At 33.4% G+C, this 72089-nt stretch overlaps 1 protein-coding gene and 2 pseudogenes across 38 annotated transcripts; 1 reads left to right on the top strand and 2 right to left on the bottom strand.

Moving 5' to 3' along the window:
• The first annotated feature begins 33608 nt into the window (after nucleotides 1-33608).
• On the top strand, nucleotides 33609-48086 carry LOC147387905 (3-oxoacyl-[acyl-carrier-protein] synthase I, chloroplastic-like; annotated as a pseudogene).
• Nucleotides 37659-44706, bottom strand: LOC147387906 (uncharacterized). 38 transcript variants are annotated; one of them, XM_086420716.1, is made up of 9 exons: nucleotides 44179-44706; nucleotides 43530-43638; nucleotides 43389-43439; nucleotides 40443-40494; nucleotides 40229-40273; nucleotides 39962-40078; nucleotides 39512-39839; nucleotides 38970-39092; nucleotides 37659-37935 (listed from the first exon to the last, which is right to left on the bottom strand). In XM_086420716.1, exons 7-9 carry the CDS (start codon nucleotides 39554-39556, stop codon nucleotides 37699-37701), a joined length of 405 nt encoding a protein of 134 aa, XP_086276842.1. In that variant the 5' UTR covers nucleotides 39557-39839; nucleotides 39962-40078; nucleotides 40229-40273; nucleotides 40443-40494; nucleotides 43389-43439; nucleotides 43530-43638; nucleotides 44179-44706; the 3' UTR covers nucleotides 37659-37698. The 38 variants fall into 38 exon arrangements, with proteins under 38 accessions (XP_086276842.1, XP_086276830.1, XP_086276852.1 ...); XM_086420704.1 differs by lacking the exons at nucleotides 43389-43439; nucleotides 43530-43638 and adding an exon at nucleotides 41289-41773 and having other exon boundaries at nucleotides 39512-39648; nucleotides 39766-39839; nucleotides 40443-41199; XM_086420696.1 differs by lacking the exons at nucleotides 43389-43439; nucleotides 43530-43638 and adding an exon at nucleotides 41289-41773 and having other exon boundaries at nucleotides 37660-37935; nucleotides 39512-39648; nucleotides 39732-39839; nucleotides 40443-41199; nucleotides 44179-44705.
• Nucleotides 48087-48127: 41 nt separating the features above from the next.
• On the bottom strand, nucleotides 48128-64160 carry LOC147387904 (pentatricopeptide repeat-containing protein At1g03540-like; annotated as a pseudogene).
• Between the last annotated feature and the right edge of the window lie 7929 nt (nucleotides 64161-72089).

The following is a 72089-nucleotide window of genomic DNA, read 5'->3' as shown; positions in this document are numbered from 1 at the left end:
CAATTGAATGTAGAACATTCTAAGGAGGCAGTGCATGCGATCGTGGGATTAGTGTAATACCACGAGTTTTAATTCGCATATCGAGGAAATCTAATAATGAAATTTTGGAAAAATTCTAAAAGAAAGACTTAGGATAAAATACTTGGATTTTACTATATTCATTTTTAACGAAATTTGACTTTGCCATTAGATTCAAAATAGTTGAAAAACATATATTAGCTATTAAGCATGTTCGAATTCGAGTTCGAAAGAAAAAGTTATAAACTCCTCAAATTTTGTGTTGAATGAGACCTAAAAGAATGAATTTCCATTAGAACAAGAATGAAAAAAATTCAATCACACCATTAGATCCGTAACAAAAAATTATTCAAAATAGAATACTCATTTGTCATTTTTTAAGTCCGTATAGTCAAGTTAATGAAAAAAATAGAAACGAAGGAAAAATATAAAAATACCCCTCCGACTTTTTATAAAAGAACCAAGTCTTTCTTTTATTTCATTTTTCTCCTCTCCAACTCACAAAGAACCAGCCCATTCTCAAGCCAAGGTTTTAGCCCCTTCTCGTCAAGATCCATCGCAAACGAGTCTGAGTTGATCTTTAACAAAGAAGAAAAAATCGTTGACAACAACAAGCTCCACATTCTCACCCCATTCGATCTTCATTTTCCTTTTTTTCTTTTTGTCTCTTACCAAAAGTTGAGAGTGTGTTTGATAATACTCACTTGAAGTCCTATCCAATTAGAAGAAGAATTGTTCCTCATCGTAGAAGGACGAAGAATACTTTCATCGAGGGTTTCGCAACCAACCCAATTCGTTTGGCACCCAAGTTCACCCAATTTCGAGTTTTTCACTGTCAATTTGTGATTTTCGAGCTGACTCATCATGTCCAACAACTACGAACTTGGTAGAGGACTTTCAACTCTTATTAGTAGTCGTAGATTTCGAGAACTTACATTCAGGATTCTTAACAAAACTTGTTGTGTGTTTAAAAATCATATAATGTCATTTCATTTATTTCAAATTCATGTTAGAACCTTCGTGTTTGATGTATTTTATTGTGATTTAAACATTTGATTCATGGATGGGTTTAAGGATCAAAGAACGAGTGAAAAACCCAAAAAATTGACGAAAAAATCCAAAAATTCTTGTGGTTGGCAACTTGCAGCCGATTCCATTGGCCAAAGACACTGGTCATACCGATTTTAACAAAATGTTGACAGAAACTGCATTTTGCTTTTGCTTTGAACTCCCCTTCACTTGTATATGCATTTCCACCATTTATTTCATTAAAAATATTTAAGTAAATGTCACTTTAAATTCTTTAAGGAAATTAAGATTTTACCACTTATTTAAGAACAATGAGAATGATTTCAAGATCCAAATCTCAAAGGATCCAAATCTCATTTTTGGTTTTAAGAACAAAACGTAAATTTTGATATTTTCATTAGATTTTCAAAATCAAATATCTTTTGCGTTACTTTGAATTGAACTATAAAATTTATATGATTGTAAATCTTGTATTTAAGACTTTCATTTTCAAAAATTTATTTTCAATTTCAAGAACTTTGAAAAATCAAGTTTCCGACACTTAGCAAAATTTCTACCAACTTTTACAGTTTTAATAGTTTTGGTTTTATGTATTGCTGAGATCTTGTTTTGAGTAAACTTTGATAGTATTCGATTGAATAATTAAAATGAATTTAAAAATTTGATAAAGGGATGCTGTGCTTGAAAAGATAAAAAGTAAAAATGTCGAAAAATAAGAAAATAGATAAAACGATAAAATGTCAGAATCACATTCGAAGGGTGATGTCTGTATTTTACATTGTTGTGTTGTATGTAAGTGAGATCGCCTCGACCCGACCGTCCGCTAAATAACGGACAAGGGTCCGATCTACGTATCTCGGGAATTTTAAAAGAATAGGGAGTCGCCACCTAGTTTAGGTCTAGGAACTAAAATTAACTCCAAATATATATGGGTTGGTCCACGGATCTGAGAGATGGATAAGGGGTCAGGTTATGAGTTTCGGAAGGTGTTAGGCACCGAACCCGTCCGATCGAGATGATCGATCTCTACTACGATCTAAAACTAACCTATGGCCAACGGGATAAGACTAGGGTCAAGACCATGGTCCAATCATCATCATCAGTTTATGTCTGGTTTGCCAAATAAATTTTATGGTTAAGATAACTACATAGATTCTCGAATTTCGCATAAAAGGAATCCCACGATTTAATAAGGCTTTCGTGGTACCAAAAATTAATGGATCAATTCGGTTACATTTTGAATAGTATGAAATCGATTCTCAATGCCACGTATAGAACATTAATGAATTGGCTCATTGACGATATTTTATTAAAGAAATTCGATTTTTTGAATTGCCACGTGACGACATTTTATCAAAGAAATTTGATTTCTGAATCGCCACGTACGTCCCAAAATCAATGAGTCAACCCACACATTTAGAACCAAAGAAATTCAATTTTTGAATTGTCACGTGCATCCTAAAATCAGCGAGTTAACTCACAAATTATTAATTAAAGAAATTCGATTTTCGAATTGCCACGTATATTAAAATCAGTGAGTTAATCCATAAATTTTTTATCAAATAAATCTTGATTTTTGAAATGCCACGTGTATTAAAATCAATGAGTTGACTCACATGTCCAATTTTATAGAAAATCTCTATTTGAAATTTCCAATGCACACAAAAAATTAGTGAGTTGACTCCCATTTCATAGAAAGTTTTGATTTGGAATTTTCAATGTATACAAAATCAGTGAGTTGGCTCACATATCCATTTTATAGAGAAAAAAAATCGATTCAAATTTCTAATGTAACCAAAATCAGTTAATCAACTCAATCATTTTGATCAAGGAAATTTTGATTTTTCAAAATCGCCACGTACGTTAAAATTATTGAATCAACTCACTTATCCATTTTATAGAAAACAAAAATCGATTCAAATTTCTAATGTACCCAAAATCCGTGAGTAGACTCAATAATGTTGATCAAGAAAATTTTGATTTTTTAAAATCGCTACGTGCGGAAAAATCATTAAATTAACCCACATATCCATTTTATAAAAAACAAATTGATTCAAAATTTTAATGTAATCACAATCAATGAGTCAACTCAACAATTTTGATCAAGGAAATTTTGATTTTTCATAATCGTCAGATGCTCCAAAATTATTGAATTAACTCACATATCTATTTTATAGAAAATAAATCAATTTAAATTTCTAATGTACTCAAAACCAGTGAGTCAACTCAATAATTTTGATCAAGGAAATCTTGATTTTTCAAAATCGTCATGTGCGACAAGATCATTGAATTAACTCACATATTCATTTTATAGAAAACAAATCGATTAAAACTTCTAATCTACCTAAAATCAGTGAGTCAACTCAATAATTTTGATTAAGAAAATTTTGATTTTTCCAAAATCGCCACGTACGATAAAATCATTGAATTAACTCACATATCCATTTTATAGAAAACAAATCGATTCAAATTTCTAATGTATCCAAAATCAGTGAGTAGACTTAATATTTTGATCAAGAAAATCTTGATTTTTCAAAATCGTCACATGCGCCAAACTTAATGAATTAGCCCATACATTTCGCAAAATCAACGAATTGATCCATTAATATTACAAAATAAGAAAATTGATCCGATAATATTAATAATCAATTGGTTGATCCATCAATATTTCAGAAAATTTAAAAATTGCTATTAATGCCATGTACACCTAAAAAATCGACGAATCCATTCGGATACATAAAAAATTATGAAGTTAAGAATAAATAAATGAAATAAAAAAAAAAGAAAAATTACCTTTGTCGAATGATTTCGAATGCTTAGATTCCTTCAACAAAAACTCGAAATAGCTTATGAGTAGTGCCGTGATCTTGCGAGTTTGATGTGTGAATCTTTCTTCAAAATCAATTTTTTTTCTTTGAGGGTAACGAAGAAGACGTTAATGGAGGTGAGACTATAGCTGATTATTTTAATGGTAAATAGAGAGGGAGAGAGGAGTTGCGGACATTAATTGAGAAGGTGTGATTTTTTTTTAAAAGGAAGAAGAAGGTTGTAGGTTTAATGTGAAAAAAATATTGTTATTTTTTTTATAGGGTGGCCTCAAAAACGTTTTTTCTCCCCTTCAATGGTTCTTTTGATCCTCTTTTATGGTGGTTCTACCATCAAATATGAGAGAGAGAGAGAGAAATGAGAGTGATAGTGGAGGACATGGGTAATTATGAGAAGTTGGAGAGAGGGAGATGGAGGACATGGGAAGAGAGAGTGATAGACACCCCATTTTTGCATCCGCCTCATTAATCAACTCATCAACCCGATCGCAATGATTCTCAATGATGGATGTTATTTCCATTACTTTATTTTGTTACCAGATATGTTTTAGAAATCTGGATGAGGTATCTCGAACTGACAAAACCTTAGAAAACACACTACGCTAGGAAAATACGACTCCAGAAACATAGAAATCATCATTTTGCAAACAAAAATAAGTTTCACGATAAAAATCACTAAAAAATAATCAAATTACCAAAATACCCCTAACATCAAAATATCCCTAGAGCCTACATTACGCTTAGAAAAACTCATTTAAACACATAAAATAACAAATCGAAACCAAATAAATCATTTCGCTAATTTTCACAGAATTTGACAAAATTATGAAAATGCTCCTCATAAAGTTCACGACTATTTCACACAAAAAATTTCATAAATGACACAAACCAATATTTTCATTGAATTCCTTACGAAAAATTGATTCTAAAACATCCTAAAACATCAAAAACCGACTTAAAACACGAAAAGTCCTCTTCGAGGGCAAAATGATAATTTCATAATTTTCATAATTACAATTTTTGAAATTAATAAATAAAATATTAAATAATTAAATTGAAACATTAATGAAATTAATTTAAAATTTTGAACTAAAAAAATCGATCAATTAAGCTCTCTGGCAAAATTGTTGAGAGTTGCCAAGATATTTCTTCAAGGACCCCTCCAGTTGGGGGTCCAAAGAATTAAATATATAATAGAGGGGGGTTCTCCAAAAGATTAAAGTCAATTAAGAAAGACTAAAGTCAAGGTATTAAAGTCTATCAAGTAAGACTAAAGTCAAAATTAAAGTCAATCAATTAAGACTAAAGTCAAAATCTTAAAGTCAATCAAATAAGACCAAAAGTCAAAATCCTAATAGAGTTCTAGTTAAATAATAACTTTATTTAATAGAGTTCTAACTAAAATATAGTTCTACCTAAAACAATTCTAATTAAAATACAACTCTACCTAAAATAATTTTAACTAAAATACAACTCTAACTAAAAGAATTCTAATTAAACACTAATTCTATCTAAATCAACCCTTAAAAAAATCTATAAATAGAGGTCCTCACACCCTATTTTCGTATCAAATCATAAACCTTAGTTTTGGAGCCCCAACTCCTTACCTAACACCCATGCCTCAATTTTAGCTTGAAAAATACTTAGAAGCCCTTCAAAAACATCCCAAAATCTATAACAAATTCGAAGAATCCAGATCCAAGAAAGAGATACCTTGCCTCGGAGATCAGAAATTAGATCCGGAGATAGAACAAAGCAAGGAGTACGGTACAAGGAGCAGTTTTTGTCAGATCTGAGGGAATACGATCTTTGCATATCGAAGGTAAAATTTTTGTTATTTTTCTTATCTAGGTTTTGTTGTTAGCTTATTTGGGATAAGTAGAGACCGGCATTGGCTTGGCGGAGTTGGTGCCTAACACCTTCCAACCCCGTAACGTGATCCTCGGACCCGTATTTTTCTTTCGAATTAGTTTATTTATCTTTTAGAGTCAAAGTTAGGTTCCTAGACCGTAATAACTAGGTGGTGACTCCCAAACCTCAAGGGTCAAAGCGGATCCGCGCACCCCGCGGATCGATGGCGCTTTCAGTGGCGACTCCGCTGGAGACCATTGAGGATCAAATTTGAAAAACCCCAAGTATGGGATGCATTGCTAGTAGGACATTTTTTTTAATTTTATTTTATTTTTAGTTATTTGTTTATTTATTTATTTATTTATTTTTCTATCATTCTTTTTGGCTTAATTATGGATCATTTGTTTGGATTCCGAATACTTTTTTTTTGCAAATTTTTATGGTTTAATCTATGATCATTCAGAATGACCCTAAATAATGCAGGATGACAAGAGCATAACAGTGTGAAAAAAATGGTTGTTGAACCATTCTCATTATTTTGTTTATTTTATATTTTTTTTGATCGTATTATTTTTTCTTGGCATTATTTAGATTGATTTTGGATAGGTCATTTTGGAGTATCCTTTTTTATGATTCAATGTAGGGTCGTTTTGGGATGATCCTAAATAATGAAAGATTCAAATTGACATAAATTGAGGACGGAATGATGGTGGTTCAGATGAGGGTTATGATTTTTTTTTAAAAAAAAATCTTGGATGAATTTTTTTTAGTGCGTTACTAGGCATATGTGACGAGTTGTGAAAATAAATTCTTTGTGAGTAATGCACTAAGAAACAAAAAAAATATTTTTTTTAATGTTGTTCGTGATGAGGAGAGAATTCCAAGAAAAAAAAATCAGAAAAAAAATCGTAAATTTTATTTTTTACATGTGGTGTGCCATTAGCAAAAAATAGCTTTTCTGTTTTTATCTCCTTCTCCAATTCTTTAAAAAACGAAAAACAACAGCCAAGAGAAACGTCTTTTGCTGATCTCTCTCTCTCTCTCACTCTACCTTCTTTCCTTCCTTCTTCATCTTCATCGCCATGACAGTCGATCCCTAATCCCATTGTCATCATCGTTAAAACAACCTTCCAAGACGAATTTCAATGGCAGTCCAGAGGAAAATATGCGATAGGGAAATATCACGGGTTGATGCGATTGGTTGGAAACGCTTGACTCATATTCATCAATCCAAAAGATCTCTATCTTTGATTTCTCTGGTAAATTCTCTTGTCGAAGAATCACAGATTTTTGATGGTTCAGATCAATAAGAAATTGTTGGCTCGAAGTGAAATGGTTGAACCTTGATTAAAAAAAAAAGAAAACTAAAAACCCTTTCAAAAATGTAGTCCATGTTGTTTTTTTTTTCGAAAATCTAAATTATTTCTACTGTTTAGACGTTAATTCAAAAAGATAGATTAGATCTCGTGAGTCTGAGACATGAATCATTGTGTATTGTTCGAAGTGATCCGATCTTGATTGATTTTCCTTCCTAAATAAATTTTTTACGGAAGTTTTAGGAGCTTCTTTTTCTTCTTTTTCGTTCAGATTATTAAAAAAAATGCTGATTTTTATGTGTTTGGGAGTTGAAGAGGAAGGGAGAGATTAAAAGATCGGACAAGAGTCGAACCGTCCGATCATGATGTAATCTTAAACGACAGAATCAAAATTTTTGGACGCTTCTACAGTCTCCCAATAATAGTAATTTTCTGTTTTGGTTTTTTTTTTACTCAAGTTCAATTCCAGTAAGATATTCAAGAACATATTTCGCTGGTTCCCGATGTACAGACTCCGAATTTCATTGAAAGTATGAATTTATGCTCCATTTTTGGTGTTAAATACATGTTCGACCAAAAATCAGAATGTCAAAAAAAAAAAAAAAAGGAATTTTTGCAACCAAAGTCTAATTGGAGAATTGAATCTCTAACCTAATCTCTTGGTTTTGATTGAAAGGGTTTCATGCAAAAGTAGATCGTTTTATTTGTTTAATTACTTTTTTTCTAGGTTCCTTATTTTCACACCAAGTATCCATATCACTATACTCTAATTTAAATCACTAAATTTTGATGCTTGTTAGATCACAAATAATGGGTATATAAAAAATATGGTTTTCAATAAAATCAAATTGTTTTTAAAAAAATAAAATAAAATAAAATAAAAAATAAAAAATAAAAACCACATCTTGGTCCAACCATTATCTTTTCATCCTTAATCTAATATGTTTTGAAATCCCAATTTGTTTAGGGTCACCAAAGCGATTTTTGATTGAATTAATAAAAAATATTGGACTAAAAAAAAACTATGTGCTTGTTTCGATTGATTCTAATTATTAGTCCTATTGAGATTGCTTATCAAACATGCTATAAATTGAGATATGTGTGCTTATTTTGATCCTAGTATTGATGTGATGAGATGTGATTGGTTTGTGTATTATTGGGATTAATATTTCCATGTTGTAATGGTTTGATATGGCCCATAGGCTCATTTATTTGAATAAAAGCCCCGGGCACACCCCACCCTGTTCTGCACACACCACATGCACGTTTATTATTTTGCACGTATACACGTCCCACATAGCCAACGTGGCACTAGTGCGTGGCCCGGTCTCTTTGGAGATGTGACGTCATTCATGAAAACCACAACTCCAGTCACGTACCTTAGGGTATATCAAACTGGGATATCAGTACTATCTGATCAGGTGACTTTGAAAGGTATATTGATGCACCTAGGTTATAGCGACCTGAGCCTTTGACCTATTGTGAGCCACACAGTCACATGTCCCGATCGCCAACGTAGTACTAGTACGTGGTCGGTCCACTCGTGGGATGCCAAACCATTTATGAAAGCTACAACTCTTGACTCATACCCGTAGGTATATAAAAGATAATCCAAGTATATCAATTGCACTTCTTAGTTAAAATTGGTGCCTAAGCGAGATCTTGCCCCGCTGTACCCTACTGTACAAGGGAGATAGACTACGCCTATTCTAGACGAGAGGTATTTAAGTGGGTCCTTGCTCAGCATCGTGCGCCACCTCTCAACTGGAGATCAAACTGACTGTTTTTTACTTCAGAGAAGTGAGTTGAGGTTTTAAATTATCACCTATACGGTATATCAAACCAAGTCACCACGTATCGAGAGGTATATAGGTGTATTTGGGCAAGGGTGGCCAGATAAAATGCATTGCACGTAGTAAGCTTAGAGTCTAGAAACCTCCCCTGTAGGTCACGACTCGAACTTATCGTGGGTGTTCTCGGGTTGTTTATTGAATGGAACCTTGTGAATGATGAATGTATGTGAATGATAAGGTCAGAACGCATGTGAACGATGAGATGAATGTATGTGAATGATGAGATCAGAATGCATGTGAATGATGAGATGAATGTATATGAATGATGAGATCAAGAATGTACGGGTTCGTCCTTAAGGATAAATTTTTTGTTGTTTAACCTGATTTGAAATTACAGTATCACTGGGTACACCAACCCAATAAAAAATCCATTTTAAACTTGACCCAGTCCATTTCGATCCAACGATCATTATGGGCCGAGCCATTTGAATCAAAATGAAATTCAAACTTTTTTCTAATTTGGATTTTTAACCTATTTTAAAAGAAGAAAAATGTTTTCCAGAAGAGAAATGCTTTTCCAAAAAAGTTTTCTAAAAGAAAATATTTTCCAAAAAAAGAAAAGGAAGAAAAATATTTTTCAAAGAAAAAAATGATTTACAAAATATCTATTTTTGCATGAAAAATTATTAAAGTATGTTTGTGAAAATTATTATTCAATAAAAACATTATTTTTCAATAATTTTCAAGAGTGCAATAAAATTATTTTCCTTTTATGGATGAATTGTTTAATGGATTGGTGTACATAATTCAATAAAATCTCAGGATTCATTTAAAATATTATCAAGGGGGTAATAGTGGAATTGATAATCCACATTTGATGGGGTTACTAGGTTATCATTGTATCTAAGCTCAATCGTCCATCGTCTAGCTAGGGTTGTAAATCCGGTTAGTTAGAGTAAACGTCAATATCAAGTCAACAGTCAGAAATGACCTTAAAATTTCTCAACATCGCCTAGTTGTTTTTTGAAGATCACAGTGCCCCAGTCATGCCGGTTGTAAGCAATGTCTCAGTCCTCAGTCCTAATCAAGTACGTTGTGGGTAGTCTTGAGTTTTCATGAGTCATTTGGGTTAGTTCAAGTCCCTTTTTTTCAGCAAGGTCGTATATTCTTTTCGAGTCGACTTTTTCTTTTTTTCTGTTGAGTTGAGTTAGTCTGTTGAGTCATAGAGGTATTTGTCGCCCCATCTGAATTTGATTGGATAAAGGAAATTTCTGAATACCTCGAGCGCATTAATGAATTAATTACTAATCTGGCTTCAAGGATATATTTCTTTCCTGAGCAAGAAGATAAGAGTCAGGCTCAATGTTTAATCAAGGAAGCAAAGGTCATTGACCTTGGAACAAAAATAATTCCTAAAGAGATTCAAATAGAAACCATCCTATCCCTAGAGAAATATGAGGGGATAATGAATTTACTTAGAAATTTCAAAAGACTTATTCACGTGATCCGATGAGGATGTGTTAGGTGCAAGCTTGGGTGTTGTTCAACACGGAATAGATACTCACTTGATGAGATGAAAATATCAATAGTATCAGTGTTATCCTTACTACATATTGAGTTGCAAATCACATATTATCAGTCGATATGGGGGTACCATTTGAACTGATCCCTGATAATGGGTCGTACTTCAAAGCTTAAATCATTATTCTGTTCAAGATCCGGCATCACAGATCATCCCCCTACCGTCCTCAGATTAATGGAGCGGTTGAAGCAGCTCGTAAGGGTTTCACGATAATTATCGTGAAAATTTGTTAATCATACCAAGATTAGTCAGAAAAGCTACCATTCACACTATGGGGGTGTAGTACTTCAAATACAGTCTTCTATTGGAACTATTCCCTACTCTATAGTATATTATCTGAAAGCAGTCTTACCAGTTGAAATAAAAATCCCGTATCTCAAGGTCTTGATGGAAAGTCAATTGCTAAAAACAAACTAGGCTCGTCATTGGGTATGAAGAGCTAAACCAGATTGAAAAAAAAATAACTTAGAGTTCTGTATCACGTGTAAGCTTATCAAAGAAGAGTCGCCCGTGCGTTTGACAAAAAAATCAAGGCCCGTTACTTGCAAGTTGGGGATTTAGTACTCAAAGAGAATCGGGCACCTATCTTTGACTCTAGAGGGAGTTCAAACCAAATTGGGGAGGGCCGTTCATCATCAAGGAAATATTATCAGAAAAAACTATCAGGCTTCAAGATCATAATGGAATCGAATTACCAGAACCAACCAACCTTGACCAAATCAAACGGTACTACATTTAAGGAGACCATCTTTGGCCGAATCAATCCTCATATTACCTAGTTACCCAGTTCAACATATCCTTTCTCAACCCCTTTGCAGCTTTTTCAAAAAGAAAAATTATGCATTTTCTTTCTCAGCCCGATCACTTAACCCAGGGGAGGGAAGATTCGAACTACGTTTTGGTCTGATCCCAAGATTCTGAGGTACGTAGGCAACCTGAGAAGTTACTTCAGGCTCGACCACATCAAAATAAAAAAATAGATTCCCCGACAATGAAAAAATCTAAAAAGAAAAAAAATTCAAAAGAAAAAGAAATCCAAAATGGGGAAGACAATTTAAGGAAAAAGAAAACAATTTAAAAGGAAATGCCACACAAGGGGCATTTGGGTTTTTGAGCCTCAAAATTCCTTTCTTTTTATATCCAGTCCTAAGCTTACCTATAAAAGTCCTCCTAAGTACCGTGTGAAAAGTCAGGGAAAATACAAAACATGATCAGACAGCAATTCCATAAAAAAATAAAAAAAGCCTGCTAAGTTGAAAACCCGAAAATGACGACTTAAGCAAAAATTAAGACAAGCTCGCAAGGTTGAAAATTCGAAAGGACAATCTTGGCAACAATTAGAGCAAAGAAAAAAAGGGGCTCGCTAGATTAAAAATCTGAAAAGGCGATATAGGCAAAAGTTAAAGTAAGCTTGCTAGATTAAAAATCTAGGCAAAAGTGAGAGCAACAAAGAAAAATAGAAGAAAATCTTCGGGGAGTTAAAAGCTAAGAGCGGTCCGAGAAGTCCGAGTAATCAAGTTCAATACTTAGCTTAAATCAGGCACAGACTCGGAAGCCACAAGTATCTTGTCTACGATCAATCTTAAATTTTTTACTTTCCCAAGTGAACCAAGGGAGATAAGGCTGAATTCTATGATGAGTCTCGAAAAGAAGTAATTTTGTTCTCATGAGCCTAACTCAAAACCTTCAATAAAATTAATCAAAATTAAAAGTTGAGTCTTTATTGCGCTTGTGGTAATCAAATACTTCAAACCTTCATACAAGGGGCATTTTCTTTCTTCTTTAATGTAACTTTTCCCCCTTATACTAGGGGCATTTTTTTAATTTTTGCATGATGTGTTCAATTATCTTCAATGCCATGTTCATTGTCAAACTAGGGGCATTTTATTTTTGAACAATGTTAATCCTAAAAGATAATGAGAACCCCAAACTTAAGGTTACCCTCTTGATAAGAGTTTTTCAAAAAACTCTTGAGGTTCAAAAGAAATAAAAACTCAGGTTTTAAATTCATAAAACTTTTGGATAAAACCTTGAGGTTCAAAAAAAAGTATTTTGGATCTCACACAGGAGATAGGGCATTCATTCTTTCTCAGATCTATTCATTTCCAGATTCAACCCCTGTTTTCTAGATTCATTTTCAATCGTTCTTTCCCAGACTTATTCCTGTAGTCTCAATTTTACTCAGCCAGATATCGCTGAGGGTTTTCTCGGAATTATGCTTAGATGCCGTTGAGGGCTTTCTCGGAATTATACCCAGATACCGTCGAGGGTTTTCTGGGAATTATGCCCAGATACCGTAGAGGGTTTTCTCGGAATTATGTTCAGATGCCACCGCCTAGGGTTTTCTCGGAACTATGCTCAGATGACACCGAGGGCTTTCTCGAATTTATGCTCAGTTACCGCCGAGGATTTTCTCGGAATTATGCTCAGATGCCGTCGAGGGTTTTCTCGGAATTATGCTTAGATGCCGCCGAGGGCTTTCTCGGAATTATGCTTAGTTACCGTCGAGGGTTTTCTCGAAATTATGCTCAGATGTCGTCGAGGATTTTCTCGGAACTATGCTCAGATGCCGTCGAGGGTTTTCTCAGAATTATGCTCAGTTACCACTGAGGATTTTCTCGGAATTATGCTCAGATGCCGTCGAGGGTTTTCTCAGAATTATGCTCAGATGTCGCCGGGGGTTTTCTCGGAATTATGCTCAGATGCCGCCAAGAGTTTTCTCAAAATTATGCTCAGTTACCGCCGAGGGTTTTCTCTGAATTATGCTTAGATGCCGCCGAGGGTTTTCTCAGAATTATGCCGCCGAGGGTTTTCTCGGAATTATGCTTAGTTACCGCCGAGGGTTTTCTCTGAATTATGCTTAGATGCCGCCGAGGGTTTTCTCCGAATTATGCTCAGTTTATATTCAAATTATGCTCAGTTTATGCTCAGTCTATGCTCATATTATGCTCAGATTATGCTCAATTTATGCTCAGATTATGCTTAGTTTATGCTTAATTTATATTCATTTTATGCTCAGATTTTACTCAGTTCCAACATAAACTTTTTAAAATTTATCATAGATTTTAAGTCACACACTTGCACAGTTGTTACATCAGTTAAGGAGAATTTTCTAAAATTCAAGGATCTGAAACTATCAGTGAGAGTTCTCACTCGATGACCTAGCAACCTTTTAATTCGGGGAGAGCTTTACCCTCAAGGATCCGAACACACCGACGAATTGCTAAATCAGGCTACAAAATGAACTGTCACTAGCTTTTACATTCGGATATCGCACTATCTACCAAAATAGATTTGCTATCTAGTTTGCTTCAACCCTCTGCCAAAGAGGGGCATCTGTAGACACCCCATTTTTGCATCTGCCTGATTAATCAACTCGTCAACCCGATCGCAATGATTCCCAATGATGGATGTTATTTCCATTGCTTTATTTTATTACCAGATATGTTTTAGAAATCCGGATGAGGTATCTCGAACTGACAAAACCTTATAAACAACGTTACGCTAGGAAAATACGACTCCAGAAACATAGAAATCATCATTTTACAGACAAAAAGAAGTTTCACGATAAAAATCACTAAAAAATGATCAAATTACCAAATACCCCTAACATCAAAATATCCCTAGAGCCTACATTACGCTTAGGAAAACCCATTCGAACACATAAAATAACAAATCGAAACCAAATAAATCATTTCGCCAATTTTCACAGAATTTGACAAAATTATGAAAATGCCCCTCATAAAGTTCACGACCATTTCACACAAAAATTTTTATAAACGACACAAACCAATATTTTCATTGAATTCCTTAAGAAAAATTGATTCTAAAACATCTTAGAACATCAAAAACCGACTTAAAACACGAAAAGTCCTCTCCGAGGGTAAAATGGTAATTTCATAATTTTCATAATTAAAAATTTTGAAATTAATAAATAAAATATTAAATAATTAAAGTGAAACATTAATAAAATTAATTAAAAAATTTGAACTAAAAAAATCAATCAATTAAGCTCTCAGGCAAAATTGTTGAGGGTTGCCAAGATATTTCTTCAAGGACCCCTCCATTTAGGGGTCCAAAGAATTAAATATATAATAGAGGGGGGTTCTCGAAAAAATTAAAGTCAATCAAGAAAGACTAAAGTCAAGGTATTAAAGTCAATCAAGTAAGACTAAAGTCAAAATTAAAGTCAATCAATTAAGACTAAAGTCAAAATCTTAAAGTCAAGCAATTAAGACTAAAGTCAAAATATTAAAGTCAATCAAATAAGACCAAAAGTCAAAATCCTAATAGAGTTCTAATTAAATAATAACTCTATTTACTAGAGTTCCAAGTAAAATATAACTCTACCTAAAATAATTCTAATTAAAATATAACTCTACCTAAAACAATTTTAACTAAAATACAACTCTAACTAAAAGAATTCTAATTAAAAACAAATTCTATCTAAATTAACCTTTAAAAAAATCTATAAATAAGGTTCCTCACACCCTATTTTCGTATCAAATCATAAACCCTAAGAGAAGTAGGTCAAAAAGTCTCCCTAGCCTCCTATAAACCCTAGTTTTGGAGCCCCAACTCCTTACCTAACACCCATACCTCAATTTTAGCTTGAAAAATACTTAGAAGCCCTTCAAAAACACCCCAAAATCCATAACAAATTCAAAGAATCCAGATCCAAGAAAGAGATACATTGCCTCGGAGATCAGAAATTAGATCTGGAGATAGAACAAAGCAAGGAGTACGGTACAAGGAGCAGTTTTTGTCAGATTTGAGGGAATAAGATCTTTGCGTATCGAAGGTAAAATTTTTATTATTTTTTTTATCTAGGTTTTGTTGTTAGTTTATTTGGGATAAATAGAGACCAGCATTGGCCTTGCGGAGTTGGTGCCTAACACCTTCCAACCCCGTAACGTGATCCCCAGACCCGTATTTTTCTTTCGTAGATTAGTTTATTTGTCTTTTAGAGTCAAAGTTAGGTTCCTAGACCGTAATAACTAGGTGGCGACTCCTAAACCTCAAGGGTCAAAAGCGGATCCGCGCACCCCCCGGATCGAGGGCGCTTTCAGCGACGTCTGAGCAAAATCTGAAAAAATCCTCGGCGGTATCTGAGCAAAATCCGAGAAAACCCTTAGCGATGTCTGAGCAAAATCCAAGAAAACTCTCGGTAGTATCTGAGCAAAATCTGAGAAATAATCTCATTCCACAGGAATCATTTTTTTTCTTTATTTATGAAGGTCAAGCCAACATTTTAATTTTCTTTGAGCCTCGAGGGTTTTTCAAAAATTACTATCAAGAGGGTAATCTTTAATTCAGAGTTAACCTTATCTTTTAGGGTTGAAATTGACCAAGCTTCTAAGCAAAATGCCCCTAGATTGATAGGGAACATCGTATTGGGGATAATTGAATACGTTTGAAAAAGAATACCCCTAGTGTAAGGGGGAAAACTGTACTCTTTAAAAAAGGGAAGTGCCCATGTTATGAAGTTTTGAAATCTTTGATTACCGCAAGTGCAATAAGGATTTAACTTTTAATTTTGACTTTTTTTTTATTGAAAATTTTGAGTCAGGCTCAAAGAAATTGGAACACAATATTTATTTTTGAAATTCATCAAAGACTCTGTTCTTTCTCCCTATCGATTCACTTAGAGACGTGAAGCTATTCATATTAATCATAGACGAGATACTAGTATCCACTGAGTCTATAGTTGGTTCAAACTGGGTATTGTTTGCCCCGAAGTTGATGTAGCTTAACCATTCGGATTTTCAATATTTTGCTTCGAACCGCCTTTTAGATTCTCAGATTTCTTTTCATTGCTCTGATTTTTGCTTAAATTGCCATTTCAGGTTTTCAATATAGCGAGCATACTCTAATTTTGCCTAGATCACCTTTTCAAAATTTTGATCCAGCAAGCTTATCATTTTTTTTTCTCTAATTGTTACCAAGACCCTCATTTCAGATTTTCAACCTTGTGAGCTTGCCTTAATTTTTGCCTAAGTCGTCTTTTTGGGTTTTCAACTTAGCAGGTTTTTTTTTCTTTTTCTTTCTTTCTAAACTTCTGGAGCGACTGCTTGATTTTGTTTGCTATTTTCCTCAACCTTTTCATACGGTACTTAGGAGGACTTCCATAGGTGGGCTTAGGAGTTGGCTAAGAAAGAAAAAAGACTTGAGGCTTAAAACCCAAATGCCCCTTGTGTGGCGTTTCGTTTCATTATTTTCTTTGGATTTTCTTCCCTATTTTGACAACAATTTTGATTTTTTTTCTTTTCGAATCTTTTTCTAGAGAATTTTTTTTTTTGATGTGGTCGGGCCTGAAGTAATTTCTCAGGTTGCCTACGTACCCCAGACTTTTGGGATCAGACCAAAAAGTAGTTCGAACACATTCCCTCCCCTAGGTTGGATGATCAGGTTGAGAAAGAAAAAGGCAATTTAAAAAAAAAAAGACTGCAAAGGGCTGAAGAAGGAGATATTAAGACGGGTAATCAAAAAATTGGTTCGACTAAAGATGGCCTCCTTAAATATAGTACCGCTCGATTTGGTGTCGTTACGATATTTGACGTCTGACAACTTTTCCAAACAATTTTATCTTGGTGATGAAAGGACCTTCCCTATTGGATTTACAATTTTCTTTTTTTAGATTTGAGACACTGCTCGATTTTCTTTGAAGGCTAAATCTTCGACTTGCATGTCCCGCATCTTCACTTTCTTATCAAAACACAAATGATTTATGATGATAAATCAAATTTACTTCTGACGATTGATTTTTTTATTCATACTTTTAGGGATGAACTTTTCATTTCAAAAACTTCCTTTCACGCCACATAACATAGAACCCTGAGTAGTCTGCAAGAAAATTGAGTTGAAGTTTAACATGTCGAGGGTGTGGATGATAATTTCTCGAATCGATCTCGATGTGTCTCATACCTTTTCATGACGATGGCTGCCTCAATAGTAATCCATTCTGGGTGTCTAGCTATTTTGAGAAATTCAATGTTGATATATTTCATAACTTATCCTCTAATTATGTGATTCCATTCTGGTTTTATAAAGGGCAAATATCCATCTTGTGTTGGACAACACCCAAGCTTACCCTACATATCCTCATAGGACCATGCGAATAAGTCTTTTGAATTTTTTTGAATAGATTCATCATCTCCTCGTGTTCCTTTGAGGATAAGTTAGTTCCAATATGAATTTCTTAGGAATTATTTTTTTGCTTCGAGGTCAATGACTTGACCTTTGCCTTCTTGTTCAAATAATTTATTGATTCAGAAGTGGATTCCTTATTAGAGAATCTTCTCCTAAAGTAAGATTATTAGTTAATTCGTTAATGCGCTCGGGGTATTTAAAAATTTCTTTTATTCAAATGGGATGACAAACACCATTGCAAACTTGTCAAACTAACTCGACTCAACAGGAATGGAAAAAAAACTAAGCTCAAACTGAATCACATGACTCATGAAAAATAAAAGACAAGTACCTACAACAGGTTTGAGTATAGACTGAGGACTCAGGACATCACTTTTTAACAGGTAGAATTGAGGCACTGTGATATTCAGAGAACAACTAGGCAATGTTGAGAGATTCTGAAGCCATTTCTGATTGTTGGCTTGGTACTGACATACGTTTTAATTGACTGGACTTACGACTCCAACTAGATAGCGGATGCTTAAGCTTAGAAGCAATGATATCAAAAGTGAAGTATTTGTTGCAGACCTTAGAATAATTTTTTTTTTATCAAATTATAACTAAAGGTCCCTGTTGATAGCGTTTATTAAACTAACCCCTTAAATTCAAAGTCTCTAACCGATAAAACATTCTAAGCAAGAAACGACATGAAGATGATTTGTTGATTGATTAGGAATCTTAGAAAATTTAACCATGATTAAGGGTTGTACGACCTTCTAAGAATAAGATCTAGGTTGTGCTAGTCGATACAGTCTTTAATATATTTTCTACTAATCCCAACCTTGTTGATTATAAAATATTTAGTCCATTGAATTAAATTGGCCAATAAAAATTTGGGACTATGTACCCATTTGAGTTTGGGCCGATTCGACCCAATGGATCTGAATATTCTACTTGAATCACTTCATCTACTATTTTTAAGCCAATTAGTCTAATCGGTCCATGTTTTGATCTATGAGATCTATTTACCAATTAGGCTAACTAGTTTAAATAGACATTGATCGGTATGTTTGATCAGTTATGTTATTGGGTTGGACCAGTATTGCGGGTTCAATTTGAGTGGTGTGGACCAGTCCACCCACTTACCTTTTAGTTAGATTAAAGAAAGGCAACCCGGGAGCACTTATGGTAGATTCAAGTCGTGACCTAGTGGGACCGTACCTATGTTCTAGGCTTACTATATGATTGAGACTAGATTATGACAAAGCTTAGGTTACTTCAGCCCGAAACACCGATATACTATCCCAGTTTTACCTGGTCAAGCAGTATGTGGTGTTCCAGTTTGATATACCCGAAGGCATTGTATTGAAGTTGTAGCTTTCACGGGCGTCCCCCGTATCCCGAAAGAACCAGGTTAGCTTAAATCTGGTTACTTGGTTTATAAGGAGATGACATGATGCAAATATTAGTATGCATGCTCGTGAGTGTGTGCAAAAGGACAAAGTGCGCCCGGGGTGTTTTCGCGAATATCCATCTATATAAATTAAATACATCCAATCATCATATAAATCAACAGAGATAAACAATTAAATATATCTAATCACATGCCAATGAAAGAAAGGATAAAATCTAATCTAATCTAAGAGTCTCATTGAGTTAACTGGATTGACTCGAGGAAAAAGTCAACCTAAGGATAGTCTTGGATCGGGTTAAGTTTGACCCCAAATTCCCCAGTGGAGTCGTCACTGAAATTGCCTCGACCCGGCCGTCCGCTAAATAGTGGACAGGGGTCCGATCTACGTATCTCGGGAATTTTAAAAGAATAAGGAGTCGCCACCTAGTTTATGTCTAGGAACCAAAATTAACTCCAAATGGATATGGGTCGGTCCACGGATCAGAGAGATGGGTAAAGGGTCAGGTTACGAGTTTCGGAATGTGTTAGGCACTGAATCCGTTCGATCGAGATGATCGGTCTCTACTACGATCCAAAACTAACCTATGGTCAACGGGATAAGACTAGGGTCAAGACCATGGTCCAATCATCATCATCAGTTTATGTCTGGTTTGCCAAACGAATCTTATAGTTAAGATAATTACATAGATTCTCGAATTTCGCATAAAAGGAATCCTACGATTTAATAAGGCTTACGTGGCACCAAAAATTAATGGATCAATTCGGTCACAATTTGAATAGTGTGAAATAGATTATCAATACCACATATACAACATTAGTAAATTGGCTCATTGACGACATTTTATTAAAGAAATTCGATTTTTTGAATTGCCACGTGACGACATTTTATCAAAGAAATTTGATTTCTGAATCGCCACGTGCGTCCCAAAATCAATGAGTCAACCCACACATTAATAACCAAAGAAATTCAATTTTTGAATTGTCACGTGCATCTTAAAATCAGCGAGTTAACTCACAAATTATTAATCAAAGAAATTCGATTTTCGAATTGCCACGTGTATTAAAATCAGTGAGTTAATCCATAAATTTTTTATCAAATAAATCTTGATTTTTGAAATGCCACGTGTATTAAAATCAATGAGTCGACTCACATGCCCAATTTTATAAAAAATCTCTACTTGGAATTTCCAATGCGCACAAAAAATCAGTGAGTTGACTCCCATTTCATAGAAAGTTTTGATTTGGAATTTCTAATGTACACAAAATCAGTGAATTAACTCACATATCCATTTTATAGAAAATAAATCGATTCAAATTTCTAATGTACCCAAAACCAGTGAGTTAACTCAATAATTTTGATAAAGAAAATCTTGATTTTTCAAAATCGTCACGTGCAGCAAAATCATTGAATTAACTCACATATTCATTTTATAGAAAACAAATCGATTCAAATTTATAATGTACCTAAAATCAGTAAGTCAACTCAATAATTTTGATTAAGGAAATTTTGATTTTCTAAAATCGCCACGTGCAGCAAAATCATTGAATTAACTCACATATCTATTTTATAGAAAACAAATCGATTCAAATTTCTAATGTAGCCAAAATCAGTAAGTCAACTCAATAATTTTGATTAAGGAAATCTTGATTTTTCAAAATTGTCACGTGCGGCAAAATCATTGAATTAACTCACATATTCATTTTATAGAAAATAAATCGATTCAAATTTCTAATGTACATAAAATCAGTGAGTCAACTCAATAATTTTGATGAAGGAAATTTTGATTTTTCAAAATCACCACGTGCGGTAAAATTATTGAATTAACTCATATATCCATTTTATAGAAAATAAATCGATTCAAATTTCTAATGTACCCAAAATCAGTGAGTAAACTCAATAATTTTGATAAAGAAAATCTTGATTTTTCAAAATCATCACGTGCGTCAAACTTAATGAATTAGCCCAAACATTTAGTAAAAATTAACAAATTGATCCATTAATATTACAAAATGAGAAAATCGATCCAATAATATTAATAATTAATTGGTTGATCCATCAATATTTTAGAAAATTAAAAAATTATCATTAGTATCACGTACACCTAAAAAATCGACGAATCCAATCGGATACATAAAAAATTATGAAGTCAAGAATAAATAAATGAAATAAAAAAAGAAAAATTACCTTTGTCGAATGATTTTGGATGCTTAGATTCATTCAACAAAAATTTAAAATAACTTATGAGTAGTGTCGTGATCTTGCGAGTTTGATGTGTGAATCTTTCTCCAAAATCAATTTTTTTTCTTTGAGGGTAACGAAGAAGACGTTACTGAAGGTGAGGCTATAGCTGATATTTTTTTTATGATAAATAGAGAGGGAGAGAGGATTTGAGGACATTAATAAAGAAGAATGTGTGATTTTTTTTTTAGAAAGAAGAAGAAGGTTGTAGGTTTAATGGTGAAAAAAATGTTGTTATTTTTTTGAGGGTGGTCTCAAAAACATTTTTTTCTCCCCTTTAATGATTTCTTTGATCCTCTTTTATGGTGGTTCTACGATCAAACATGGGAGATGAAAAAATGGGAGTGATGGTAGAGGACATGGGTAGTTATGAGAAGTTGGAGAGAGGGAGATGGAAAACATGGGGAAGAGAGAGTTGGAGAAGAAAATGTGTGTCCATGTATTTTATCTTTTTTATTTTTATTTTTATATATTTTTGGGGAATGGGGAGTGGTGATCCCACGCTATTCGCCTTAATGATATTTCATAGACCATTAAATTGATTGGTCGGTTGGAACTCGATTTTAATTCAATCAAATTTGGATTTCAATTTGATCAAGTGGATTTTATTTTTTTTGGTTGATTGATTTAATTTTGAATTCGATTAGTCGATTTTAGTTTTGAATTTGACTGATCAATTTTAATTGGTTAATTAGATTTTAATTTCAATATTAATCGATGGATTGGATTTTGATTTAAAATTTTGATGGATTTTAATTTTCACTTTGCTTAATCAATTGAATTTTAATTTGACTTTTTTTTATTATGATTTGATTTTGAATTTCAATTTGATTTTAAAATTTTATTTGATTGATTTAATTTTAATTTGATTTTGAATTTATTTTGATTGGTTGATCGATTTGATTGATTCGAATGATTTTCAATTTGATTTTCAATTGAATTTCGATTGATTTTTGTCGATATTTTAATTTGATATTTAAGTTTGATATTTAAATTTTGATTTTGATTTTATATTTCAATTTAATTTTAAAATTTGATTTGGTTGATTCAATTTTAATTTGATTTTGATTTTGTATTTTAATTGGTTGATTAATTAGATTTTGATTTGATCGAATGTATTTTAATTGGTCGATTTGGTTGATTGATTTTAAAATTCAATTTTGCATTTTGATTGGTTGAATGATTTTTAATTTGATTTTCAATTTGTTTATTTTGATTTTGATTTTGTATTTTTAATCGGTTTCTTGATTTTTAATTTAAATATAATTTTTATTTTGTATTTTAATTGAATTTAATTTGATTTTACGATTTTAAATTGATTTTAAATTTTGGATTTTAATTGGATCTTAGTTAAATTTTAGTTTAATTTTCAATTTGAATTTTATTTGATCTAATTTTTTATTTGAATTTTATTTTCCTAGGGATCAAGGTCTCTATGTTAGAGTTGGATGTTAATGGGAGTTTTGGTCATTTTTACGATATTTGACGATTTTTCTTGAATCTCTATGTTTTCATCGATTTAGATCCCGTTAGACTTGAAATCACATTCTGAGTGCAATGGAGGTACTTTCGAGATTTTTTGGAGGTCCAAAATTTATGAGGGGTATTTTCGTCATTTTGATGAATTTTTACAGATTTTTTTTGAATTTTAGCATGAGGTTTCTTTCAGTCACTGTGTAAGTATTTCTAAGTTTTAAAGTTATATTTTCATAGTGTAGCGAAGTATCTAAGTTGTCGAACTGTGTAGCGAACCTAAACATACGTGTTTGCTAAATCAGGTGTAAGGTGTAGCGATCCTAAGCGTGCGTAAATTTCTATGTCGATTCGTAATGAGTAGGGGGGATGAAAAGACTAGAAACAGAAGGAATGAAGCAGCACTCACAAACCTTCGAGTTCTTTTATGCTAATCATTAGGAATCCACAACAGTCGGCTGACGAATTGTCGAATTGGGCAGATGCAAAAATGGGGTGTCTACAGTAGGTTGGTGAAGAGATATCTAGGGATAATAATATTGGTTGCATATTTATTTAAATTATGTTAGTGCAAGGAGCTGGATTATGTTTTTGGTCTATTATTTATTTTAGGCTGGTGGGCAACTGTTGCATAGTAGGAAGTTGGATATCCATTATGAACCTTTTAATGTTAATTTCTCTTTTGTTTTAAAAAAATAATATATATGTAGTTATTTTGTGAGCTGTTAAAGAGCTTGTGAATGCCTGAAGGGATAATGCGTCGTATCATCCGGAGTAATGTACTATCCTAGGATATGCGGTAGGAACAACCAAGCTCATATGTGATATGAGACGCATATGAGAGTGGAATCACAACTAGAATTCAGGTCCATTCCTTTTTATCTTTACTAATAAATTTTTATTGTAAAAGGTGATCGTATATGAATAAATTTGTATATTTTGGGAATCACATGCACGCCTGATAAGCATAAACGAAAATGTTTAGTCGATGATCACTAATAATCTAGAGTAGTCAAACTTTCTAACACATCGAAAAGAAACCCATTGCTTACGGTCACGTCAAACAGCCAACCTGCCAGATAAATGGTCAACCAGTGTAGTAAGTGCAGCGATCGACCGCAAAATCAGGAACTAAAAGTTAGTAACATATTGTAACATCATGTCCCGATTAGGAGCAATCTAGTCGTGAATCTCAACTCTTTAATTTCACTACTCCACCATTGTGTAATATGTATTTGTTGTTCTATTTTGAATTATATACTGAAAAACATGTATACTATTTCAATGTTGTCAATTATATTTGTATAAAAATGAAAATGTATAGTAAGTACTAATGATTGATGTTTTCTAGATCTTTAAACTGTTTAGTTGCTCATCCCTAGCTATATGTACCAGTTAATCGTATTTTATTTTGTAAAGCTTTGCATGTATTAAAATGATTCAATATGCTTATTCGTTCATGTGAGGTGAGGTTATTAATAGGAGTTGTTTGTGGACCTACTGGGTAACCATTGTTACTCACCCTTTTTTTTTTAGCTTCAGAGTCTACAGTTGGAGAGGCAGTTATAAAATCGACAAGCGATTATTATTTTGTGGGTCATATCGATGACCAGAGTCCATTATCCGAAGAGCATTGGGATTACTTCCACTAGGATTTTGTTCGTTCCAAGAGGTGTATATAGTTTTTGGGTTAAGTAATGGTCCATGCTAGTGAGAGGTTAATTTTTGTAATCCTGTATATCTCACTCCTTGCGTACTTTGATCTAACTCTATGTTATTTGAAATTTACCATCTTTTACATCTTGTATGCTTTTGACACATATTTATATACAAGATTTGTTGTATATTGGCTTTTTAGGTTTTTTACTTCTATGGAACGCTAACATAAATAGAGGAAATCATGTCGAACTTTTGAGGTACCACCTAGTATCTCGAGATTTGACTTTGGGATTTGTGTTAGCATTTGGAGGGGCACCGCAGATGGTATTAGAACTCATTAGTCGTTCCATATTGAGACTACGAGCTCTTCTGTGTCTAGAGTCCCTAGAGCCTAATAAGACTAAGATAGGATTTTAGGTTCGTTCTGTTAGTAATGAAAATGGTGTTCATTACTAAATTTCTAGTTAAAATAGTAATTAATGCTTTCATAAGAATGACTTTAGCCATATGCTGATAAATGCCTTGCTGTTGATACACACGCAAGAGAATTGGACGAGGCAGAGCCAAATCGCAATAAAGACGAGACAGGTTCTAGATTAGACCATTGACCCAAGAGGAGGTACCTATTTCTGATGAAGTTTTGGAAGGCACGATTTGTAGTTATAATGTTAAGAATTCAAGTTTTATTCTTTAATGACTCCTCTAGAGCATATATTTATATTGAGATTGCACATTTACTAAAGTTAGAAATTACTGACACGGGTCAAATAATGAAATTATCTACCCCATTGGAAACCATCAGATAGCCCAGAAATTATGTCGAGACTATATAATTAAAGTAAAGGGCCATGAATGGATTACTGATCTCATGATACTAGATTTGTTGGGGATATATTGATTAGTACAGAACCATGCCTATGTTGATTTTTTTACGAGACCAATTATTTTTAGGAGATCGAAGTATCCAAAGGTCAAAATTCAAGGATCTAGATACAGAAAAGATAGTTCTCTATACAAACAATTGAGAATTTTGAGATTATCAGATATAAAGACAGTAGTGGATATTGTATAGGTAGTTAGGGAATTCAAAGATGATTTTTTCAGAAGAATTATCAAAATTTTCACTGTGTCGTAAGGTAGAATTTTCTATCGAGCTTGGGATTTATTCGATCGAGTTCTTCATCCTGGGGAACACCAGTTTTGTTTGTCAAGAAGAAGGATGGGTCGCTTCGATTATGCATCGACTACCGGAAGTTAAATCAAATGACCATTAAGAATAAGTACCCCTTCCGCGCATTGACAATTTGTTTGACCAACTGCAGGGTACCTAGTACTTCTTTAAGATTGATTTGTGATCCGGATATCACCAGTTGAGAATTCGGGAGGCAGATATTCCGAAGACTGCATTTCGGATCAGGCTAAGACACTTCGAGTATCTAATGATGCCTTTGGGTTTGACAAATGCATTGACAACATTTATATATCTTATTCACCGAGTATTTTGGGAACACCTCGACAAATTTTTCATTGTATTCATAGATGACATCCTAATCTACTCTAAGTCGGGGGAGGATCACAAGATGCACTTCAGAATCACACTACAGACTTTACGAGAATATAAGCTATATGCCAAGTTTAGCAAGTGTGAGTTCTGGCTTCAAAAGGTAAAATTCCTAGGGCATGTGGTGTCTAGTGAATGGACAACAATAGACCCCTCCAAAGTTGAAGTCGTGTTGACATGGAAACAACTGAAGATAGTGACATATATTAGAAGTTTTCTTTGGATGGCCAGTTACTATAGGAGATTTATTGCGGGATTTTTCACTCTTGCAGCACCATTAACGAGATTGACATAGAATAACGTTCGATTTGAGTGGGATGACAAGTATGAGACTGTATTTCAGGAATTGAAAAAGAGATTGACAACTGCTCCAATTTTAGTATCTCTGATTCTAAGTGAGGGCTTGACGATCTTTATTGATGCATCCGAGATTGGTTTAGGAACCGTGTTGATGCAGTTTGGGAAGGTAATGGCATATGCGTCTAGGACATTGAAGAACCATGAGAAGAATTACCTCGTTCATGATCTTGAATTAGTCGTTATAGTGTTCGCACTATGCATTTGAAAACATTACCTATACGGGAAGAAGTTTGAAGTATTCTCCACTCATAAAAGCCTCAAGTACATATTCTTGTAGTGAAAATTAAATATGAGACAACGACATTGGATGAAATATTTTAAAGATTACGACTTTACCCTTGAGTATCACCTGAGAAAGGCTAATGTAGTTGCCGTCGTGTTGAGTAGAAACACCATAGCTTATATGATGGTAAAAAAATAGTAGTTGCTAGAACAAGCCTTAGAAACATTGTTTGAGACTTCAAGGGAAAGGTATAGACTGCACATATATTTGGGTACATTGAGGATAAAAAATGATTTGATAACATAAATTATGAAAGCCCAGAAAGTAGATGAAGATATGAAAGAATATGAACCGAGAGCTAGGGATCTAATTGACCTAGATTGGTCGAAAGGAATAGATAAGGGTTTTAGATTCAGAGGTAGGATGTGGGTACCTTAGGACTCGTAGCTGAGGTCTGATATAGTCGGTGAAACACACCGCTCTCGATATTCTATCTACCTAAGAGATACGAAGATGTATAAAGATTTGCGAAGAAATTTTTTATTTCCAGGTATGAAGAAGGTAATCTCAAAATATGTAAGTAGATGCCTAACATGTCCGCAAGTCAAGGCAGAACACCGCAACCCAACAGGCTTACTCCAGCCATTACCTATAACGGAATGAAAATGGGAGCATGTGACAATAGACTTTGTAGTAAGGTTACCGAGAGCCAATGACAGGTCAGATGTCATATGGATGATTATTGATCTATTGACAAAATCGACACACTTCATTCTAGTTTGAGTCTCATTCGATGTTGATAGACTGAGTTAGATATACATAATTGAGATAGTTCGATTGCATAGAGTTCCAGTTTCTATCATGTTAGATAGGGATCTTAGATTCACTTATTGATTCTGGGAGAGTTTACACAAAGTCATTGGTACTCAGTTGAACTTCAGTGCGACTTTTCATCCACAGTCTAAGTGAGTTATTCATATTTTAGAAGACATGTTGCGGGCATGTGTTTTGGATTTTAGAGGAGGTTGGAAGCATCACTTACCGTTGGTTGAGTTTTCCTATAATAATAGTTTTCAAGCTATATCGGCATGACACTATTCAAAGCTGTATACGGTAGGGTGTGTCAATCATTGATATGTTGGCTAGAGATAGAAGATGCCACGATATTGGGACCCGAGATTATTGAGAAAACTATTGAGACAGTACGCATTATATGGAACAGATTAAAAACTTATCAGAGTAGACAGAAAAGCTATGTAGACAAGCGACACAGACTTTTGAAATTCCAAGTAGGGGATAGAGTATTCTTGAAAGTATCACCCCGAAAAGGAATCTCCAAGTTTTGTGTGAAGGGTAAATTAAAGTCGCGATTTATGAAACCACTTGAAATAGTGGAACAGATAGGTCTAGTGGCTTACAGATTGATTTTACCACCGTAGCTTGAACTGATTCACAACGTGTTCCATGTGTCCATGCTAAAGAAGTATTCACCAAATCCTTTACAAGTGGTTGACTTGCGGGAGTTAGAGGTAGACGAGGACGTATCATACAAGGAAGGTGCGAGACAGATACTTGACAAGAGAGTGAAGCAATTCAGATCTAAAACTATTCCTCTAATTAAAGTATTGTGGAGGTACTACAACATTAAAGAAGTCACGTCAAAAAAAGAGGTTGAGATACAAGCTAAGTATCCTAAATTATTCCGAAACTAAGGAATAATTTTAATTTTGAGGACATAATTTTTATTAAGGAGGAGAGAATGTAATATCTTGAGTTTTAATTTGCATCTCGAGGAAATCTACTAATGAAATTTTGGAAAAATTCTAAAAGAAAGACTTAGGGTAAAATACTTGAATTTTACTATGTTCATTTTTAACGAAATCTGACTTTGTCATTAGATTCAAAATGATCGAAAAACATACATTAGCATGTAAGCATGTTCAAAATCGAGTTTTAAAGAAAACGTTATAAACTCCTCAAATTTCGTATTGAGTAGTACCTAAAAGAATGAATTTTCATTAAAATGATAATCAAGAATATTCAATCACACCATTAAGTCTGTAATGAAAAATTATTTAAAATAGAGTACTCATTTGTCATTTTTCGATTCCAAATAGTTAAGTTAACGACAAAAATAGAAACAAAGGAAAAATACCAAAAAACCCCTCCAACTTTTAATAAAAGAACCAATTCTTTCTTTTATTTCATTTTCTCCTTTCCAACTCACAAAAAACCAATCAATTCTCAACCCAAGGGTTTCGACCCCTTTTTATCAAGATCCATCGAAAACGAGTCTAAGTTAACAGTCGACGAAAAGAAAAAGTTGTCGACAACGACGAGCTCCACATTCTCACCCCATTCGATCTTCATTTTCTTTTTTTCTCTTTGTCTCTCACCGAAAGCTAAGAATGTGTTTGATAATACTCACTTGGAGTCCCATCCAATTAGAAGAAGAGTCGTTCCTCGTTGTAGAAGGAGGAAGAATACCTTCATCGAAGATTTTGCAACCAACCCAATTCGTTTGGCACCCACGTTCACTCAATTTCGAGTTCTTCGTTGTCAATCTAGAATTTTCGAGCTAGCTCATCATGTCCGACAACTACGAACTTGGTAGGGGACTTTCAACTCTTATTAGTAGCCGTAGATTTTGAGAACTTGCATTTAGGATTTTTAACAAAACTTGTTATGTGTTTTAAAATTGTAGAATGTCGTTTCATTTATTTTAAATTCATGTTAGAACCTTCGTGTTTGATGTATTTTATCATGATTTAAACATTTGATTCGTGGGTGGGTTAAATAATCGAAGAACGAGTGAAAAACCCAAAAATTGATGAAAAAACCCAAATTTTTGCATGGTTGGCAACTTACTGTCGATCCCACCGACCAAAGACACCGGTCCTACTAGTAAGACACCGGTCATACTAGTTTTAGCAAAATGTTGATAGAAGTTGCATTTTGCTTTTACTTTGAACTTTCCTTCACTTGTATATGTTTTTCGACCCTTTAAAAACATTTAAGTAAATGTCACTTTAAATTCTTTAATGAAATTTAGGTTTTAGCTCCCATTTAAGAAAAATGGGAATGGTTTTAAGATTCAAATCTTAAAGGATCAAAATCCAATTTTTGGTTTCTAGAACAAAACGTAAATTTCGAAGTTTTCGTCAAATTTTAAAAATCAAATATCTTTTGCGTTTCTTTGAATTGAACTATAAAATTTATATGATGGTGAATATCGTATTCAAGGATTTCATTTCCAAAAATCCGTTTTCAATTTCAAGAACTTTGAAAAATCGAGTTTCCAACACAACTAAATTTTCACCAATTTTTTTCAGTTTTGACAGTTTTTGTTCTATTTATCGTTGGGACTCCATTTTAAGTAAACTTTGGTAGTTTTTTGATTGAATAATCAAAATGAATTTGAAAAATTGATAAAAGGATGTTGTGTTTGAAAAGTTAAAAAGTAAAAATGTCAAAAAATAGGAAAATGGATAAAACTATAAAATGTTATAATCACACCCGAGGGGTAATATCTGTATTTTACATTGTTGTGTTTTGTGTAGGTTGGTGAAGGGATATCCGGGAATAATGATATTGATTGCATGTTTATTTAAATTCTGTTAGCGCCATGTACTGGATTATATTTTTGTTCAGTTATTTATTTTAGGTCAGTGGATCACTGTTGCATGGTAAGAAATTGAATATCCATTCTCAATTTTGTAATGTTAATTTTTCATTTATTTTTAGAGAAAAATAATATATATGTAGTTATTTTGTAAGCTGTTAAAAAGCTTGTAATGCCTAAAGGGAAAATGCGTCGTATCATCTGGAGTGATGTCCTATCCTACGATGTACGGTAGGGATAACTAAGTTCATACATGATATGGGACGCGTATGAGAGTGAAGTCATAATTGGAATTTAAGTTCATTCCTCTTTATCTTTACTAGTGAATTTGTATTGTAAAAATGGTCGTAGACGAATAGAGTTGTATATTTTAGGAATCTCATGTATGCCTGATAGGAATAGATGGAGATGATTAGTCAATGATCACTAATAATATAGAGTAGTCGAACATTCTAACACATCGAAAAAAGACCCGTTGCTTACGGTCACGTCAAATGGTCAGTCTGAGCCGGATAAATGATCAACCAGTGTGGTAAGCGCAATGATCGACCATAAAATCAGGAACTAAAAGTCAGTAAATTGTTGTAACATCATGTTTCAATTGGGAGTGATCCAATCGTGAATCCCAACTCTCTAATTCCACTACTCCACCATTGTGTAATATGTATTTGTTGTTATATTTTGACTTATATATTAAAAAACATGTATACTATTTCAATGTTGTCAATTATATTTGTATAAAAATGAAAATGTATAGTGAGTACTGATGATTGATGTTATGTAGATCTTTAAATTGTTTAGTTGCTCACCCCTATCTATATGTACCAGTTAATCGTATTTTATTTTGTAAAGCTTTGCATGTATTAAAATGGTTAAATATGTTTATTCGTTCATGTGAGGTGAGGTTATTAGTATGAGTTGTTTGTGGATCTATCGGATAACCATTGTTACTCACCATTTCATTCCTATATTTTTTTTACCTTCAGAGTTTGTAGTCGGAGAGGCAATCATAGGGCCGACGAGCGAAGATTATCTGGTGGGTCATACCAACGACCATAGTCTGTTAGCCGGTGAGCATTGAGACTACTTCCACTAAGAGTCTGTTCATTCCAGGAGGTGCATATAGTTTTTGGGTTGAGTGATAGGTCCATGTTAGTGAGAGGTTAATTTTTGTAATCCTGTATATCTCACTCCTTGCGTACTCTGATCTAACTCTATGTTATTTGAAATTTACTGTCTTCTGCATCTTGTATATTTTTGACATATATTTATATACATAATTTGTTGTATATTGACTTATCAGATTTTCAAGTTTCGTGGAACGCTAACATAAACAGAGGAAACTATGTCGAAATTTTGAGATGCCCCCTAATACCTCAAGATTTGATCTTGAGATTTGTGTTAGTGTTTGGCGGGACGCCGCAATTAGTCTCACACGAGAGTAGGGATATCTATGATAAAGAGAAAAAAAAAATGTATGACATGTCACTTTAATCTTATTTCATTGGTGAAACGCACATTGAATTATCTTATAAAACTCTTTTCCCCTGACATTTATAAACAGATGGCCAACTCAACTAGCCTATATCCCGACCTAACAGGCATCAATGCAGGTGCCTCAATCATTGGACCTCATTGTGACACGTGTATGAACAGAGATAAAAGGGGTGGCGAATAAAAATTGGAGTGCCCAGACGAAGCTGACATACTGATCCTTAGGAAATTGGTATTACTCTTCCCATCCCAACCCTCTTGCTTTATGTTCTTAAAAAGTTGTGGTGGACAAACTCTGTGCAGCTAATTTATGCATTCTGGTTAGGTGGGACTCTATCAATAAATCTGTTGGCCCATTTTGTGTCAGAATTTACGATGGAAAAATTACTTGATGAACCCTGATGAAGGGATTTCATTTTAAAGAACACCTGACTTTTTCGCCGAACTTGATAGTTCATTGCGCAAGCTTTGTCCTTCTTAATGCCCCCTCGAGATCCATGACTCGAATTGTAAAGATCAGCAAATCTAATCATTGAGATGAATATATGTTCCGATAGTCGAGATTGACCTTTTACAACCATTGAGATCAACAATACAAATCATAGATCTTGTCCTTTGAACCAGATAAAATTTCCAAATTGTTGAGATCGACGACTAGAAAATTGATCTTAATGATTTGAATCATCAATCTCTACGATTTGAGTTTGACGTTTTATCAGGGTGAAGGGGCATTAAGAAAGAATTTTTTTACTAAACTGAGTTGCCAGTATACCATGCCAAACGTCAGAGTGCATTTAAAAGGATGTCCCAACTGCAGACTGGTTGAGACCACAACATCGCAATAATCTCTCTCTCTCGTGATATAGCCAACTCATTGGCTGGAGTTTGGACCATGGTTTTAAATCTTGGTATCATGTACATCTTTATGAGAGTTTATGAGTTTGGACCATGGTTCGACGTGTCATCTCGATATCTTTGATGATTAATATGAACTTTTTATATAAATCAATCAAGAAGAAGAAGACAATCTTGGTAATGGTATCTTGTTTACGGACAATACTGACATGATTCGAAAGATTTTTGGAACCTTGATTTGGACCTCTTGTGACATACCCACCTCATTCAGTATTTGGACTCAACAGAAACTTTTCTAACCTCAATCCACGGTTAGGCTCTTCATCAACATGACCATTGAGGTTTGAGAAAAATTACAGATTTCCTACATATCAGTTCCAATCTTCTAGGGATTGATAGACTTTTCCCAAGGGATATATTTTTCTTGGGAATCCCTAGTGTTTTCCTTTATGTTAATGCAGTGACAATTATTTTTGGAGACAGGTTCGTATAAACTAGGGTGGACGATTGAAACCCTCCTCTCACACCTCAATGCTTGCCTCGTAAATCACAATTCACGGAAATTTTGAAAATGATAGATTTTAAGCATTAATTCGGTCGATTATTGCTTACATGGCAATGTTTGAGTTGTGGGAGGAGGGTTTCTAGCCTCAACCCTGGGTGCATACAATTCAGTCTTATTTTTGAAATGCTAGAGATATCAGGTCTTTGCCTAGAAATTTTATTTTTTTAGATTTCAAATCATAAATAAGGTCTTTGGGCCGTATGAATAACAACTTTGGCAATCTAACACTGCAGATTTCTAGATTTCATCAATTGCATTTCCTGCCACCAGCCGAGCTTGAATCCTCGTGACCTGCCGCAACTCATTGAACTCCGAAACCGTCAAATGGTATTGTAGGATTTTATCGACTCAAACCCCCTTTACCAGATAAGACCAGTCAGGAGCATTTTGCATATAATCTGCTCCGATTCATTTTGAAAAAATTTATATTAAAAAAAAAAATGAAAATTTGAAAAAAAAAAAAAAAAAAAGTTTTTTGAACTTGATCCTTGAAAATGGATGGCTATTGAACACTCATATAAAATTAAAATTCAATGGTAAAAATAACTTTTTTTTTTTTAAATTCATAGAATTTCATCCGCGATAACCCATTCTACAAGTTGCCCAGATCAAGAATTGTTTTTCGTTTTTTTCCACTTAGGGTAGGAGAGAGAAATTCTCTCTTATTACCTACGTCATTTGTGCCACATGTCTAGGTACTACTGTGAAGTGTACAAATTTGCTGACAAGGTGGTGGATCAAAGTGACTATAAAATAAGATTTGCAGTAACAAAGTAGCTCTATAGTTGTAGCTATCGAGGCATTGTTAAACATGCAGATGATGTTCCAATCACTAACGCTTCGTGTCTCTCCGTTGGAGCCTCTCCAGAGACAATATTCTAAGCATCATATCCTCTAGTGATATCGGCTTCAGCTCCGAAGAGAGAGAAGAATCCGAAGAAGAGAGTGGTTATTACTGGTATGGGTTTGGTTTCGGTTTTCGGAAACGATGTTAATGTCTATTATGATCGTCTACTCTCGGATGAAAGCGGTATCACTCTCATTGATGGCTTTGATGCTTCGAAATTTCCCACCCGCTTCGCTGCCCAGATTAGGAGATTCTCATCTGAAGGTTACGTTTCTAACAAGTATGATCATCGCCTCGACAATACCCTCCGCTATTGCCTTGTTGCTGGCAAGAAGGCTATCGAAGATGCCAGCCTTGGCGGTGATAATCTCTCTAAGGTCATTGTTTCTCCTAATTGGATGAATTGTAGATACAATGGATGAATTGTAGATCAAATGTGTGCTTTTGCGGTAGATATCACAATGTGAAAAAAACTCATATTTGACGGCTTAAGACTGTCAAATTTTGTAAAATTAATAGACCATGACGTCAAATTTTTCATTGTCGAATTTTTTCTTCCAACGGGTCCAAACCGTCAAATTAATAAAGGGTGAGAGAAATTCAACGCCTTTAGGCCGTCAAATCTAGGGAACATCACAATTATGATGGTCCAAGGCCGTTGAATTGTAGTTTCTAAAATTCATGGGTCTTGGCCCGTCGATTTTTCATGTAGAATTTTTCAGTTTTCACATAGTGTATATTTTATCGAGAACACATGATCATGAGTGTGCTGTATGGACATACTCTAGTAATTCATGATTTCAAATCTCATCCGACGTCAAGATGATAACTTCCCTGAGTCATCTCAGTATCGCTCAAGAATGAATGAGATATTTGATGTGAATTCTCTCGCACGTTGTCTTCTTCGACAACACACGCAATATTTTGAAATTCTCGGCCGAGTCCGTAAAACTCTGCCAATTCAAGTGCGATTTTGCTTAAAATAGTTCATTTTTTTTTTATAATTTAACTATACATATGTTACCTAAATAAAGGTATGATCTTATGTTTGAGCATCTTCTAATCCACCTGATTTTATTAAAAAATTATAATTATTTTTGAATATTAATAAGTAATTGTAAACCGAGTTAAATAGCTTATGATGACTCGACCAAGTCAAGCGGCTATCCATAGGGACGACAGACATGAAATACCGAGTTTTGAAACCAAATTCAAATGTTCTTGAAGAATTTAGTATCTTATCTGAGTATCTTGTCCATGTCATGGAGTCATTTGAGTATACCACCTGGCGAGTCATATTAGCTAAGGCATAGTGCAAACAAATTCACTTGTAACTTTTTTTGAATTTAAGAATATTATAAATTGATATATAATTCACGTTTACAAACATGGAAAGATGTCACTGCATGTTCATTAGGACGTTTTGGCGTACGCAATAATTACAATTGTTTATTTTATAAATGTGGATAAACCTCCCAGATAGCCCTACAGACTTACGGCATTTTTAATGAATTAGTTGTAAAGCCTGACTTAGTAAGTTATCAAATCTTACTAACGCTTGATCCTAGGCTCACATGTTGGCATCTAAAAAGCATGATCGGGTGAGACAGACTTGTAGAGGATGAAATTCTAAGAACTTCGACGAAAAGCAAAAAATTGATTTTTTAATTTAATTTTTTTGAATCTAAATTTTTCCTTGCAATCTAGTAGGCTGTTGTGTTGGATTGCCAATGCGGTAATCCACGCGGGCCCAAAAACCTTTAGTAAGATTTCAAATCTTACTTAGTCAAAAAAATATTTTTCTATTTTAATTTTGACTAAAGGGTTGCCTAAAATCTAATTAGGGTATATTTGAAATTTTCTATTTGACATACTAATTAAAATTCTAATTGCTATGGGTTGTGATATGTTTATATAAGGGCAAGATCGTGATCATCATTTTATCCAATGTGTTTTGTAAACTAAAGTTAGAAGTTTCGAAAAAGGCTGATTTTTGGTGAAGATGATCTCTATGGTGAGGAGATTATCCTTACAAAAAATCAACCCAATCTATAAATTCTAACACTGTCAAAAGTGATTTACAAAAAATTAATGATCCATAATTCTTCAACATGTCAACTAGGGCTTGAAGTTTCGAAATGAGCTGATTTTTTGTGAGGATAATCTTCTCACCATAGTGATCATCCTCATAAAAAATCAGCCCATTTTGAAATTTCTAAACCCAATTTATAAAATTTGTTGGATAAAACCTTGGGGCATAAAAAACATGATCTGATGCTAGGGCGATGTAGAGGACAAAATTCTAAGAACTTTGGTCATCTAATTTTTTTTTGTAGAAAAATGTTTTTTTATTACTATTATTTTTTCATAGGTGGAGATTTGTAGTTTTGTACTAGGCTTTGGATACAATTTATATATATCATTCCAAAGCTTCTAACCCATGTTTTGAAAAATGTTTGGCACAATGTTTGGCAAACTTTAGGGCTGCTAAACCGCTCCATATATATATATAGGGTCCCTTTCAGCAACAAACATTTTGGCAAAACATTTTTCAAAACATGGGTTAGAGGTTTTGGAATGGGTTGATTTTTGGTGAGGATGATCTCTACGGGGAGGAGATCATCCTAACCAAAAACCAGCCCATTCCAAAACTTCTAGCCCCATGTTTACAAGTTGAAAAATCATGGACCGTCCATTTTTTGTAAACCATTTTTGATGGGTTAGAAGTTATGGAATGGGCTGATTTTTGGTGATGATGATCTCCTCACCGTAGAGATCATCCTCACCAAAAATCAGCCCATTCCAAAACCTCTAACCCATATTTTGAAAAATGTTTCGCCAAAATGTTTGTCAAAATGTTTGTTGCTGAACATTTCCTATATATATATATATATATATATATGTAAATGTTACCTATTTAATAAATGTGTTGGGTTCGGGATTAAGTTTTTTACACGATTTATAGAAGGGTCATTTTTTCACAATTTATTAAAATTAAAATGGTAAAAAAATTCTACTCTATAAAATAGGTAAGAAAATTCTTCTTTTTCAAGTGAAATATTTTAATTGAGGTTGGAACATTTCACTTAAAACAGAAGAAATATTTACTCTTTTGTAAATTGGAATTTTCTAAACCATTAGCTAAAATTAAAGTGGGAATAGGAAACTTTTTCCTTGCTTTAAGTGAAATATTTTAATTCAAAAAATTGTAATTTTCGCTATTCAGAATCAAAATAAATAGTGCACTGAAATGAGAATTTCAACAAAAAAAATAATAATAATCTTCCCTTTTGGTTACCTTCTTCCCTAGATTGGTCCTTGATTTAATCATGACCATGTTGGTCATGCTTCATTGATTCCTTATATGTGGACTTTTAGATGTCTTATTCTCATTGCATTTTGGTGTGTTATTTGTAGATTGACAAAAAGCGCACTACAACAAATATGGAAATTAGGAACGGCTTATAACCGTTCCTAATCCAGTATGAAACGGTTTATCAACAGTCTCTAATCGAGGCGTCGTTAATGAGTTTAAACGGTTGAAAGCCGTTCTAGATTTCAACATTTGGAACGGTTAAAAACCGTTCCAGATCTCCCACTTCGGAACGGTTAAAACCCGTTCCAAATCTGAAACTACAACACAAAAAATAACACCAGAGACTTCGATTTAAATCCGATGTCTATAAGACTGATGTTTTAAGTTTCAAACTTTAGACATCGGTTATAAATCGATATCTTAACTTTTTTCAAAAATTTAATTTTTAAATTTTTTTTTCTACGTGCCTATTAACCGTAGTCAAAATAAACACAAATAGAGAACATTGAGGTTCTCTATTACATTCATTTATAGATAAAAAGAGTTACAATTAGTCATAATTTTCAAAATTAGTAAATACTTCACCATCGAAATTACAAAATGTCGCATAATACTGCAAACAAACCACAATTGTCTTTCATTTAGAGATCCACTGCCACCAGGGCTACCATTCCCAAGTACTTCACCATTGGTTAGCAATAGAATTGCTTGTCCTTTACGCCCATAACCAGATCTACTCATTAGGAAACGTCTAGGTTTGGAAACCTTAAGAAAAGAAAGCACGATAACAATGTCAGAAGAAAACCTAAAACACCATGAAATTGCAGTAACTATGAAGCCAATGCCATTTATCAAGATAGGTAAGTATAACTAACAAGACCATTCAATGACAAATGTTTTCCACTATAAAATTAGCTTGCATGTTAGAAATCTCCATTATTACCAAAATCACACTAAAATATGAAACAAAATCTCAAGAAACTAAAGGACTACTCAAATTTCATGAATAAAAGGACAAGGTAGTTGCTACTTCATACCGAATCTGCAGTAGCTTGGAAAGAGAATAAAAAATCATGTTCATAGAAATTAAAAAATAGTCAGGCCAAGCCACTAGATAACTCCTTTATGCACTATTGACGGTATGGACGTTCTTCTAAAGACCCCACACTTTCAACGAATCCTTTATCTGCTATTATCGTGAAGATGGAACCAATAAGTGGCTTAGCTAATAAAAATAATAAGAAAAACATCATATTAAGTAAGTTATTGAAGTATGGTTGTAGTTAAAGTGTTAAACCTCCAAAAACAGGCAAGTAAACTCTTCTGTTTTAGTTTTGGTTTCTTCAAAACTGAGAAAATTCACTCCACTATTTGAAGGACACCAATGAGCTTCGGTACATTGAATTACATATTTGAGTACTTGTAGAGCCTCTACAACTCAAGCTTCTAAAAGAAGAGCTTCAGGGGATTCAAGTGATTTTATAATATATGATTTACTTAGCTTCATAACCAATTTGACAAGTTAAGTTCTAGAATGAAACACTGTACTAGTATACATGTCAAGCTGAATATTTGGAAAATGAGATGACAGTGTCATAGGCTTTACATGCATACGCTCCACAATAGAAGTCACAAGAAAAAGTGTGGATAACAGCTATATGAAGTAACATAATAACTTTTAACAGATATATCCAATTCAAACAACTATTTTTTGTTTTAATGTCATATTTTTTGATAAAAAAACTACAGCAGTATATTATGGATGAATCTTGCTTGATAAAAAAGGGGTAGAAGGTTACCTGTGACTCAGAAAGATCTGCATGAATAACATCAACTCTAATATCGTCAAATACCAACTCCATGTAAAGCTCCTTCGCACGTTCCTTGCTTTGGACAAACACTAGTACTGGCGGGAAGACTTTCTAGAGCACGGACATCATAAATATTGATAAGCCATGTTAGAGTGATGGTAAAAGTGATTGTACTAGCATAGACATATTTGTTTTTTAAACGAATAAAAGATTTATTTGAATAGACAATTATTCAACCCCTATTTTGTTTCGGACTAAAGTTCAAGTCTTAATTATCAAAAATCAATTCTGTATGGTTTGGTTTAGTTGTTCAGCAAACATAAAGATAAAGACAAGGCCAATCAGTGTTTCCAAGGAAGTTCTCACAGATGCCATAAAACAAAATTTGATTTAAGAAAATTGATTTCAGTGAAACCTATGCACAATCACTTATTTGAAAACATTGGTACAACTTCCATGACAACTATATCCATGCAATAACAACAATAAATATCCCTACAAAGCAAGAAGAAAGACAAATGAAGTCGAACCTTCAAGAAATGCACAGCTAATTCAGCCTGGAACCCATCTCCCATCTGAACAAGAGCATGATCTGGCTTGTTACGAAGAAGTTTAAAATGTTCCCATAAATGGAGAACAGGTTGAAGAGTTTATCCTCATCGATTTTCTGAGATGTAAGTAAAAGGAGAAGTGGTTGGCTATGAGGTGACAGGAACAGAAAAAGCTTCCAAGGAAGAAGAAATGGCTTACATCAGGGTTTAGATTAGAAACCAGGACAGTGCACCTTTCATTAGTACCACTTATCCCAGGAGGCAACCCTCCTCCAAATGCAGCTGCGATGGCTGTAGCATTACCCATCTAGAGAATAAACAACAAAGTTCAATGAATGTGCATGTTTCCACAAAAAATAAAGCACAAAAAAAGGGGGGAAAACTTCAATCGATGAGTCAAATATCTGGCTTGGGACTTAAGGGTCTCACCATATTTTTTTAAAGTTCCCGATAGATGGTAGAGTGAATAACTAGGTCCATCAAATAGGACAAATATCTGGCTTGGGACATAACGGAGGTAGGCTATGCAAGTGGTGGACCCAATCCCTGCACATGCGCCACATGTAAACCACATGTGAGGGAGATAAGACGTGAGGACGTCTGGACTATTCAACAAAGCAACCACCAAATAGCACAGTTAGGACTTAGAACAAGAAAACTTGTATAAAGGTTCAGAACGTAGCCTGAAACACCAACCTGTGGTTGAAGTGCATACAGACCCCCAGCATCACCATAACCAGACTGTTGCACAAAACAAACAGAAAGAGACACAGATACTTTAGCAGAGAAAGTCTGAGGAACAAACATTAAAATGATAATCCATAAAGCTTGTAAAGAAAGAATAAAAGGTTGATGATGAGAACTACATAGAAAACTTGGGAAATACAATGAAACAAGGGAACATACATACTTGTGTGGATTTGCCTTTCTATTCAGAAGGCAGATTTGGGATTGTAAAATCCCTGCAAATAGAAAGAGCGTGGTTCAACAGCATAATCAGGATGATAATTAAAACAGTGTAATTAGAGCTGCAATATTGATGCTCAGATCATCTTGCCAACATAAGCCACCCCCAATGGTAAGCCCAAATAAGAAGGTGGGAAAGCTCTGTTCTGGCACCTAACAAATTTATATTTAAAAAACATTTCTAACAGTGAAAACCTTTCTATTACAAAATTGACTAGAATCCTAGTAGTTAATGTTGCTACAATTATACCCACAATTTTACTCATTAAAAACATAATGTTTTTGGTCAGATCAGATGCTTACTAACACTAGACAATGTCTAAGCATCGTCAACTTGGACATGTATCCTGAAACTAAAATGAGATGTGACCAAGCACTTAAAACTCTGGAAGTTGTACGTGTGTATAACTAAAATGGAATATCAAGTTATTTGTTTTGGAAAATATATTTGCTATTGAATAGTAATGGGACAACGGACTAATACAACGGACAGTAACTGTATATTAGTTCAAATGGTTAAGATATCATGACAGAAATTATATCATAAAACATGCTACTATCGCATTACGTTTAGTACTGTTCCTCTTTAGATTTTAAGAATCCGAAAAAAAATTCACTTTAATAGAAAGTGAATCACTTCATAAAGATGCATCATCAGTACTTAGATTTTCAAAGACCCTAAATGATTTGATGGAAATTACCTCATCCATACCAGCACCAAATCACTTCATAAAGACGCATCATCAGTACTTAGATTTTCAAAGACCCTAAATGATTTGATGGAAATTACCTCATCCATACCAGCACCAACCTTCAGGTTCCCCAAATCATAATATTTCTCAAGCTTACTCGAAAGTGAAGAAGAAAATTGGGCGGGTGAAGGACATTGTAGAAGAAAATGGAGACTGAATCATAATAAAATTGTGGCCTTGAGGAGTTGTGATCACCATCAAATTTAATAATATTTTTATCTCCCTTCACAAATTGAAAGATCAGAAATGAACTGTCACGTTTTTCACATAAATCCAATAAAACCTATACGAATTAATTACACACTATGTACTCTTAATATGTATTTAGCCAAGAGTCAAATGCAATGCACTGCTGTATAGAGTATTTATTGGCAAATGTTAACCAATGTACGCAATGCATCATTTGAAATGAATAATATAATACTGCATAAGACTTGAAGATGAGATCAGAGTGGTGCGGTTGAATGAATATATCCTCAGAAGCATGTCCAAATAAAGCTGGAATAAAAGTTCTGGGTGCAACCTGCAGGTTTGACAGATGATTGACATATTGTAAATGGTGTTGTGTTAAATGTTAAACTATAAGCAGGGAATGGAGCAAAAAGAGCACGACCAATCTTTGGTCTAGAAATGTGGAAATCAAATAAATTGATATGAATCAAGTTGGGAAGGGAGTGGAGCTAAAGCCCAAGCTCAAGTTCAATAATGGAAAAGAGCAGCTCTACAAAGTGGGGATTTAATGCTTGTCTAAATCCTGGCCATTGGATTATCCAAAGTATGGACCACCCAAAATCTCCAAAATTATGAGAAAAAAAATTCCCATTATTTCGATGTCCAGATCTTTAGTGAAAATGGATGGTGGAATCGATGAGGTCCATGTCCAATGGGACCTAATACAAATTGAAAACCAAATAATATGTTGGGGAAGGCACTGACTGAAGTACCATAACAAGTTGTTGAACAATGAAGGGGGAGACAAATAAACTCAATGTCACACACACAACTGGCATCTCTATTGCATCCAGTTGGATTTCCAATCACTAGAAGATGGGTGCAGCATACTTTTGGGTTTCAAAGATGTTGGCAAGACATAATTACTCTTACGCATTTGTTGGGGGATGTGGAAAGAGGAATAAATGGTTTTCGGGGAGAGATCATTATTTTCTACTATATAATCAGTCTTCATTCAATTGTAAACAGTCTGTCATACAAGCATAAAAAACATATACACCCTATAGGTACATCAGACAAGAAGAAAAAAAAAACTTCCTCAGCTACATAGTTCTGAAGCATGAATTGTCAGAAAAAAGAAAGCAACTTATAGTAAATGAGCAATACCCATTTTCACATGAGCATTAAAAGACTTAAGAGGCACATCATAAAGCTGGATTTAAAATTCAAAAAAAAGTTGCATTAAAACGAAAGCCATTCACCAAAGCATGCATAATTAATAAGCTACAAGAAAATAGTATATTTAAAATAAATAAATAAAATCAAAAATCAAAGATCCCTTGATTAGAACTGAAATTGAATCACAAACTTACAGAAAAATCAAAGAACCTCGGAAAAGAGAAACAATACCAACAAAAGGGTGTAAATATTACTTGCCATAGATAGATCAACCCTATAAATCTAACAATACAATATCTAATGTCAAGATAAGTGTTGGGGGACAATAAAATAAATAAGCAAAGCCATTTTAACATGACTGAAACTACTATTACCACCTTTTGCTCAAACTTCAAACCTCAGTCATTTGTAATCTTCATTATAATTTTGAAATAGCATTAGCACACAATAGGTTCCACATTGCCAATGATGTGTACAACTCAGATGGTAAATTGTACAAACATTAGAATCATACCTCCTTAATGAGAAAAGATAGAATAAAAAAAAATAACAAGAAGCCCGAACACCCATGATAGAATTCAATATACCCGCCAAAGAGGGGTTTTGATCTTGGGTCTGTGGTATTGCACCATAGAGACATTACCACCTCACTGAGGTGGCACATTCAAACATCATAAATTTACGACAAGCCCCCCACCCCTTCTTTCATTACGCAACACAAAATTCTGATATTCAGCAAAATAGAACAGAGGAGAAAACATGTCAAATTTCAAAGTTATGAATGACACCTGTACAGTTTTTCCCAAATAATCCCCTCGTCTCTCTTTGTCGATAAAAAACTGTTATACATCAAGAAAAAGAGATCAACTATACGGATCTAAGAATCACTAACAAAATCTAAAAAAGCCCACATGGAAGAAAAACTCCACTTGATTGGGGATAATTTTTACTCTCATTTTATATTTGATGCTCCCAAATGCCTTCAAGATGCACACCAAATTAATTTTGAAATTTACAGTTGACCAATAATAGAATTCACTGTCAAGATGCACCCAATTTATAGGTATCAGTTATATGACTTAGATTAAAACAAACTTTATGCCATCGAATGGACACGATAGCTACCAATCTTATATTATCACAAAGAATAAACATAGTGGGCGGATATCAGCAAGGAATGTGTATGCCCTTCTAGATGTTGAACTCCATATTTAAAAAAAACAAAAACAAAAAAAAGACACACGATACAACAACAATCATGATTCAGTTGCAATCGATTCTAGGGATTAAGCCAGCCTTGTTGTATTTTTGACTAAGATACCCTCAACTAGAATAATAACCCAAAAGAAGCTCAATTTACCACATCCAGCAACTAAAAGAAAATTAGAAACATTAAAATAAGGTCAAGAGATCTAAGATTGAATCCAATATAAATCAGAACTGTGAGATAATTGAACTAACAGAACTGTGAGATAATCGAACTAACAAAACTGTGTTTAATCACATTTAAAAACCTAAATCTTCAATCCAAATCCCTAATACAATTTACATAAAGAAAATAGGGATTAGAGAGAGTACCTAGCCCGAGAGGTCGATCGAGGAAGCCACTAAGCAAGAGAGATGAGATCGATCGAGGAAGCGACTGAGAGAGCAATTGAGAGTTCGATCGAGTGAGCGACTGAGCGAGAGAGATGACGTCGAGATGTCGATCGAGGGAGCGACTGAGAGAGAGAGATGAGATCGAGAAATCGATCGAAGGAGAGACTGAAAGAGCGATTGAGAGATAGATTGAGATCGAGAGCTCGATTGAGAGAGGGACTGAGATCGAGAGAGAGATTGAGAGAACAACTGAGAGAGCGATTGAGAGAGAGAGAGAGAGAGAGAGTTCGATCGGGAGTTCGATCGGGAGCGGCGGAGAGTGTAAGAGAGACAGAGCCAGAAGTCTTTTTTTTTTTCTTTATAAGTAAAAGAGACAGACTTTCGTTCCAAACAAAAGAGACGATTAGTGGTCGTATAAAATAAGAATAAAACGGATTTTAAATGTAAAACGGTTTAATACCGTTTTTTAATTAAAACGGCTTAATGCCGTTTTAAACTTATGTTCCAATTGTACAATTTTTTTTGTAGTGGCGAGCTGGTGTGATTGTTGGAACAAGCATGGGTGGTATTAGCACGATTACTAATGGCATTCAGATTCTAACAGAGAAGGGGTTTAGAAAAGTAACTCCATTTGTTATTCCTAATACTATACCAAACATGTGCTCTGCGTTTCTTGCAATTGAACTTGGTTTAATGGGACCAACCTATTCAATTTCAACTGCATGTGCTACCTCCAATTGTTGTTTCTATGCTGCTGAAAATCATATAAGTCGAGGTGAGGCTGATTTGATGATTGCTGGTGCAACCGAAGCTGCAATTATTCCTGCTATCTTAGGGGGTTTTAATGCTTGTAAAGCTTTATCACAGAGAAATGATGATCCACAAATAGCATCAAGGCCATGGGACAAAGACCGAGATGGCTTTGTTATGGGTGAAGGTTCCGGAATATTGGTATGTTAAGAGGATACTTTTATGGGGAGATACCAAATCGGATGAAAATTCCAAAAATGATAGACCATTCATTTAATTTAAAAAACTATAAACTACCCTTTTTAGAATTAAAACATTTACGTAAGTGGGGAAAGATTTACTGTTTTATAAAGCATATTTTTTTCAACCATTTATAAATAAGAGGAAAAAAAAAAATTAGTGGATTATAAAACATTAAAAACTTTCGCACTTATGTAAAATATTTGAATATTTTGAATTGGTAATTTACCGTTTTTTTTAAATTAATTTGAATAGTCTATTGTTTTGGGAATTTTTCAATTTTCACAACTTGTTTTGGTAAATCAACCAATTTTCTTTATACAAGGAGGATGGAATTTATGATTTGTACCTTACTTTTTTTATTAATTCATAGAACTTTGAAATTTTTTGTGGATTATACAAATGATGTTTTTGATAATAAGATTCTTCCCAAAACCCATCATCAAGCTCCCTAAAATCCCCATCTTGTTCTTTAGATTTGAAGGTTCAATAAGATAAAAAATTTACATTTGAAAGGTATAAATATTAGGAACAACGACTGTAAAAACCTATTTTTGAAAATATGTATCAAAAAGTCCTTTCTAAAAAAAATATGAACTCTTTAATACTCTTTTTATCAAATATTAGTCTAAAAAGGATTTTTGAAGAGAAAATACCATATAATCACTCTTTCAATGATTGTTGAGGTTTAAAGTAGGGAGAATGACTTCGAAGGACTCTTTATTGAGAATGTACCGAATGATCCCTTACTAAAGAATACAAACCATTTAAGTCCCACTTAATAAAATATTAGTCTATTAAGGATTTTTTGAAGATTTTTTTAAGAAATATACATAAAATACTCTTTTAACAATTTTACAAAGTGTTTGATCTAAAAGTACAGAGTGTCAAATAAAAAACTTGACCAATTTATTCAGTTATTAATGTGTCTATGAAAAATAGAAAATAAATATTTTACTTATTAAAACTATTCATAAACTCAATATAGTTTTATTTGAATCATTTGTGTCAAATTGCTAATGTTTGAGTTGAATCAATTCGATGAACATTCAAGTCGAGTTTTAAAATTATTTATACATTTTAATAAATCTAATATACCTAGACCAAATCAATTTGATGATGTTCATACTCATCTCCATCATCATCATTATTGTAGCCATCGTCATCATCATCATCATCATCTATGTGATTTAAAGATTACTAATTTTGGTAAGAGAAATAAGTTTTTCTTAATTGATCTATAAGAGATGACTATAGTCAATGGGCATGTCATTAATTATAAAATATAAGAATAACTCAAATATTTTCAAATAAACATGTTTCTTTAAATTTTAAAAATCATTGAAAGGGTAATTATGGTATTTTCACTTCAAAAATCCTTTCTAGACTAATGTTTGATAAATTTGATACTAAAGAGTCCATATTTTTTAGAAGGGGCTTTTTAATACATATTTTCAAAAAATAAGTTTTTGCGGTCATTGCCCCTTTAAAGTAATGTGTTTATTTGAGAATATTTTAGGTACTCCTATGTTTTAAAATTAATGACAAACCCTTAATTGTGGTCATCTCTTACAGAACAATGAAAAGAAAATATATAAATGAAAAAAAAAATCATTGTTTTCTTTTCCCAAAATTAGTAATCTTTGACTACAACAATGATGATGATAGAGATGAGTATGGTCATAATCACCATCAAATTGATTTTATCTATGTATGCTAGATTTATTAAAATATATAAATAATTAAAACATAATTTTAAAACTCTACTTTAATGTTCATCTAATTAATTCAACTAAAAAATTATCAAATAAAATTATATTAAATTTATTAATAGCTTTTAATAAATAAAAAATTTTATTTTTTTATTTTTCACAGAAATATTAATAACCAAATAAATTGGTCAAGTTTTTTCTTTGACAAAATGTTGATGACATGTTTTTTGTTTTTTTTTTTGAGTCATTCCAAAATTATTTTTCCATATAGGACACAATGTTGTCTAGTTGTCTATGAAATGCTGCCCTAATTTAAGAGTTTTACATATAAAGGTATAAGTAGCTAATATGGCTTATTATTTTCATTTTTATATAGAATACTATTTTTCTCTTCACTTCTGGGACTCAAATATTTTCTTGTACGATTACTAGAAGTTGTTAAATTTTACTTTCACACTTCATACGATTATTTATTGTATTTCTTAGGCTCAGAAGCATGTCTATCATTTCTATTGTTTCAATATTTTCATGAAAATTATATTTATTTTCATATTGATCAAAATATTTCTACAAAAAATTTCATTAACAAACTAACCAAAATAGACATCGCAATCGAAATTTAATATCTTGGGTTGTACATATTTGTACCAAATTTAATACAATCCATTGACTCCCAAGTCCAACAATGACATTTATGATTTCATAAGCCTGGAAGCGATTGCAATTTTAATTGTAAGTACAAGCTATCATTCATTTCATTTTAATTATTGTCTAATCTTTATTTTAAGGAAAAATTAAAATATTTCTTTTATATGGATGTTGTTACATAATGAAAGTCTTCTATTTTGTTCTATATAAAGATTCAACAATTCTTTTCATAGGTATTGGAGAGCTTAGAGCATGCGATGAATCGTGGTGCTCACATTATTGCTGAGTACTTAGGAGGTTCAATTAATTGTGATGCTTATCATATCAGTAACCCCAGAGCTGACGGACTTGGTTTAGTATCATGTATTGAAAGAAGTCTTGAAGATGCCAGCATATCATCAGAAGAGGTACTTTTTTTTTTTTTTTTTTTTAATGTGTCCTAACCAAATTTCTTATGTGGTGCACATCATTTTTTACATTTAAATATTGTTTTTAACTATCGTATATCTATTCTAATGGAAGGTGCCACTTAGTTAAGTGGTAAAAGCTTGAGGAGAGTTGATACCCATGGCCTAGGTTCAAATCCCGTTGAACTCATCTTTACCTCCATTAACCACTGTCTCCTTGCTTGCCTAGCAAAAATAAAAGAATAATTTATCGAAACAGTACAGTTTTGGAAAAAATTTACCAAAATGATTACAGTGTACTGTTTTGATAAATAATTGAAAAGTTGTACATGTTTTGGTAAATCTGCCTAAAATATATTTGTTTTAGAACTTCACCATGTTGGATCATTGTTCTTGTCAAGAACTAAGCTTTTTTTTATAGAGGTAACATGAGATATCGATCATCATCAAGTTTGTGGGATCTAACATATCTTATCTATTATTCGCCTATGCTTATAAACAGGAAATCGTGTTGAGAGGTAGACTTATGGGTTTGTGGGTATCCCATCGTACCTTATATAATGGCTGAAGAAGGCTAAACTGAGTTCTTACAATATTGCCCAGCACCGCACTGAACCATAGATGCTTTTCCTTGAGAAATTGATGGTTCTCTGCACAAGCAATGCTGTAGAAAGTGTTGTAGGATGTCAGTGTAGAATGATTCATAATGGGCTGGCCTGATGTCATATTTGGTATTTTAATAAAATAAAAAGTGCCATAACTCACAGTAAAAAAACTAGAACAAGTTTTACAATGTTTTCTCATGTTACAATGAGAACTTCTATTGCCACACCAACATTTAGTTATAACTTAGTCATAACACCATTCTACGTATAAACAATCCTTTGATTTCAAAAGGATTGGTGTTTTATAAATAAAAGTTGGTGTGCCAATACAATCTCTCCTTTACACTTGATGTCTGGGTTGTTAAGACGGCCAACTGATACAATTTTGGGTATGTAGCCCATCCAATAGGTGGCTCATTGACCAAACAATGCGAGCCATTGTGTATAAATTTGCTAAAATAAACCATCAACGATAGCATGCCTCGAATCAACAGTTTTCATCTATTGATTCAGTATAGGCAACTCTCTCAAAATATTTTCTATTTCAGGGTGCGAAAAGTCTCTCATCATAAACGTATGAACCCAACCTCTGATGATCAACCAACCACGTCTAGGATCCTTCTTGACCCCGTCTCTGCCATTTTTAGCCCCCCCCCCCCCCCCCCCCCCCCCCCCCCTCCCCCTCCCCCTCCCCCTCCAATCTCTGATGATCAACCAACTACTTCTAGTGGTTCCGCCTCAAATAAATTGTGAGACCCACTTAAATCATAGTTCAAATAGACCCACTCAGTCACAAAAATCTGGAAAAAACTACAGATTTTTTCCAACAATCCCCCACATATGAAGCGTGATCATTGGGGTCTAGTTCCATCACCCTTTCTCCTGATTTCTCTCCGATTTCTATATTCCCATAATTCCTACAAGCACTTAACAATGTCCTCCATGCCGAATCACCCACATTGTTTTACATAATTTGATATGCCTCCTCTAGTCTCCCGGCACGACCAAAAACATCAACCAAGCAAGAATAATGTTCGGTTTCTGGCTCAATTCTGTACTTTCGATGCATCAAATCAAAGAACACACTCTCCTCTACAACACCCACATGGCTACAAGCCGATAAAACAGATGAGAAGCTTATTTTGTTTGGGACCATGTTCATCTTTTTCATCTCTTTGAATGTCTTGATTGCCTCACGTGCTTTTCCATGTTGTGCAAGTCCTGAGATCAAAGCATTGAAAGTTACAACATTTGGGCTGCCTTGTTCATTGAAAGCTTTGATGGAATCTTCCATGCTTCCACATTTGGCGTACATATTTATCAACGAACTCCCCATGTAGATGTCTTTATGAAAACCATATTTAATAACGAAAGAGTGGAACAGTTTTCCCAAATCCATAGCTGGGTGGCCCGAGCAAGCTGAAATGCATGAAGGGAGACTAAAACAGCTTAAATGGATCCCATCTGCCAACATTTCTTTGCAAAGCCTCAGAGCTTCTAATTCTACTCCATTTTGAGCATAATTTCCTATGATGGAACTCCATGAAACCTCATCCTTGTGAAACATGGCAACAAAAGCGTTACGAGCATCTTCTATTGCCTCACACTTAGAATACATATAGATCACTGCATTCCCAACTGGAGTTTCAAAACTGTGGCTTGACTTCGCAATCTCTGTATGGATCTAAAGACCCATGTTTAATTCCTATTTACTATGACAAGATTTTAGAACTGCAACTAGAGTGGCTCCATCAGGTTTTAGTGTAGTAGTTCGTCGAAGTTCACAATCGAGTTTGATGCAAGAGAGATCAGATTCCTCATCCCTCTGAGCATGACCCATGATCATAGAATTCCAGGAGACCAAGTCTTTATCGGAAATCCGTCTAAAAACATTTTCTGCGGTGCCCATTTCATTAAAATCTGCATAAAGAATTAAGAGAACACTTGCAACAAAACAATCTCTTTGGTAACCATTTTTTATCATAAGGGTATGGACTTGAATTCCTGTTTCTATTCCTCCTATCCCGACACAAGCTTTTATCGCACATGACAAGGCATGTTGATCAGGTTTCACACCTTGTCGACACATATCTCGAAACAAAATCACAGCTTCATCTCCATCACCATTTCTCGAGTAACCAGAAATTATCGAACTCCAAGTGAAACTATCTTTTATTTCCATGGATTCGAGAAATTTTTTACACGAATTCACACTCCTACACTTCCCATACAAATCAATAAGAGCACTGCCCACAACAACATCAATTTCAATTCCAGATTTCAAAACAAGTCCATGAATTTGCTCCACCTCTGTTAAACAACAACAGCACTTAAGCAAACTTGTAAATGTAAAATCATTAGACTCAATCCGATCAACAACCAGCATCTCCGAAAACAATCTCAAAACTTCATCATAATTGCCAATTTGAGCAAACCCAGAAATCATAACGTTCCATGAAACAGAATCTCTATAATACAACCAATTAGAGATGCAGCAAGCATCGTCGAGACTCCCACCAATTTTGAAGTACATGTCAACTAACGAACTACCTGCGAATTCATCTCTCTCGAATCCGAAACTGATACTCAATCCATGAATTTGTAGACCCCAATTCGAGAAAGTTGAGATTAATACAAGCCCGAACTGCTACAGAGAGAGTGAATTTAGGGACGTGCAATTGCAATTTTCTGGCTTTTAAAAAAATAAATAAATGGTGATATTGAAAATTACGTGGATATTATTGTAATTTTCAAAATAAATCAACATGATTTCACTGGAGTGCAATTGCAATTTTCTGGATTTTCTTAAAATAAAAATAAAAAAATTCAAAAAATAAATAAAGGGTGGTTTTGAAGATTACATGGATATTATTTTAATTTTCAAAACAAACCAACGTGATTTCACCAACCTGCCATTGCAATTTTCTGGGTTTTTATAAAATAAAATAAATAGTTAAAAATAAAAATAAAAAAGATGATTTTGAAAATTACATTGATATTTTTGTAATTTTCAAAACAAAATGTGCAATTGTAATTTTCTCGATTTTTAGAAAAATAAATAAAGGATGGTTTTTAAGATTACATGAATATTTTTGTAATTTTCAAAATAAACCAATAAGAGTCAAGGGACGTGCGATGGTCATTATCAAGGTTTTTGTAAAATTAAAAAATTAATTTCTGGCTTGCTCTAGCCTCTATTTACAGAGACCAGAATGGGATTTTTAGATTCGAAACATTCCGTGTATAACAAAATCTCCAAACCCTAATTTATTAGGTTATGAATCACATCATCATAAGTCTACACAAATCCCAATGCCTTTATTATAACCTTCACTGTGCTGCTATAGGGGTCCACCGCACTGCGGCTGTAGTGGGCCTTCTGAGTTTGAAATTCGGTCCAATTCTTTGGCTTGGATTCTGGAATGCGATGAGCTTCTTGTAAATATTTTTCTTTAATCTTTACGTCTCCTATCTTTGACCCTGTCACAACTAATTAACTCAAATTAAGTTAATAATCATAATAAATTCGAAAATAACAAAAACGTGGACTATAAATGCATTATCTTTAATTAGGGATTTAAGACGTATTTTATCCTTAAAATCTTTGTAATTCGAATCTCAAAATAAACTTTCTAGGCCTTGATAATACCCTCAAACCTTGATTTTGCTAGTCCCAAGTAAAAATAAGATAGAAACCACTTAAGCAGGTGACGCGACTGCATTTAACGAATGCAGCAAACCCTTGAACCACTAGTGGACAAATTTGACTCGTGAAGATTTACAATGAAAATTCCCACAAAATTCAAACACTTTTAACAAATATCAAAATCAAAATCAACGTATGTATGTGAAATAAAAAAAATAGTTTAAAAAAAAAAACTGATTTTGAAAATTACATTGATATTTTTGTAATTTTCAAAACAAAACATGCAATTGTGATTTTCTAGATTTAAAAAATAAAAATAAATAAAGGATGGTTTTTTAAGATTAAATGAATATTTTTGTAATTTTCAAAATAAACCAATGCGAGCCAAGGGACATGCGATGTTCATTTTCAGGGTTTTTGTAAAATGAAAACATTAATTTCTGGTTTGGTTTAGCCTCTATTTACAAATACCAGATTAGGGTTTCTAGATTCGGAACATTCTACGTATAATAAAATCTCCAAACCCTAATTTATTAGGTTATGAATCACATCATCATAAGTCTACACAAATCCCAATGCCTTTATTATCGACTTCACCATGCTGCCATAGGGGTCCACCGCACTGCGGTTGTAGTGGGCCTTCTGAGTTTGAAATTCGGTCCAATTCTTTGGCTTGGATTCTGGAATGCGATGAGCTTCTTGTAAATATTTTTCTTTAATCTTTATGTCTCCTATCTTTGACCCTGTCACAACTAATTAACCCCAATTAAGTTAATAATCATAATAAATTCGAAAATAACAAAAACGTGGACTATAAATGCATTATCTTTAATTAGGGATTTAAGACGTATTTTATCCTTAAAGTCTTTGTAATTCGAATCTCAAAATAAACTTTATAGGCCTTGATAATACCCTCAAACCTTGATTTTGCTAGTCCCAAGTAAAAATAAGAAAGAAACCACTTAAGCAGGTGACGCGACTGTATTTAACGAGTGCAGTAAACCCTTGAACCACTAGTGGACAAATTTGACTCGTGAAGATTTACAATGAAAATTCCCACAAAATTCAAACACTTTTAACAAATATCAAAATCAAAATCAACGTATGTATGTCAAATAAAAAAATAGTTAAAAAAAAAAAAAACTGATTTTGAAAATTACATTGATATTTTTGTAATTTTCAAAACAAAACATGCAATTGTGATTTTCTAGATTTAAAAAAAATAAATAAATAAATGATGGTTTTTTAAGATTAAATGAATATTTTTGTAATTTTCAAAATAAACCAATGCGAGCCAAGGGACATGCGATGTTCATTTTCAGGGTTTTTGTAAAATGAAAACATTAGTTTCTGGTTTGGTTTAGCCTCTATTTACAAATACCACATTAGGGTTTCTAGATTCGGAACATTACACATATAACAAAATCTCCAAACCCTAATTTATTAGGTTATGAATCACATCATCATAAGTCTACACAAATCCCGATGCCTTTATTATCGACTTCACCGTGCTGCCATAGGGGTCCACCACACTGCGGCTGTAGTGGGCCTTCTGAGTTTGAAAATCGGTCCAATTCTTTGGCTTGGATTCTGGAATGCGATGAGCTTCTTGTAAATATTTTTCTTTAATCTTTATGTCTCCTATCTTTGACCCTGTCACAACTAATTAACCCAAATTAAGTTAATAATCATAATAAATTCGAAAATAACAAAAACGTGGACTATAAATGCATTATCTTTAATTAGGGATTTAAGACGTATTTTATCCTTAAAGTCTTCGTAATTCGGATCTCAAAATAAACTTTCTAGGCCTTGATCATACCCCCAAACCTTGATTTTGCTAGTCCCAAGTAAAAATAAGATAGAAACCACTTAAGCAGGTGACCCGACTGCATTTAACAAATGCAGCAAACCCTTGAACTACTAGTGGACAAATTTGACTCGTGAAGATTTACAATGAAAATTCCCACAAAATTCAAACACTTTTAACAAATATCAAAATCAAAATCAACGTATGTATGTGAAATTAAAAATAAAAATAAAAATAAAAAAATAAAAAAATAAAAAAATAAAAATAAAAAACTGATTTTGAAAATTACATTGATATTTTTGTAATTTTCCAAACAAAATGTGCAATTGTAATTTTCTAAATTTAAAAAAGAAAACAAATAAATGATGGTTTTTTAAGATAACATGAATATTTTTTGTAATTTTCAAAATAAACCAATGCGAGTCAAGGGATGTGCGATGGTAATTTTTAGAATTTTTTTAAGTAAAAAAAAAATTAATTTATAAAATAAATTAGAGTGATTTACCCCAAAAGACCATTGTTGCATTTTTATTACAAAATATCCATTGGAGTTCTGATAACTCAAAGGGAACCTTGCTTTTATGAAGTTTGTTACCTACCAAATCTAAACCTTGGAGTGGGGATCCATGTCATTGAATTCAAAATGATGAGATTAAGTTGTTGTATTCGGTCTTTCTTTTCTCTGTTTTTGTTACGTATGGAACTTTCTCCTAATGAATAATTGCATAAATTTGAGAAAATAAATAAAAATCATAATTTCTAAATTATTACACATTTATTATTATTAATTATTAAATTGAAAATAAAATTTTCCAATTTTTTTTTTTTTATTATTATTATTTACTTACAACCTCCGACAACAATTTAACAACTTCTAGTAATCGTACAAGAAAATATTTGAGTCCCAAAAGTGAAGAGAAAAATAGTATTCTATATGAAAGTGAAAATAATAAGCCGTATTAGCTACATATACCTTTTGTATGTAGAACTCTTAAATTAGGGCATCGTTTCGTAGATAACATTTTGTCCTATATGGCAAAATAATTTTGGAATGGGCTGATTTTTTTTACAAGTATGATCCCCTCAGCATAGAGATCATCCTCACAAAAAAATCAGCCCATTCTAAAACTTTTTAACCATATAAGACAAAACAGTTGCCTATAATGTTATCTACAAATCTAACCCTTTCAACTACTATACTTTGATTTTTTTAAATATGTACATAAATAAATAATTACTAATAGATTAAACTAATCAAAACATGGATTATTGGATGTTTATGCATATATGATTAGTACAAAAAAATAAGATGAAATATAACTTATTATAATTTATATTAATAATTATAATTGGATATTAATAATTCTGATCGAAATTCACTATTCATCACAATATTTTGTAAAATTAACATTGATTTCCTCATAAAATATATATGTAAAAAGACACTATAGCAACTAAATTTCATGTCAATCCTTAAGAAAATCAAAATATTTCAATACATTTTGTGGACAAATGTCATAATAGAATACTATAATAAAGACTAGAGCCCAAATAAACGTATTAAATTTCGGTTTTAATGTCTATTTCGATCAACTTGGATATGAAAATATTTTGTGTAGTGTCGAAATACATACAATTTTCATAGAAAGCATGGAATATTAAGAAAAAATTCATCGAAACTAAATAAAATGATAAAATAGGCATAAAACAAACTTATAGGTCATCAAAAATAATCCAACATGTAGAATGGAAACAAGATTAGTAGTGTTTTGTTACGTATTAGTGATGTTAAAACAGTGATTGATAACCGAAAACAATTATATTCTATATGGGAATGAGAACAATGGTGTCAAACAAGACAATAAGTACAACATTAATAAATAAATATATATATATATCACTATTTTATTTTTTTTGTTAAATATTTATTAATAAATTGTTAATATATCCAAGTAATTAAAATATAAATGTTCAAAAACGTGTTGATCTTCTTAGACTAAATAAAATAAGATGACATACATATATCTAAGTAATCATAATTCCTTTCTAAAATTGATTAATTTATTAGTAATTTTAGGGGGGGGGGGGATTCAAATGAATTTTAATTCTCATTACATTTTTCCACCAAAATATTGCATTTTTGTGCTTAAAAATATTTTCCCAATTAATTGTCAAGTCTAACCATTGGACTCAAATATATCCGATCATGTTCACCTATCAAGCATTGGATTAAGTAGTGAACAAAAAAATACGTCAAAGTTCGCCAACCTGACCCTATTCACTTAGAACTAAACTAGTTTAATTGGACTCATAGATATGTTGGGTGATAATGGTATATTGCTAGACCTAGGTTGAACCAATAAAAAATAAAGGGGAAAAATGGAGTCAAACAAACTTTCAGAGAAATTGAATCAAGAGCCTTGCTACAGTGACTCGAAATAACAATCGAAGTAATATTGGGTGTACAAAGAATCATCAATTCTCCTCAAGTGTTGAAGACTCTATCTCAAGAAAAAGCTGCAATGGTTTCCTGAAAACTTCATCCTCGAGTAATGCTACTACGAGTGTTACTTCAAGGTACTTTAGCAGTTTTCATTCAGTCAAATATTGACAATATTTTTTGAAATGTCATAAAGAGTTAACTTGAAGATATTAGAATGAAATTCCACACCAAGATCGTGTAAACAACCTAGATAAAGATCTTGTTGAATACACATTCACATTGAATACTGAATTACTACAAAATAAATTTTGATCCCTGAAGAGTCAGTGATGAACTGTTAGAAAATACAATAATGGAACAACCTCTACAAGAAATCTATCTTGGGAAGAGCTAGTTTGTTGTTCTTTGATAATTATCGACAACTCGATAAATCATAATTTAAATGCTAAAAAAACCAAGACAGAATTCTGTCCTCCAAACCCAACAGAATTTGAAATGGCTGCAAATAACAAAAGATAATAGATAAGTCAGATTTTTTATTTGTTTTCAAAAAAATTAGAAAGAAGGGTCCACATCTCACCAACATTGATTTCATGATGCTGTTTTTTGTTTGGGATGGTATTGAAGGTAACTGAAGGCTCGAGATTCTACAGTTATGATAAAAAGAAGGATAAATCAGTTTGGCAAATGGTTGAAGCTATCCGATGTTGAAATTGAAATCTATGAAAATGACAAATCTTAAAAAAAAAAAAATTGAAAAGGTTAATTACTCAAACAGTGCTGAAAATTGTGAAATTCCCACTTCAGCGCATTAGTCATTTTAATTTCAAAAATGGTAAATTATTTTTTTAAATTAAAATATTTTACTTAAAAGGGATAAAAGGTTTATCATTTTATCAAGCGAATTTTCTAACTATTTACTAAAATTAAAGTGGGGAAAAATTAGTTGCAAGAAAAGTTTTCCTTCGCTTTAATTGAAATATTTTGTTATCAAAAATGGTAATTTATCATTTTTGAAATTAAAATGAATAATACATAAATTTTTATAAATAAAAAAATCACCTTTATGGGAATCCCCTAAAAAATGTTCTTTAACTTCATTCACCAGTTTTAGAAGAATTATTGGAAGAAGTACATACAAATTGGTTAATGGTTGGATGCAACCATTATGGCCTTAATTGTAGCAATGGCTTCTAAACCCCCAGCTGCACCGAGGCAATGTCCAATCATAGACTAAAGACAACAATAACAACAAAACCAAAAAGGAGATCCAAGAAGGGGAAAAAATTGTCATTAGAATTCGTATACTTTATCCACAATGTAAGTTGGATGTTAGCAATGTCCAATACCTTTTTTTCCATAGTCACTAAATTGCAATATATTTTTTTCTTATAGTGGAAATATATACATATACATATATATATACCTTATTTGAGGTTGTGTAATATTTATATTAAAAAAAATATCAGACAATGACCAGGGAAAAACCAAGATTTTTTTATGGGAGGCAAAGTACATTTAATTATAAGATTGGATAGCTTGAAGATAAATGGTTTAATTTGAGGAATATATTCAAGGTTTTTGGTTAGAAGTTGAAAAAAAAAGGGTATTTAGGTGCTTTCTCATTAGTGTATGAGATAAGCCCGAAGTCAAGGGGCAATGTCATCAGTTTAAAAACATAAGAGGCTATCTCAAATATCTACCAAAACGCCTACATGCCCCCTCGACCACGGTCTTATCTAATAGAAAAAAATTAGATGACTTCATTACCCTCTTAACATGAAATCGAAAACCTTTTGAATTAGATCTCTTCCCAAAATCAGTAGAAGATGACCTCTTGGGAAAATAAGGTAGGATTTTTGAAGTAGAAGATGATGAGATTTTTGCTAAAAAGTTCTAATGTTTTATAGAAGGGTTTATGACAAAGTTCAAAATGGTAGATTGAAGATGGAGTTAAACAGATTAAAATTAATTTTTTATCGAGGTTGAAAACTTGAAATACTTGAAGATAACAAATTTTAGGGAAATAAAATAAAAAATTTGGATGCCAATTGCAAATGAGGTTATTTAGGTCATTTTCAGTTAGTCTATAAAAGGCAAAACATGTCGAATGGGCCATGTTATCAATTTGAAAACAAAGTTTTGGGTATCTCAAATATTCATCATAGTGTAAAGGGTTATCTAATTAATCAAAAGAATTAAAGCAAGAGGGGTAAAAAGTGGAGGGAGCAATAGGGTCAAAGGAGGCATGTCATTAGTTGAAAACATAAGAGCATCTTAAATTAAAACAAAGAGCAAGGGTAGTCTGAAATCACCAAAAACTTGATTCCCCCCCAACAGTATCCTTACTAGCTCCTCCCTGGCAATGACAATGGAGCCCTTCATTGCATAATAAATGTTTTTCTTTTAAATAATAAATGCAAAGGGCATTTTAGTCTTTAAATATAAATGTCTTATTTACACTAAATACTTTGATAATTAATGGCAACATAATAAATATATTTATTATGTAAAAGGCCAACATACCTAATATTTTTTTGGTAAAAAAATAAAATGGATAAGGATATTACTGAAAAATGAATGTGATGGACATTGCTAATGTCATCATGTGGTCTTGAAAACTAGCATTCCCCTATACACACACTCACACGCACACAAACATACACACACATGCGTGTGCATGCACAGTAGGCACATGCATCCTCTTTGAAGTTAAAAGAATAGGAAAGAGAAAATAATAAATTTGGAATGGTACTTTTGAAAACTAAAAAAAGAGAAAGATAATAAAATTAATTTTTTTTATGAAGATTCGTAATGAAATTAAATCCCAACAATGCTTTATAAGTTTACTTGTGCCTACTAGCACAAGCATCCTTTTTGGGGTTAAGGGAGGTAGAAGATGATATGCAACTAAGGTGGAAAAGGATGCTTAAAAAGAAAGAGAAGATGAGAGACAATAAATTAAAAAATTATCATCAAGATTTATAGTGAAATTTAATCTCAATCCCTCTTTATTTATAAGACAAAGAGATTGGGATCTATCATTGTGTTTATATATATATATATATAGGGACACATTCAACAACTCACATTAGGGAAATCATGTTGAGAAGCAAAATTTGTCATATTATTAGGCTGAATTTTTTACGACGGTCTCTATAGTGAGGAGATCATCCTCACCAAAAATCAGCACATTCCAAAACTTCTAACCCATGTTTACAAGTTGAAAAATCGTGGACCGTCCATTTTTTGTAAACTATTTTTGATGGGGTTAGAAGTTTTGGAATGTGCTGATTTTTGGTGATGATGATCTCCTCACTGTAGAGATCATCCTCACCAAAAATCAGCCCATTCCAAAACTTCTAACCCCATCAAAAATGGTTTACAAAAAATGGACAGTCCATGATTTTTCAACTTGTAAACATGGGTTAGAAGTTTTGGAATGGGCTGATTTTTGGTGAGGATGATCTCCTCACCGTAGAGATCATCCTCACCAAATATCAGCCATTCCAAAACCTCTAACCCATGTTTTGAAAAATGTTTTGCCAAAATGTTTGTTGCTGAACGGGACCCTATATATATATATATATATCAGCACATTCTAAAACTTCTCACCCCGTCAAAAGTGATATACAAATTAACATTAAAAATTGACAGTTCATAATAATTCTTCAACTTTGTAGACCACTTAATTTTGATGGGGTCAGAAGTTTTAGATTGGGCTGATTTTTTTTTAGGATGATCTTCTCACCATAGAGATCATCCTCACTAAACATCATCTCAATAATTTGGTCTCACCATGTAGGCTATATAATAAATACATTTATTATACCCTTAAGAAATGAATTATTATATTGGCATTAATTGCCAAAACATTTAAAATGTCATTCACATTTATGACGTAAATGACAATCATTTATTATGTAAAAAACTAGCATACACTTGTCTCTTTTCACTAAAAGACAAATTGAACAAGGATATTATTGGAAAAAGAAATTAGTGGAAAATACTAACGTCCTTATGAGGTCTTGGATATTAGTATTCCCATATATAATAGAGAGAGAGAGAGAGACCTTGGTTGAGTTGATTTTAATATCTGACACGTTCTTGAACACCTTTTTTATAGCATTCACCTCAGCTAGGTCACCAACAATACTTAAAGTTGCATGTGCATTTATATAGTTAACCTGGGAAAAAAATATCTTTTAAATTTCAAGATGATATCATTCCAAATATGGGACAAACAATATATACCTACTCAGTTTTGTTAACTGCATTTTGAGTCTTATGTGTTTGAACAAAATCTACTTAATATCTCGTGGTTCTCCATCCATGAAATGATTTAGACAACGAGTTTTTTTATCAACAATTTGTAATTCATCTCATTTCACATTTTCAAAAATATCTTTTGATTATTAGTCCTTTTTTTAACTAGGCAAGTAGGGGGTTAAGTAGTTGTCAACGGGTATTGAACCTAAGTTGTGAAAATATAGCACCAAATAAAGTGGTTCAATAATTCAAAAAATTGACTTTCGACATGAAAGTTAATACTATACAAGTAGATAGGCAGATAGGCTTAACATTTTATATTTGATAATACAAAAACTCAAGTCATAGGAACTTAGATAATGATAAAGAAAATATTAATGCTTGAATGACATTGGATTTACTGCATTTTTTACATTTCTTACGTGGAGGTGCTCACATTATCATAGATGTGTTTGCTCGTATCACAAGGAAACAACATCTACGATTATGTGCGTACCTCCACATCAGAAATGTAAAAAATCACAGTAAATCTAATGTCACCCTAGCACAACTCTAAAGAAAATTACAATATGCATTATGTTAGCTTATTTTTTTATGAATTGATTACAATATTCGTTAATAAGAAAGCATATAACATAATCAATAGAGGAGAAAACATAGATAAATATTTTGATGAAATTATATAATTAGATAAGATTTTGAAATATTCTCATACATGGATAAATTATTTTGATTTTTGATGGGTAAGTTAGAGTTGAACTTACGACCTAAAAGTTGCTTTGCAATATGTACCAATTGAGTTATATGACTCTACTAAACACAAATAAATCTTATTGTCTATATAAACTTTTGTAGTGAATTTACACTTTTATTCCTTTGATTTTCTAAAATTTACATAAGCAAATTCTAGAACCCTTGCTTGCAAAATCGTATTTAAATACATAACTTGACTAATAATTTTATAAATTTCTTTATTTTTACCAGCAAAAATTCTGATACCTCGCACAATAATCATCTTTTTTAATAAATGGCAAAATCATATTAGTTCAGGACTAGCTATGAAAATATCAATTTAATTATGCTCTACCCTTCTTTATTTTTAGGTTGTTACATCAACTTTCAATTAATAATTTGAAGACTTTAGTTTTGCATCATCTACATTACCTTAGAAAACGCATGCTAAATCTTCTTTATATAGGTGATATAAGCCTAATTGTTTTAATTTTTATTTTATAGGTGTTAAGGCTGATGTTTTGAAAGGAAACCAATTAAAAGCCCAATGTTAAAGAAGACAATAAAGGAAGGGAATTCTTGAAAGTAGATTAAAAAAAATATATAATAGATTGATAACTAAAATAATGAAGCAAGAACATTCTTGGAAAATACGACAAAAAAGGAAGAGCTTAAAAAGATTAAGAAAAAGAAGGAAGGACTAAGAAAAGAGAGAAGCTCTTTCTTTCTGACGTAACTCACAACTTTTTTCTCTCTCTCTTCCTTTTCTTTTATGTTCTACATTCACTTTCTTTGTATTTAATTGTTCTTTTTCCCTAATTAATTCTCTCTACCAACTTTTCTTCCTTTTCTTTTATGTTCTACATTCACTTTCTTTGTATTTAATTGTTCTTTTTCCCTAATTAATTCTCTCTACCAACTTTTCTGAGACTCTTTACTTTTGTCCCTAGTTTTTCATTTTCTTCATCTCTTCTATTATTTTTTCTCCTTGATACCCTCTTTTCTCTATTTTTTTATTTATTTTCATTCTAATTTTCAAGGATTGATTAATGAATTATTTTCTTGGATTTTTCAGAGATGATTAGCTAAACTTTTAGTCAAAATTAGAGGAGAACCCATGACGAATGGTAAGTTTGATTTTATTTGATAAAAACATGGAGGTAAAATTGTTTGGGTTTTTTTAATTCAATAAGTATTTTATTTAGGATTATTATTATTATTTAACTATAAAATTCTTTGATTTGGTCTGAACTTCGGTTGCATCAAATGCTTAAACTTCTTGTGTTAATTTAACAACGTGCTACATACAATTTTTAGATAATCAAACACATATTTTTGGATTATTATGTCAAAATTTCATTACCAAATATTCCAATTATAACAAACCATTGTTCAATTTAAGTTTAAACAAAAATTGGTCAAACAAATAAATTTTACAATTTTCCCATGGTGGATCTTCAATTCCTTAACCATTTTTCTATTATTGTTCTTGATTTTAAATTTATTCTCGCTTTAGTTTCAAAATCCAAAATTTAGATTTTTTTTTTTTCCTTTTCTTTTTCATTAATTTTTGCTCACTTTTGATTTAATCCCCATGGATCGATCTTAGACTCTCGAGTATTTCACTATATCACTACATGTCCTGAACTTAGGATTTTGACACTATTTAAGTTGTAGCTAATTATATTATTAACAATAGTAATAAAAAATATATATAAATAAAAAATCTGAAAAATTACATAACATAGTTGTCCTACTCCTACATCATATTAGATATACATTTTTTTTTTACTAGGCAAACAAGGGGCTAGTGGTTAATGGAGGTAAAGATGAGTTCAACATAATAGATATACAATAGTTAAAAACAATATTTAAATGTAAAAAATAATGTGCATAAGCACATAAGAAATTTGGTTAAAATACACACACACACAAAAAAGTACCTCTTCGGATGATATGCCGGCATTTTCAGGACTTAGTTCAATACATGATACCAAACCAAGTCCATCAGCTCTGGGGTTGCTTATATTATAAGCATCACAGTAAATTGAACCTCCTAAGTACTCGGCAAAAATGTGTGTACCTCGATTCTTCGCATGCTCTAAGCTCTCCAATACCTATCAAAATAATTGTTGAATCTTTATATAGAACAAAGTAGAAGACTTTCATTATGTAACAACATCCATATAAAAGAAAATTTTTAATTCTGTTTTAAAATAAAGATTATACAATAATTAAAATGAAATGAATTAAAATTGCAATCGCTTCCAGGCTTATGAAATCATAAATGTCATTGTTGGCCTTGGGAGTCAATGGGTAAGTTGTATTAAATTTGGTACAAATATATACAGCCCAAGATATTAAATTTCGATTGCGATGTCTATTTTGGTTAGTTTGTTAATGAAATTTTTTGTACAAGTATTTTGATTAATATGAAAATAAATATAATTTTCTTGAAAATATTGAAACAATAGAAATGATAGAAATGCATTTGAGTCATAAGAAATATAATAAATAATCATATGAAGTGTGAAAATAAAATTTAACAACTTCTAGTAATCATACAAAAAAATATTTGAGTCCCAGAAGTGAAGAGAAAAATAGTATTCTATATGCAAATGAAAATAATCAGCCATATTAGTTACATATACCTGTGTATGTAAAACTCTTAAACTAAGACAGCGTTTCATAGATAACATTTTTTCCCATATGGCATAACAATTTTGGAATGAGCTGCTTTTTTGCAAAGATGATCCCCTTAACATAGAGATCATTCTCACAAAAATCAGCCCATTCTGAAACTTTTTGCCCATATAAGACAAAACACGTTGTCTAGAACATTGTCTAAAATGTTATCTACGGATCCTGACCGCTTCAACTATTATACTTTAATTTTTTTTAAATAAGTACATAAATAAATAATTACTAATAGATTAAACTAATTAAAACAAGGATTATTGGATGTTTATGCATATGTGATTATAGTACAAAAAATTAAGTTGACATATAACTTATTATAATTTATATTAATAATTATAATTGGATATTAATAATTCTGATCAAAATTCACTATTCATCATAATATTTTGTAAAATTAACACTGATTTTCTCATAAATATATATGTAAAAAGACACTATATCAACTAAATTTCATGTCAACCCTTGAAAAAATCAAAATATTTTAATACATTTTGTGGATATATGTCATAATAGAATACTATAATACAGACTAGAACCCAAATAAAGGTATTAAATTTTAGTTTCAATGTCTATTTTGACCAACTTGGACATGAAAATATTTTGTACAGTTTGGAAATACTGAAAGCGCCCTCGATCCGCGGGGTGCGCGGATCCACTTTTGACCCTTGAGGTTTGGGAGTTGTCACCTAGTTATTACGGTCTAGGAACCAAATACTGACTCTAAACGGATAAAAGAACCAATCTACTATAGAAAAATTGAATCCGAGGATCACATTACGGGGTTGGAAGGTGTTAGGCACCAATCCCACCCGGCCAATGCCGGTCTCTACTTATCCCAAATAAGACTACATTGCTATGACAAAACCTAGATAAAAAAATAACAAAAAATCTTACCTTCGATCTGCAAAGGTTCTATTCCCTCAGATCTGGTGAAACTGCTCCTTGTACCGTACTCATTACTTCGTTCTGTCTTCGGATCTGATTTCTAATCTCCGAGACAAGGTATTTCCTTCTTAGATCTGGGTGCTTCGAATTTCTTGTGGATTTTGGGGTGTTTTTGAATGGTTTCTAGGTATTTTTTAGGCTAAAATCGAAGTAGGAGTGATGGGTAAGGAGTTGGGACTCCAAAATTAGGGTTTTGGAGCGGTTGTGGAGGCTTCTTCACCTACTTTTTCTAGGGTTTTTTCTTTTATACGAAAATAGGGTGTGGAGGCTCCTATTTATAAAGTTTTTTAGAAGCATTAAGGTTTGTTTTAGAGTTTTAGTTAGGGTTTTGACTTTAGTCTTATGAGATTGACTTAGTCTTTAGGGTTTTAATTTAGGGTTTTGACTTTAGTCTTATGAGATTGACTTGATTAGTTTAGATTAGGGTTTTGATTTAGGATTTTGACTTTAGTCTTATGAGATTGACTTTAATACTTTAACTTTAGTCTTTCTTGGTTGGCTTTTAATATCTTGACTTTAGTCTTACTTGATTAACTTTAATGTTTCACTTTACATTATTTAATGATTCGTTTATTAATTTCAAAAATTTTAATTATTAAAATTATAAAATTACCGTTTTGCCCTCGGAGAGGATTTTTTACGTTTTAAGTCGTTTTTCAATGTTTCAGGATGTTTTGGAATCAGTTTTTCGTAAGGAATTCAATGGGAATGTTGGTTTTTATCATTTATGAAAAAATTTTGTGTGAAATGATCGTGAATTTTATGAGGGGTATTTTCGTAATTTTGTCAATTTTTGTGAAAATTGGTGAAGTGGTTTATTTGGTTTCGATTTGTTGTTTTATGTGTTTTGAATGGGTTTTCCTAAGCGTAACGTAGGTTCTAGGGTTGTTTTGATGTTAGGGGTATTTTCATAATTTGATCATTTTTAGTGGTTTTTATCGTGAAGCTTCTTTTTGGTTAGCAAGATGATGATTTCTATGTTTCTGGGGTCGTATTTTTCTAGCGTAGTGTGATTTCTAAAGTTTTGTCAGTTCGAGATACCTCATCCGGATTTCTGAAACATATCTGGTAACAAAATAAAGCATTGGAATAGACATCCAGCATTGGGAACCGTTGCGATCGGATTGACGAGTTGATTAATCAGGCGAGTGCAAAAATGAGGTGTCTACAGATGCCCCTCTTTGGCAGAGGGTTGAAGCAAACTATATAGCAAATCTATTTTGGTAGATAGTGCGATATCTGAATGCCAAAGCTAGTGACAATTCATTTTGCAGCCTGATTTAGTAATTCGTCGGGGTGTTCGGATCCTTGAGGGTAAAACTCTCCCCGAACTAAAAAGTTGTCAGGTCCTTGAGCGCGAGCTCCTACTGACAGTGTCAGATCCTTGAATTTTAGAAAATTCTCCTTGACTAACGAAACAACTGTGCAAGTGTGTGCACTGTGTGAAACTGAGTAAAATCTGAGTAAAACAAAACTCGAGAAAATTTGAATGAGATTTGAGACAAATCTGAGCAAAAGTTGGGAGAAAGTCGAATGTCTTACTCTACCTTCTCTAGGTGAAGAGTAATGAATTTATATTTTTTTTTAGAGTCTTACTCTACTTACTCGGAGTGAAAGAGTAATGCACTAATTTTTTTTTTAGGAAGTTCTACTCTACCTACCCGGAGTGAAAGAGTAATGAACTATTTTTTTTTTTTTTGAAAGTTCTACTTTACCTACTCGGAGTGAAAGAGTAATGAACTAAACTTTTTGAAAGTCCTACTCTACTTGCCCAGGGTGAAAGAGTAATGAACTAATTTGTTTTGGGAAGTTCTACTCTACCTACTCGGAGTGAAAGAGTAATGAACTAATTTTTAGGGAAGTTCTACTTTACCTACTCGGGGTGAAAGAGTAATGAACTAATTTTTTAGAAATTCTGCTCTACCTACTCGGAGTGAAAGAGTAATGAACTAATCTTTTTGAGAGTCCTACTCTACCTGCCCAGGGTGAAAGAGTAATGAACTAATATTTTTTTTGGGAAGTTCTACTCTATCTACTCGGAGTGAAAGAGTAATGAACTAATCTTTTTGAGAGTCCTACTCTACCTGTCCAGGGTGAAAGAGTAATGAACTAATTTTTTTTTTGGGAAGTTTTATTCTACCTACTCGGAGTAAAAGAGTAATGAACTAATTTTTTGGGAGTTCTACTCTACCTACTCGGAGTGAAAGAGTAATGAACTAATTTTCTAGGAGTCCTACTCTACCTGCTTAGGGTGAAAGAGTATTGAACTAATTTTCTGAGAGTCCTACTCTACCTATGCAGGGTGAAAGAGTAATGAACTAAAATTTTTTTTTTTTTTTTTTTGAAAAACGAACGGGGGATTAACACCGCATTTGATTCTTTCTTTTGAGAAAAATAAAGAGTTGGATTTTATGAAGGTCCGCTCAACACTTTAACTTGCTTTTGAACCTCAGGGGTTTTCAACAAATTGCTATCAAGAGGGTAACCTTTAAATTCAGAGTTAACCTTATCCTTTGGGGTTAGAATTGACCAGGTTTCAGAACCAAAATGCCCCTAGTTTGACAAGGAATATTGCACTGGGGATAATTGAACATAATTTGAAAACGAATGCCTCTAGTGTAAGGGGGAAACTATACTCTTTAGAAAAGGAAGTGCCCTTGTTATGAAAATTTGAAATCCTTGATTACCGCAAACGCAATAAAGGTTTAACTTTTAATTTTGACTTTTTATATTGAAGATTTTGAGTCAGGCTCAAAGAAATTGGAACAAAATATTTCTTTCTGAAATTCATCATAGAATTTATTCTTTCTCCCCGTCGATTCACTTAGAGATATGAAACTCTTCAGATCAATCATAGATGAGATACTTGTATCCACTGAGTCTATATTTGGTTCAAACTGGATATTGAAACTTGATCATTCGGACTTTGGATGTTTCGGCTCAAACCATCTTTTCAGCTTCTCAACTCAATGGAGATTTTCTTTTATTTTTTGGTTGCTCTCAGTTTTGCCTAGATTGCCTCTTCAGGTTCTCAATCTAGCGAGCATGCTCTAGCTTTTGCCTAGATCGCCTTTTTAAGTTTTCGATCTAGCGAGCTTACAATTTTTTCTCTTCTCTTTGCTCTGATTGTTGTCAAAGTCGTCCTTTCAGATTTTCAACCTTGCGAGCTTGCCTTAATTTTTGCCTAAGCCGCCCTTTTCGGGTTTTCAACTTAGCAGGCTTTTTTCTTTTCATCTTGTCTGAACTTCTGGGATTGCTGTCTGATCATGTTTTGCTATCTTTCTTGACTTTTCGCACGGTACTTAGGAGGACTTTTATGGGTAAGCTTAGGACTAGGTTGTAGGCACCAAAATTTTGAGGAGGCCTTTACAAATTTTATAAATAAAAATCCCTAATTTTATTAATGGACTTCAAATCCAAATTGAGTCCATTAAATGAGAACGTGCCCCCTTACAAGTTTGGGTTTTGGGTTTTCGCAGATAAAGCTCATGATCCTATAAATTCAAGTGATCCACATTAAATATTGGGCCTTACACCTAAATAAATGAGTTTAGCTCAATAATGATCCATAGAATCCTTAAAATGGGATTTGGACAAATTTAGCCTCTTAAACAAATCAATTAAACCTCTTTAAGTTGGGGTATAATTGGAAAGTTAAATTATTTTAATCTATAAATACAAGGGCCTCTCTCATTGAGAGGGGATCTGGATCACTTTCTCTCAGAAGACAGAAGCTCTCCCTCTAGAGAAGAAGAAGCTCTCAAGCCCTCCTCCAGAGACAAAGCAAAAGTTCTTCAGAGATCCGGACTCCGACTAAAGAGAAGATCAAGCATAAAGCTCTTCTCCGGAAGCCAAGAAAACTTTCTCAGCCGATAAAGCGCGAAGCCCGGAGAGAAGAAAATCTACAGAAGCCTCTACAGAAGATCAAGCACAAAGCAAAGCCACCGTCCAAGCAACCTTCTCAGCCGATAAAGCGCGAAGCCCGGAGAGAAGAAAAGCTACATACATCATCATCACTATTTTTGTATTTGACTGTTAATCAGAGGAAACACTGAGATTTGTATCCACTTTTCATCAAAAAATCAATAAAATCATTTGCGATCATTTTTCACGGATCTCGAGGTAGATCCGTAGAAATTTACTGTAGACAAATTTCTGGCACGCCCAGTGGGACTATCTCAACCTCTCATCTTTCAGTCAACTGCAAGAACATCACCTAAAGCATCGATGGCATCTTGCAACGTCAACGCTATCGCATCTGCTGTTATTGAGAAAGGTAAGAAAATTATTTCGTCCAATCTTGAATCTGATCAGGTTACTAGTCGCGATCATCATGTGACACGAACAATGACAAAGATTGGAGGAATCAATCTAATGGAGCCTCTCCAGCATCACTCCAAGAAACGTGCCACAAAAACAGCACTTACCACGAAGCAATCATGGGCGGACGCGGTAGAAGATGACTCGCCAGATTCTGGATCTGATTCGAAGTCAAGCGAGGGATCATCTAGATCTTTATCGATCACTTCTCCATCACAAACTCACACATCCATCAGAGCAGTAATGACAGCCGGAGCACTAACGATGGAGGAACAAGTTGCTCAGATGGCAGACACCATCAACAAGTTAACAAAAGCAATGGAAGAAAAAGATATTCAAATTGCAACTCTCGCCAGCCGTTTGGAGCAGAAAGACAAAGAGAATGAGTTGAGTGCTGGACCCTCACATCCTCCAAGATTCACCCCTGAAGTATACATGGCTCCGCACGAAGAGGAACAACGAGCAGACTATTCAGGTTCACGAAAAGCTACTCGAGATCCACCACAAGGTTCTGTTGCCTCGCTTTCTGTTCAACAACTGCAAGCAATGATTACTGACACCATTCGTGCTCAGTATGGGGGCATGCCACAGTCCTCATTGGTCTACTCCAAACCTTATACTCAACGCATCGAACAAATGCGTCTTCCGGTAGGATATCAACCACCAAAATTCCAACAGTTCGAAGGAAAAGGCAATCCAAAGCAGCATATTGCCCACTTCATCGAAACTTGAAACAACGCCGGTACATTCAGAGACTTCATGGTGAAACAATTTGTTCGCTCCCTTCGCGACAATGCGTTTGATTGGTACATTGACTTGGAACCCAACTCAATAGACAGTTGAGATCAACTCGAAAGAGTGTTCTTCGGTCGCTTCTACAGCACTAGAAGAACAGTAAGTATGGTGGAGCTCGCCGCTGTCAAACAAAGGAAGGATGAACCAGTCATTGAGTACATAGAGCGATGGAGAAATCTTTCCCTCAACTGTATGGATCGACTCTCCCAATCTTCTACTATCGAGATGTGTGTTCAAGGGATGCACTGGCAACTCCTCTACATTTGAAAGGAATCAAGCCACACACTTTCGAAGAGCTGGCTACTCGAGCCCACGACATGGAGCAGAGTATAGCTGTGCATCAAACTCCACGACTAAGCGAGCCTTGAAGACAGGAAAAGAAGGACGGTAAGTCCTTCAAAACTAAAGAAGTCTTGTCTACCACTACCAGCAAACCTGTCAAGATCACAGGTAAGAGAAGAGAAGAGAAGATCAGCCGCGAGCTGATTCAACACAAGAAAAAGGAAAAGCTTGGAAGACTCTCAAAGAGCTTGAAGCAAAAGAGTACCTTTTTCCTGATGCTGATGTCTTGGGCATGTTCGAAGAGTTGCTGAAATTAAAGCTCATTGAACTTCCAGTGCCCAAACGACCCGAGGAAGCAGGTCGCGACAATGATCCGAAGTATTGTCGCTATCACAGGGTGATCAGTCATCCGATTGAAAAATGCTTCGTTTTCAAGGAGAAGATTATGGATTTGGCACGTCAAGGGAAAATTGAACTTGACTGTGTCGAAAATGTTGCTACTTCCAACATGACCTCTGTCACTTTTGGATCTTTTGATCCAATACTTTTGACAAGTCAGTATGCTACGCAGATTCCATCTCCTCAGATCACCAAAATTTTACCTAAACCATCGCAACTCATGTCTGTACATTTTGATGTTGAAAAGGCCTATCCCACGCTGGGGGCAAGGCCACATCAAAGAAAAATCATCACCTTTCCCACTTCACTTCAAGAAGGACCACAATCTCATTCGGCTTCAAAATCAAAGTCAGACATCTCAGAGTCTGCTTCAGTTGATGATGAAGGGTGGACAGTTGTCACTCGTCGAAAAAGACGTCCTACATATGTGTCGACTCCTTCTATTTCGAAGCCAAAGAGAAAGAGAAGAAAGAAGAAACCAAGTACAGGGTCAAAGAAACGAAAGAGAGCAACAAAGAATAAGGCTTTCCGAGTTCCGTCCGCAGACCCCGAAGACATCCTTCAGCAACCTCCTCGTCTACCGATCACACTTCTAGAATTCTTACCCAAGAAGCTCTTAAAGGAAGTCTGAACGGTTTCATGTCATCAAGTGGAAGCAGAAATGCTAGAAGATGATGTCGGTGATAGGCCCGAAGAACATCCTACTACTTCCAATGAGGGAGATCAACGACTTGAGAAAGACAATAGCACCTCGGAAATAAAAGATTCACAAGTCGACGTGGATTTGTCCAGTGAATTCTAAAAAGTTCAGCTTACTTCAAAGCAAAGCTCAACTGATTCAAAACAGGAAATTCAACCTGACATAGATCCACAACAAGACAGTATGTGTATGGCCACAATCACCTTCACTGACGAGGATCTCCAATTGGGGTCTCGACCTCACAATAGGCCTCTTTATGTTACAGGTTATGTGAGGGAGACTAAAATTCAAAGAATCCTCCTGGATTGCGGTTCTGCGGTCAACATCATGCCAATTCGTACTATGAAACAAGTTGGCATCTCATTGGATCAACTTGCTCGCAGTAAGTTGATGATTCAGGACTTCAACTTAGGAGGTCAAAGAGCGATCAGCATGATAAGAGTCAAGCTTTCTATCGCAGATTTGGAGTCAACAGCACTCTTTCATG

The sequence above is a fragment of the Akebia trifoliata genome, chromosome 13, assembly GCF_017979445.1.
Source record: "Akebia trifoliata isolate Shusen 1 chromosome 13, ASM1797944v1, whole genome shotgun sequence".
Taxonomy (NCBI): Eukaryota; Viridiplantae; Streptophyta; class Magnoliopsida; order Ranunculales; family Lardizabalaceae; genus Akebia; species Akebia trifoliata.
The sequence above is the reverse complement of the archived record's forward strand: the minus strand, read 5'-3'. Positions and strand labels throughout refer to the sequence as shown.

Excerpts from the sequence above, each read along its gene's own strand:
- LOC147387906 (XM_086420716.1), bottom strand. The coding sequence starts at position 39,556 with ATGGGAGATGGGTTCCAGGCTGAATTAGCTGTGCATTTCTTGAAG. Across the intron at positions 39,093-39,511 it reads TAGCTGTGCATTTCTTGAAG|AAAGTCTTCCCGCCAGTACT; the intron begins GTTCGACTTCAT and ends TCCGTGCTCTAG. Across the intron at positions 37,936-38,969 it reads CAGATCTTTCTGAGTCACAG|GTTTCCAAACCTAGACGTTT; the intron begins GTAACCTTCTAC and ends TCTTTTCTTAAG.